The sequence below is a fragment of the Podarcis pityusensis genome (assembly GCF_964106645.2).
Source record: "Podarcis pityusensis genome assembly, chromosome: 14".
In the NCBI taxonomy this organism is placed as follows: Eukaryota; Metazoa; Chordata; class Lepidosauria; order Squamata; family Lacertidae; genus Podarcis; species Podarcis pityusensis.
Window position 1 is genome coordinate 32127932 of NC_138039.1, and position 72089 is coordinate 32200020.

Here is a 72089-nt window from a genome sequence, read left to right on the forward strand (position 1 = left end):
GCAGCTATCAAGTACAGTACAAGACTAGGTATTTGGGAGTTATAGTACAAAACACCAGGAGGACATCAGGTTGAGGGAGGCTGCCATAAAGAATGGGGCCAGGCAGGTATTAGGAATGTGTTCACTCCACATTTTATAGTGAACCAATACTAACTCACACTTCCTGGAGCAAAATCAGAACACTGGTCCCATTCTGGTTTTTTGCTTCTCTGTATAATGCAAAAAAAATAAAATAAAAAATATCAGCTCAAAAAAAGGTAAAAAGTACCGAGATGTGTATTAAAATGCACATTTTAGATTAAACTATGTACAAAAAATGCTTAATGAGGATAAAATGCATTCATACATAATACAAATTTTGGGGCATTTTTTTTTAAAATGCTGATTAATGCAAAAAATGGGACCGGATTGTGAATATCATATTTTTATATTCTGTAGTAAACCTCGTCAGGCATTTGTTAATTGTATCCCTGGCTGGACTGTGGGCATCACTTCTTCCCCTACTGCACCCACACCAATTTTCTCACAATGAGATGGAAGGTTTGAAGTGGAACTGCTAGTGCATTCTGCTAAATGCAACTGCTGTCCTCCCTACAAACAGTTCCCCTCCCTGATAAGCTGATATATCAGTAAAAGCTCATAGACTCCTAAAGAATTAAACAAATGTCTTCACATTCCATTTACGACCAGGTGAAACAACTGCCATTGAAAGACAGTTCAGGTTCCAGTGAGGTTGTTCTTGGTTCCAGTGGAGTTGTTCTCAGGACTGTGGTAGCAAGATCTCCCTCCCTTAGCCTGGATGGAAAACAAAGTCACTTAACTCCTCCCCTCTGGGCACTGAGTTGTCATGTGACCACCAAATGTATTGGGTTCAGAGGTCATTTGGGGTTTGTTCGGTCCTACTTGTCTAGCTTAGAGCAGCCTTTCTGCTTTGTTTTTGAAAATTGCCCGTAAGAGGAGCGAGGAAAGAAAATTAAAGGAGAAAATATCCACACACCTTTATGAACTGCGCCAGATATTTGCAAAGGACCAATTTTGAGCCTTATTATCTCGCTACAATGCCCACAACAGGGGAGGGTTTGCTGTCCAAACTGTTATGCAGACAAAGAACGATGGATTTTTAAATTATCTACCTTTGCCTTTGCAACAGGAATGTTTCAGGGCAATTATCCTGAGATAATGCCTTCAAATTGCAGCAGACTTTGGGTCTATAATTGCTGATGTTCATTTTAAGGTTCCCAGCAGACTAGCACAGGAGATCCATTGCCAGTCAAGCTATGGCGGATAATATACGGTAACTGGGGTTTTCTTGAGAGACAGACACCCAAATCAGCTCTCTCGCTCCTTTGTTTCAGAATAACGCTCATGCACTAAATAACAGTTTGCTGGGCTGGCTTGCATTTCAAGAACAAAACTTGGAGCTGATGGTTGAGCCAGGAAAGGAAGAACAACAGACAAACCCTCTTGGTAACCTCACCCTGCTGATTGGGCCAATTTCACAGAATGCTTTAAAGTAGAAAGGAATTGCCATTATGAACTCTCTTTTAGAAAAAGATCCCCTGTACAGACCACATGAAATGGAGGACTGCAGAGGCGGATTTAGAGGAGCACAACTGGATCGCCCACACTGGGCGCAGAGCCAAGAGGGTGCTGCAGGGGGCACCGCAACAATGACGAACAATGGAAGACGAGAAGTGGGTTAGGGGACACTCAATTCTGGCAGCGCCCAGCCCGCCGCTGAAATGTTAAAGCCCAAAGTTTGCCACTGAGGCCTGTAAATTAATCCTTGAATATCGACGCATTCAGCAACGAACAGCAGGGAAACAAGGTTGGTTTGAAACAACTTCAGGCATTTAAGAACCTGCCTGTTGCCTTACAGGTAGCTATGTTGGAAGGTGGTTGAGATAAGTGGAACGTCTCCAATTGGCACATGGAGTATTGTCCTAAGCTGTTTGCTGCTGGGGATTAGGAAAGAGTTCTTGCCTACTCAGCCATGAAGCTGGCCTACGAGCCTGTGATTCAGCTGTGATAAATTGCAGGGTTGGGGAGGGGGAGATGAGCAAGGGGAGGAGAAATACTCCTGTTTCAGATTTGCTTGCGAAACATCAGAGTAATCGTGGCTGAGACAACATGCCAAACAATGGATGCAGGAACACAACAGCACATAGGGCTTTTTAAAAAAAAGTGTGCATGGACCAGTCCTCTCCAACTGTGTGCCCTCCAGATGTTTTGGACTACAACTCTCATCAACCCCAGCTAGCCTGGCCAATGGCAAGGGATGATGGGAGTTGTAGTCGACAAGGCCTTAAAAGGCTTTGCACATGTGGGCTCAAGGCCATTTTGCCCTGGTGATCTTCCTACCCCCACACACTTGGTGTTAGAGCCTCATTGGGCTATTTGGATCGCTGGTTGATAAGGCTGGAAAGGAATTAACTGGCTGCTTGGATTGTTGTTGTTGTTTTGCCTTTCTCTCTCTGACTCAAGGCTTACTTTGATTAAGTGGTGGCTGAACTTCATAAGCATAAGGGGCCTGAGGAGGAGGCAGATGAGCATGGCAAACCCTAAGCTTGTGTTAGGGCCCCTGCCATGGCTGGAATCTCTTACTCCAGTCGTCCAGTGAGCCCTTGATACCTAGCTTGCACCACTCTAAGGCTCAACACTGGGCAATTCCCATAGAAGGGGTTTGGGGGATTCCCAACTCTGATGGACGGCCATTCCATCAGCAAGTGCTAGTGGAATGTGGAACTGGATCCTTTCCTTGCTGCCATGCCAAACCCCCTTCTGCTGTAGTTCCCTGGGAAGAGGGATTGTTTGTTAAACCACTCTGCAAATTACAGCTCTGTGACTGGAATAATAATCTCAGAGCGACTCTCAGCAAACTACAGCTCCCAGAATCACTTGCAGGAAGCCATGACAGTTTCAAGTGGTATCATAGTGCTTCAAATTCATGGTGTGAATGTGGCCATATACCCCAACCTGCCACTTTCCAGTCAGGCACCTGTCTTTTATTTACTGCTGCTGTTATTATTGTTACTGATGCCTGCTGTTAGAAGTTTGAGGTCCAACCCGCATCGATTGTATTTCCCATCTCTTTACCCATTTGTAGGAAGTAGCCAGTGAGGGGACAGTTCAAAATGAGACCACATCCTTTAAGAGGGCATCTTAACCCTCCCCTCCTCCCCACACAACATTTTCTGGATCAAAATAATCCTCCCTACTCACTTCTTAAGGGAAACCTGTGAGTCCATATATGTCCCACAGCAATCAAATAATAGTGTGTGAGAGTGATTTTCATCAGGAAATTGGAGTGTGGGAGAAAATGGTTAAGAACTCCCCCTCTGCCCATCTTGCAGTCCTGATCTCACCCCTTACCCAGCTCCTTGTTTACAAAAAAAAAAAAAAAAGTAAATTGGTGGGAAATCCAATCACGAATCTCCTTCGTTTGGTGTTTTCTCTTTGGACACACAGCTGTCTTTGTTGAACAGATCTTCCCAATGCAGCCGCTAGCTGCCTGTCTCTCGTTGGCACTTAAGTCACTTTTTTCCTCCATGGAGCCTCGGTGGAGAATGAGTGCATTCTCTTTCAAGTGCCACCATCTTTCATTCCCATGGGTCCTTGCCCAAAATGGTTGACCCCCAGTAAATGTTCAAATGTGTGATGTTCTTGTTTAGAATAGAGTGTGCTATTTATCCAAGTCCATTTTCTTCTATTTTCCACTGTCACCTTTTGAAAATATTGAGTTTGTTTTGGAAATGTTCTGCTGGGAGTAGCAAGGTTGCCGGGCGGGGGAGGGCCTTTTTAGAATAAAGGTTGATGTGAAGAGGTATTAAGTCCCCATGCAGGTTTTTGAATCTGCATAGCAACTTGCTTCTCTTTCTAGCTTCATATTCAGCAGTGGTTTGAGAGAGCAGGAAAAGTAACAACCATCACAACAATTTTATTTATTTGAAAGCATTTCTAAACCACTTTGTATTTAAAAATCTCTAAGCAGCATACAAAAATGCAACATAAACACACTGTAAACATACACAACATAAAAATAAATAAATGAAACAACGAAATGAAACAATAAAATTCAGCAATAACAGGGTCCAATCCTATAGGTCAGGAAGATTTCATTTGTCTCTTTGTACAAGTGTCTCAAAGCAACAAACTACAGGTGCAAAGTATGGATCTCTGCCTCAGTTTCTGCTGGTTCGCCAGGTATAGGCCATTTTTGACAGAAATGAATAAGCCACTGTATGGAATATATAGAATAACAGAATTGTAGAGCTGGAAGGGTCCCCCAATGGTCATCTAGTCCAACCCCCTGCAATGGAGGAATCACAACTAAAGAATCCCTGACAGATGACCATCCAACCTCTATTTAAGATCCTCCTATGAGGGAGAGTCCACCACCTTCTGAGGTAGTCCGTTCCACTGTCACACAGCTCTTACTGTTAGAAAATTATTCCTAATGTTTAGTCAGAATCTTCTTTCTTGTAACTGGAATCCATTAGCTCGGACTCTACCCTCAAGAGCAGCCTTTCTCAACCTGTGGGTCCCCAGATGTTGCTGGACTACAACCCCCATCACCCCTAGCTAGCAAGGCCAGAGCTCAGGGATGATGGGAGTTGTAGTCCAACAACATCTGGGCACCCACAGGTTGAGAACCGCTGCTCTAGAGCATGGGTAGACAAACTAAGGCCCAGGGGCCAGATCCGGCCCAATCGCCTTCTAAATCTGGCCCGCGGATGGTCCAGGAAACAGCGTGTTTTTACATGAGTAGAATGTGTGCTTTTATTTAAAATGCATCTCTGGGGTATTTGTGGGGCATAGGAATTTGTTCATTTTTTCCTTCAAAATATAGTCCAGCCCCCAACAAGGTCTGAGGGACAGTGGACCGGCCCTCTGCTGAAAAAGTTTACTGATCTAGAGCAGCGGAAAGCAAGCATGTTCCGACTTCCGTGTAAAAGCCCTTTAAATATGCTCTGGCAACTTTCAGGTTGAATTGTTGCAAAGTGCTCTATCTGAGGCTTTCCTTGAAGATGACTCGGAACCTTAAACTGGCCCAAAACGCATTTAGATCTCGTATAACCTCTGCTTTTAAAACTGCTGCATTGGTTGCCAGTTCATTTCCTGGCCCAATACAAGATGTTCATGTTAGTGTTTAAAGCCCTACATGACACAGCCCCAATTATCTGAAAGACCACCTCTTTCCCCCTACAGACACTCTCAAGTGCTAAGATTGGCAGAGAAGGTCCTCTTGCTTGTTTCATTGCCCTCAGAAGCTAGGGTGGTGCCCCAGGAGAGGGTGTCCTCTGTGGCCGATCCTAAGTTGTGGAGTTCCCTCCTCATGGAGGTGCCGCTTCCAGTGAATGCTGAAAACACACCTTTTTATTCTGGCTTTTGACATTTGAGATGTATATTTCTAGGGTCTGCTTTATTTCTGTGAATGTATTGTTTTGAATGGTTTTTAACGCTGTGTTTTAATTGATAAAACTCACCCTGGGACCTTAGGGTGAGTTGTGGTGGTGGTGGTGGTTGTGGTTGTTGTTGAGCTTATTATTTCCATCCCTTATTTCAAACTCTGTAGGCCAAGGTGTTTATTTGTTGCATCAAGATCCCACAAAAGCAGAAGCAACAGTATCTTAGGCACAAAACAGCATACGAAGCATGATGCTCTATAGGGTTTGCAGAACTCTAGCACCACAGATCATGAGGAAGGGAGAATTATTAGCCAAACTTCCTTCTGGCAACATAACACATAACACTGAATTAAAGTTTAATTCCACTTCTTAGAAAACAGATCTTGGGGAACGAACTGCTGTTATGCGTGGATATATGAAGAAACATAGACAGAAGGTTATGAAAGTCCCAATACCCAACAAAGCCTATATCTTGCCTTCCATGAACCGGACTCCAACAATCCACACCACGGAGGCAGCTTTTCAATTATTCTCTTTCTCTAGCTTTCTCTCATTTCTCTTCATTCTGCTTTTGCACTGGTGTGATTGGTTCCACTGTGCCTCCGCTGCCTCAACACTGCTGCCTTGCTTGCAGGTAAGATTTTGTTATTCAACTTTGCGGGTGAGATTGTATATTTGTAAGAAGAGCCAGCTGGATCACTTCAATCAACAATGGGGGTGCAGGGCAGAAAGGGCACCCTATCCATTGTGAAAAGTAATCACATCTGCTTTGCATGCAGAAGACCTCAGGTTCAGTCTCCAGCATCTCTGGGTAGGGCTGGGAATGGCCCTGTGGAGCTGTTGCCTGTCAGCATAGACAGTTCCAGTACTGAGCTCAATGGACCAATGGCCTGACTCAATATAAGACATCTTGCTAAGCTCCTTTAGAGAGCCAGTGTGGTGTAGTGGTTAAGAGTGGTAGACTCGTAATCTGGTGAACTGGGTTCGTATCCCCGCTCCTCCACATGCAGCTGCTGGGTGACCTTGGGCCAGTCACACTTCTTTGAAGTCTCTCAGCCCCACTCACCTCACAGAGTGTTTGTTGTGGGGGAGGAAGGGAAAGGAGAATGTTAGCCGCTTTGAGACTCCTTCGGGTAGTGATAAAGCGGGATATCAAATCCAAACTCTTCTTCTTCTTCCTTTATGGAAGGTCATGCAATCTGCCTTTGGTCAGCTGCAGTCTTTTGACTTAAACGCTGAATGTGCTTGTATGAACCCTTTGAGCATGTCCCTTCATCTTGGCAGTAGCAATGGCCCTAGGTTGATTTCCTGTTCTTGGCCTTTCTCCTAAAGCGGTGGCTCTCATCCTGAGCATTGGGCTCCCCTCCTTATAGGGTCCTAGATAGCTGAAGAGGTAGAAGTTCCAGAACTTTCCTCCTACTACAGAAAGACAAATCTATCAAGTTGAGTTCTCTCTGTTTCTCATTTTCCCAATCTTAAATTCGGTTCTCCACTTTTCCACAGCTATTTGCTTCATTAAAAAAATTATCATGGAAACTCCTGGTGGTGGTGGTGAGAGCGGAGGGTGAAAATCACCCTCTGTGCATCCTGCTCTGACCCAGCACGCCAGCACTCACCCGGGGGCAGCAGGGTATGGCGGCCGCCTCAATATTATGGGGGGGGGGATTGACCCCTGCCTGCCCAGAAATATTGAGGGAGCTGGAGCCCCTTCTGCCCCCTATGATTGGTGCCCCTGTAGCCAAGATGATGTTGGAGAGTTTGCTAGCTTCTGGGGGGAAGTGAGGACAAATTGGCATAATGGACCTACTGTAAAAATAATAGTAGTGGTAATAGTAATGGTTCAAGGCCTCAATTAAGGAGAAACGAGGCCTTTTGCTGTGACATGGCAGCGTAGCTGTGGCAACAAAGTCCAGAGCTACCTTTCCTCTTGAATGAACAGGTTGTTGTTTTGATGGCCAAAAGGCGACGGCAAGGGCATGCTCATGAAAAGAAGAACGAGAGAAAGTGCCGGAGGAGCCAGCGAGGAACGAAGAAAGGAGGCCTTTGCGTTGGAACTACGCCTGTGTGGAAAAGGCCCAGCAGGCCAGAGCTACTGAAGGCATTTGCCACAGAGCTGGCATTTTGAAATCAAAATTGCTCTCATTCCCACCAGCTGGAGGGATAATAATAATAAAAAAGGATGTCTCTTTTCTTTTCTTTAAAAAGATAAATCTCTTCAACGGTCACCATTTTTTTAAAAAAGAAGATATAATCCCTTCTCCCTCTTATTGACAAAGTAAAGTCCTGAATGATGAAGGGGTGGAATTATCCCTCACTATTTTCTACACACAATCTGGTGGCCTGGTGTGCTCTTGTACCTAGCAGGAATAATGATTCCTCCCCGAAGGGTGATTACACCCCTGATAATAAAAATGGTGACACGCCGTTGCGGGTAAGTCATGTCTCCATATTGCATTTCCTGCACTTCATTTCCTGTACAAAAAGGCTGTAGAAGGGGGAGGTTTTCCAAGTAAAATCTGTTGACTTAGGTTAGGAGAAGTAGAGATGGTAACCCTTTCTATTCTTGTCAGTGACAAGCTGGACACCTCCTTCACGTCAGTTTATTTTTTTATTTTTCCATTTTATTTTTGCATTTTCTATTTTACATGTACAAGCGAAATAAAAACTTAAACATAAAATCTCCTATGCCTCCCCCCACTGAGGATTTTAATATAATAATTTCCCCCTCTGCATCTCTTTCATAACTCTATTCTTATAAATCCTTTATCATTCCATAGTTCAAATTTTTACTACAAGTTTTCTGTCAATCCTATCAATGTATGTAATTGTTTACAATAGTTTTCCCCATTCTTTATTAAAGTCCGTCTCTTCCTGGTTTCTAATTCTTCCTGTAAGTTTTGCCATCTCGGCATAGTTCATCTGTTTTATCTGCCACTCTTCCTGGGTCGGAGTTGTCATTCACATCCGTTTAAACACACCATACTATCTCTCTATCTCTCTCTCTCTCTCTCTCTCTCTCTCTCTCTCTCTCACACACACACACACACACACACACCAGTGCTTTTTTTCTTCAAAAAATGTTTGGGGTACTCTCATTTTGACTCAAGAAAATGGCCATTTTATAGTTCAAATCAGGGGAAATAAATACAGTAAATGGCCAAAAGTACAAAGATTCACAAAATGTTTAGGGGTATGCGTACCCCTGCGTATCCCCAGAAAAAAGCACTGCATATTCACATTTTAAAAAAAGTTAGTCATTGTGCTAGGGGGAGAAGAATGTGTTAATTTTGTTTTCTTATTTTCCAGTCTTAAATTCAGTACTTCATATCTTGCAATATAAACTTTAAGTCCTCATGAAAATTCATGAGCATTTTAGTGTGAATTTCTCTTCATATACACATTTTTATTATGCAATGTTGCACAATATACACATTTTTGCAAAGCAAATGTCCCTAACAAAGTGCATATATGTGTGTCATTTTCACTAAGATATAGGTTTTTATGCGCATTTCTGTAAGCATTACTTAGCTTACAGCTTGGATAGCTTTGCAAAATTCAGAGAAGTGCAAACTTCACAGAGCGGCTGTTCATGAATTTGTTTTGGAAACTCCAAACTGGGTAGGCTCATCTTTAAATGCAAACTGAATCGAGTTTCTTCCCCCATCCAAACACTGCCCCAAGGAAAGCTGTTTTTTTTAAATAAAATAAAATCTTTATTCTGCATAATTTCTTTGGTTTCCTTTAGTCACAAGATGCGGCAAAAAAAATGGGCAGGGCATTTCAACCTGTCCCTCCGCCCTCAGCTCCTACCTAGAATCCTCAAACATGGCTTCTGAGATATCACTGGGCATTATTACATATAAAAAATACCTTCATACAGTAAGCTAGTTACAGGCTCCATCTGCACTGTACATTTAAAGCAGCTTCAAACCACTTCAAATAGTCATTGCTTCCCCCAATGAATCTGGGAACTGTAGTCTGTTAAGGGTGCTGTAGAGTGTTAACAGACTCCTATCCCTTTCCTTGAGCTACAGTTCTAAGAGTGGTGTAACAATCGATCCATCTTCCCAGGGAAATCTGGAATTGTAGCTCTGTGAGGGGAAGAGGGAGTCCTGCAATCACTCTCCGTGCCTTTAACAAAGTACACTTCCCAGAAGCCTTTGGGAGGAAGCCACGTCTGTTTAAAGTGGTATGGAACTGCTTTAAATGTTTAATGCAGATGAGGTCACAAACACACCCTCTGTCCTCCATTCATACAATAAAGAGTCATCACTGCTCAAGGACCCATTCTCACCAGGCAAAAGCACTCAAGGGAGGTGTGAGGCAAGACCAGTAAGAGGTGTGGCTTGGAGACAGAAGGTGTGGCTGAGGAGGGGGTGTGGCTTGGACCCAAGGCCAGGAAGGGAGGCTACATTCAGGCCTCAGAAATGAAGCCTATTGAGAAGATCCATTAAAAAGCAACTGTACCAAAAGGAATTATAGCAAAAATAAGAAATAGTTGGGGGCACCCATTTTTTTCCTCTCTCGGAGACCATATTACCAAAGTCTGCCCCAGCAAGAGGAAATGAATTGCAGAAAGGTGAATGTTGTAGATATTAACCGTAGGCTCCTGCAAAAGCATCACCAACCCCCTAACAAGGAAACTTGGTGACTGAGAAGTGGGTGACGTCTGATTTTACCAGGGTATTTTACTAGGCTTTGCTAGCAAGTACCACAATAAACGGGCCTAGCATTCGGAAGAAAATCTCAACGTGCTCTCTCTCTCTCTCCTTTCCTTCCAATGTTCTTTTAAGGCCAGGACCAAAACACAATCAATAAATGCAGAGATAAGAGAATTGCAGGCCGTGGTAGTGGTGGGCTTAGCAGAAGGTAAGTGTGTAGGCGGTTGCCATGCATGGGGCTGGTTTCTTTATGCGAACTTTAAATAATTCCTTTCTTTATCCCTGTTGAGCTTGTCCCCAGCGTGACGAAAATAAACGTGTCTCCTTGGCCTATTGTTTAGAAGCGGAGGGCTGTCGAGCGAGGGGGAAATATTGTGGTGACCGAGGGAGATACACGTAAGAGGCTGACCTTTAACTGTGGTACCTATAACCAATCTCATCAAATTAACGCACTGTATATTTTCCTTAATAATCTCTGATTAGGTTCAGGGTATGAGCGGACACGATCGCCCGCCATTGCTATGCAGCGGGAGGCCCTGCTTAGCACCGGCCAAGCGTTTGGGAATAAATGAGCAAAATGGTTTAATTTGATAGGGTTAGAATCCTGCAGGCTCTGGGATGAAAGGTCGCCAACAGCCTCGCTCGCGCTGAATATGCAGAAATAAAAAAAAGCAAATTGCTTACATCTGCTGGCAGGAGCAGGGAAAGCGATCTGATTGGACGGGCTGAGGGCTCTCCATCTCTTTTGGGTTAGAGAGAGGTTTTCAGAGCATCAAAAGCTCGTAATTGGAGTAATTCTGAATTAATGGACACACACACACTGGTTTGAGGCAGCTGGCTGTCGGCTGCTTCATGCTTAGGAATGCTTAGGGATGAGGACGAGGAGACTTAAACAAATAGACGCAAATTGTCCTTTATTTCAAGGAAATATCTCTGTGCCATTTGAATATTGTTGACTGTAACAAGCACTGTTGAAACGTGCACCCCACCCGCACGCCAATTACCCCCTTTTTTTTCTATCGTCAGGAAGACGCCTACCCCACTTTCACGCCGGGGGAAAATGAAATTCTGCATTGTGTTGTGTTTGTTCTGGTGGCCGGATTTGGATATGTGAGCAAAAGATACAGGAAGCTGTCTTATACTGAGTTGGAGCAATGCTCCATCTAGCCCAGTATTGCCTGCATGGACCGGCAGCAACTCTTCAGGATTTCGGTCGGGGTCTGTCCCAACCCTGCTTGGACAGGCTGGGGATTAAACCTGGGCCCTTCTGCGTGTAAAACAGATGCTCTACCACTGAGCCACGACCCTTCCCTCTACTGATAGCTCAACTGATTAGAGCATGGTGCTGATAATGCCAAGGCTGCAGGTTCGATCCCCGTATGGGACAGCTGCATATTTCTGCATTGATCTTTGGGGTCCCTTCCAGGTCTACAATTCTATGATTCTATGATAGGATGAGAGATGGCAAAGAAGGCACAGGGGCATTATCTGAGAGTGAGTGTGATTAAGGCTGATTACATCCTTATTCTGGAGTTGTACGTGATCTTATGGAGCAGCTGGGCTCAGGGAAACCCCCGTTGCTTTCCAGAATAGGTGGAAGGCCTTGTGGATAAAAGAAGGTGCCCAACTCCCAAGAGACTGCGATCTACTTTCAGAATTAAAATCTGGCAATGATCTACCCCCATTTTGGGGGGGTTCAGGTCAGAGTTGCTCAGCTTCTTTTAGGGAGGAAGAAAGACCCACTTTTGTACAAATACTTTCTTGGGAGGGAAGTTCCATTTTGGGGGGAGTTAAAGGCAAGGGTCAAAGGGAAAAAGTCACTCACAATAATATCGCTTTGAATGAAAACAGCCACAGAGAGAAAGCTCCATCTTCCCTTCCACTGATCAGGCAACAATGGAGGGCAGGGCGAGGGGGCGGGACAGGAGTCAGTTTCGACGACACTGAGGAAAGGGAGCCAGAGATCGACCCACAATCTACCAAAACCTCATGGGGATCTACCAGTAGATCGCGATCAACCTGTTGGACATCCCTGGTGTATACCAACTGAAATAAAAGAAGAAGGAGCTTCATATGTGAACCAACCCTCCAAGTGTCCCTATTTCCCAGGGACAGTCCCGGAATTACGAAAACCATCCCGGCTTCTGATTTGATCCCAGAATGTCCCTGTTTCCCCCACCAGCACATCCGCCAAGCTGAGGGAGGAGGATGAGCTGATGCTTTTCCTGAGTAGTGGCAGCAGTAGTAGCGGCTTCAAGGGGAAATCCTGTGGCTCCTCCGTGGCTGCCACTGCCAGCTCATAGCGGCTACTGGAGAGCAGGCAGGGGGGAGGAGAGGCCACCACTGACAAGGCCCCACCCCATGTGACAGGCCTGCTATGAGGGTCAGGCAGAGGGCAGAGCCACCCTGGGCGGGAAGAAAGGGGAAGCAGTGCGGAGCACAAAGAGTCTTGATTTTTTTAATTAAAAAAAAGTTTTGTGCATCTTGCGTCTGATCTTGCCCCTTTCTAAAATTAATTTATTGGTTTGTGTTTCTCCTTTTGTAAATCTACCAAAGTGTAAAGTAAAATAAAATTGGGATTAAAGGGTTTTCTAAGGGCGGTGGAAGGCATGTAGGTTTTTGTGTGTGTGTGTTTACATAGTATAGGCAACCCTACTCAGACATGTAATTTTATTTTTTTATGTATATTTTTAGAACTGCTGGTTTTGCTTTTATTTTGATAAACTGCTGTTTAACTTGCTTTTAATGTACAATTTTATCAGTGTATTATTTTTAATGAACTTTGCAAATTCTGTGTAAGCCACTTGGAGGTTCTGGATGATTAAGTGGCATATAAAGCCTGTTAAAGGAATGAAATAAGTGAATAGATAGCCTGAGAGTGAGCACATCAGCTTGCAATTTATGGGCAAGGCTTTTGAGAACGCGGTGGTCAACGGTTGTAATGCAATGCTTTGGGCCTCTACATAGTTCCTAAGCCTCCGCTATGGGCCATAGAACTTATTTCTTTATTCATAACATATGTATTCTGCATATCAACCGAGACCTCTGGGTAGTTTACAGACCTTGCAGGTCCTTAAAATACAAAATCCAACAACCTCAAGAGATAAGTGCCAATGCAGTGTCAACAGAAGTAGAAAACATTGAGAGCAATAAAGAGACCGCTGAAACGAAGGGTTGCATTCAGTGTTAGCCCTACTCAGAGCGCAGACCCAATGAAATTGATGGACCTAAGTTGGGGTGGCAATGTGGCATAGTGGTTAGCGTGTTGGACTAGGATTTGGAAGACAAGGGTTCAAACTCCCACTTAGCCATGATGAATTGCTGGGTGGCCACCCTCAGCCTTATCTACCTCACAGGGTTGTTGTGAGGATAAATTGGAGAGCTACCTTGACCTCTGTGGAGGAAAGGTGGGTTATAAATGTAGCAGCAGCAACAGCAACACTCTGAGAAAGAACTAGTTGGATACAACCCAAAATAACTTCTATTTGTATTAATATAAATGCAGCTTGCAGGAGTCTTTTTTTTTCTTCTTGGCTTGGCTTCCCAGCCTGATCTATTTTACAGGACTGATAGAGAGATGAAATGCACCAGAGTGAGAGCAAAATCCACCCTTGATCCCTTGAGGAAGAATTCTGTGTTGTTAACAATGCTTCCCTTTGATGTGGTGGCATTGCTTCAAGTTCATTTGTACCTGGCGCTTTGCTCCGTAATCTGTGCTCATATCTGTGTCTGCACACGTCTGGCTTTGCCTGAGGCACCTGGACTCTCCTCAGAGATTCACCGGTGTGTTTTGCTTTCCACCGGCCTTGTAGATCTTTCCTCGCTCCATGTGTGCATGTCTCCCTCCCCGCCCTTTAAAAAAAAATCTGGTAAGAATTATGCAATTTCACATTTGCACAAAACAAGCCCACCTGCTGGCCTATAAGCCAAGTCTACCTGTTCGCTCTTATCATGGAAACTTCATTGCCATGACTAGTGTATTAATTTCTCTAGATTTGTAGCCCTCTTTTCAACCGGAGTTCTAGGCACAGATAACAACATGTATAGAACACAGCTAATCACAAGATGACTGGAGCAGAAACAAGCAGAAGATTTCCTTGCAGGCAGTGTCTGCATGCTCCCCAAGTGCCCAGATTTTCCAGCGACAGTCCCAGAATTACAGAAGCTGTCCCGGTTTCTGATTTGATCCCGGGATGTCCCTGTTTTCCTTTCTCCTCCTCTCCCAGTCTCAGAGAACAATTAAAAGTTGTGTGTGCGTGCATGCGAAAATGGAGTCCTTTAAATACAGAAAATAAAATCCCTGCACCAAATGAAGGAAATTGTGAACCTGGCATACGAAGCCCTTCCTATAGTTTTGAAGGAAAAGGTCACCAATCCGCTTTAAATTCTTTAATTCCAATGCTTTATCAGCCAGCCATTTCTTAGGAAATGTGTGGAGTCTTTATTCCTTTATTGTAGATGGAGCCTTACACTGTCTACTCAGGAGGAAGTCCCACTGTATTCAATGGAGCTGACTCCCACGTAACTGGGTAAAGACTGTGCAGCCTTACACTGCGGTCCAAAGCATTTTTACTCAGAACTAAGTCCCACTGAGTTCAATAGGGTTTACTCTCTGGTATGTTCCTGATCATTATCACAGTTTCTGTTGTTGTTACATCTCACCTTTTTGCCTGACAGGGACTCAAGGCAGCTTACTGCTAAAAGTTTATTCCATTCCATTTCTCTGTGGAAGGTGTTGCACACAATCCCCTCACACATTTTTTTCTTTACAACAATCCTGCAAGGTAGGTTCAGCGGAGAGGTTGCAATAGGCTCAAGGTGACTGAAGAATATGTGTATACGACATCTATGTGTGCAGCAAGATCAAATGTGGGGACAGCTTCCTGGTGTAGAATAGGGTGTCCCTATTTTCATCAGAGAAATGTTGGAGGGGTATGTGTCTGTTGACTCTGTGCGGAGGAAGGGACTGTCCAACTGTAGCAATCCATATTTTGACCCTTACACCTAGACACAGGCATATACACAAAGCACAGCCATCATGGGCCTTGATAGACCTTTCCTCCATGAATTTGACTTTTAATGCCATCCAAGTTGGTGGCCATCACTGCCTCCTTGGGGAGCCAGTTGCAGTTTTTAACTGTGTTACACACAGGGTCTCCCACCTAGGTACCTTTTAGACCGGGCATCGGCAAACTCGGCCCTCCAGATGTTTTGGGACTACAACTCCCATCACCCCTAGCTAACAGGACCAGTGATCAGGATGGGAACTGTAGTCTCAAAACATCTGGAGGGCCGAGTTTGCCTATGCCTGTTCTAGACTCAGACCTGCTTGGCTTTAGCAAGGCGGCTGCATCTTAGGCCTTTGCTGCGTGCCCTGAGAGTCAGCGTGTACCAAGGACAGACAATGTGATGTCCTAAGATCAGGGAAGACCAAGAGTCAAAATTCAAATGTTTTGCATGCCACTACACCACACTGGCTCTTGACAGGAGAGAGAGCAAGAGGGAGCTTGCTTAATGAGTCTAATGTTTTAGTCTTTGTTTTGGGATTGTTCCCATTCCTTCATCTGCACTTTCTTTTCAATGCAGAATATTTGCAAGAGAGTAGATCTTTAGTTTTATTAAGGTATCAGCTTCTTTTGAGGTTTGGAGAGGGTAGCGAGCCAGGTTGAGTGGCACTATTGCCTGCAGCTTAACACAGCAACGCACGTTCTGCCACTGAATACTGATAGGTCCAGAAGCCCGGAGACATGCAACCATTGCCAACAGCTGTTGTTTGGACTGCGGTATCATCAGGGTTTTCATCATTGTTGTTTTGCACAAGAGCTTCTAAAGCCAAGAGCTGTCTATCTGAATAGTGAGAACTTGTGGTTTGAACAGTTGTGTCCTTCCTCCCTCCCCTACTTTTTAAAATGGATACTTATTCAAAGATATACAGAAATACATACCAATCACAAAATATCTTTTTGTAATATACTGAGATAAACCAGCTACTTAAAAAGGAGCAAAGTCAGGAGGAAGAAAATATAAGGAAAGGAGAAATCTAAAGGAGAAAGCAAGAGAAAAGGAAAAGAAAAACTAAAGAAAGATAGAGCAAAATAAAAGGACTTCCAGCTCTCTGCAGCTACATATGCTATTTATTCTTTAAGATCCAACCATTCTATCTTCTAGAAACCAGCAATTTTTTTCAATCTTCAAATCCAACAGGTGTGCCCTTAAATACCAACCATCACCCTTAACTCTCCCCAAACCTGGGGGTGAGCCCAGTTGTACATTTTTAACCAACATGCAACTGCTTTCTCCCTTCTCCTATTCTGTTGCTTATCCTACATCAAATCTTAAACTAAGCATCATGCGATAGGGGCTGCGTATAAAAAATATACATAACCAATGAGGACTGTAAACATAATATAAGTAATAATGGCAACAACAACCGAAAACAAACCTTTTATCTATAAGGTCACAATAATCCAGCATTTCAGGCAGGCTGGAGTGTGGGGTGGCGGTCTAGGCTAAATGGCTGCTGTGGGGCCAGCATGGCAAGGTGTGGGCTTCTCCCCACGTCTTTCGAACCATTCCCATCTCTGCCCTAGCGAAGCCTCCCTTTGTTTGCCTTCTATGCCTGCCACAGTCTATTGGAAGGTATTTGTCAACAATTATGTGTCTATTAAGGGCAAGTCAATCAATCAGCCTGCATGCAAATATCAAGGCCTCCTGGGTCTCCCTATTGATAAGCGGCCTGTCAATACCCAATCCAGCCTTCTTTCAACCACTGAGAAATCACATACTCACCCAAATCGCAGCAGTCCCAAAGCGCTAGAGCCTGTCTTGACTTTCCAAATAAGGGTGACGTCTTTTAATCTACCCTCTAATGGCTAATGTTGATTTGGAGTCAACACAAGAAACGGGAAGAATAAACTAGGTCCTCAAGGCAAGTCCATTTCTCTTCTCTCCCCCCCCCCCCTCCATCCCTTGCAACTATAAAAAGGCATGTATCTTGACTGTAATTAAGACTATTGCATATGTAGGTGTTGGAAGATAATCCTCACGGCGGCAACAGTAGAAAGGGAATTAATAACAAAAACTTTAAATTAGCTTAAGTGTAATTAATATGACTAGTGTGTAAATATCAGCCCTCCCACCAACACAAAAAAATCAGCCTTATTTACCTAGCATAAGCATGGGGGAGGGGGAGGTAATAACATCATGCAGACTTTTTAATATCTATATCTGTAGGTAGGCAGCTGGATGTCCATAGGTAGATGCACAGACATTCACTCAACATTTTGTATGTGCAGCAATGATTTTGTTGCTTATTCTGTAGTGGTGATTATTGTAACCTTATCGTCTGGTACAACACACAAGGGCAGCTGAGCCGGGTGGCTGCTTTAAACAAAAGCGTCCAGCGAAATCTGCGACATGAAACGGGAAAGAATGGTACACGAGTCCGTTGCTTTTGAACCAGCAGATCCCTCCCATATCACAGGCTTTATACAACAAAAGGCAGCATCAAAAAAATAAAAAATATATATTAAAAATGCCGTGCCACAAAGACCTGAAAGGGCCACAAATATTTAAAGCAGATGTAACGCAGAAAGCCAAAGCGAGAGACACACACACATCCTTTTTAGGCACATCACAGTCAGTTAAAAAGAAAGAAAGAAACAAAGAAATTACAGAAACAAACAGTCTTTCCTGTAATGCTCTCTGTTGCACTTCTCTTTCTGCTGGTTGATACAGGGCATCCTTTGCAGCAGGGAAAGATTAGCTTGACAATTCACCAGAAAGTGCCTATACCTGCTAAACTGCAACATGATCTCAATATTCATCCCTTTATGAAAGAGAGGGATGCATGTTTACAATGCCAACTCTTATGGAGTCAAAATAATAGGCATTGCTGATTATTAAAAGGCATGGGATTTGGCCATACAAGGCACAGAGATAGTCACAGAATGCTTCTGACCATCGCCTGCATTTTGCATGGTGGATGTCCTTATTCTTTTGAAGATGTTTCTTTTTTTTTCAAAAGATAAAAAATAAAAGAAATATGTGCAGTCACTTTGAGGCTCCAATCATCTACCCATTTACCTGGGAGTAAGTGCCACTGAACTCAGTGGGGGTTACTTCTGAGTAGATACTTCGGAGTAGGTAAGATATTAAAAAATCTTCCGTAATTTCATGGGGAGAAGAAGGATTTGGTCCCACCCAAAAATAATTATTTTAAACATGCTCAACAACAAACTTCAGAATGTAACAATCACACAGCTTGGCAAGCCACAAAGAAAACTTGGAGTGGGGGTGGGGAATTACAATCAAGCAGTATCGAAATTTTATGAAATAACAACTAAATAAATATTGATAATACCGTCTAATAGCAAACTCAGGTAGCGAGTGCAGACAGGATTGTAGCCAAACTGGTGCCAGCAAGAAACAGTATTTCTTTATTAATGTATTTATTGATTATTGATGATAACAATAATGTCCAGTGGGAACTATAATAAAATGTTGCAGTATATCCTCTCTTCCAAGACAAGTGCTCTTGTTCAGTATGCCAGACAGCTAATCTCTCTGAAAATACTCTTACATTTTTTTCCAATTCCAAATTCCATTTTTGTTTCCCAATGTTCATTCTATATTCAGTGACTACTGAGCATGTTCAGCCCTCACTGGACTGCTATTTGGTTGCCCCAGTAATTTATATATTGAGAGAGAGAGAGAGAGAGAGAGAGAGAGAGAGTCAGTCTTCTGGAAACAGTTGGGTTACATTAAGCATACAGGTATCTCCTGCTTGTTTCTCAGTATTCATTATTCGCTGAGCTTATCATGGTGTGCAATTTTGACATTCTGAAGTTGGTTGTTAATGGTATGTCATTATTATTGGGTAGGATCCTGTCTCTCTTTTACATCCATCACTGCATAAGTGTGCAGAGCTGGGTGTATATCTTGCTATATACATAGAGGGGGAGGCAGGGAGCCAGACTGAACATTGGACCTATAATTATTTCTATAGTTCCATCAAAATATATGGTGCATTACAAAGCAACAAGAACAACAATATCTCTGCTCTAAGGATATTACAATCTAAATTAAAACTTTTCTGAAACTTCATCCCTTTCCCCCTTCTCTCTCTCTTTTCATACTGATCAATGTATTGATGAAAGCATGCCAGTGCAAGTAGATAAATAGTTACCGCTGTGGCAGGAAGGTAAACGGCATTTCCATGCGCTCTGGTTTCCGTCACAGTGTTCCGTTGTGCCAGAAGCGGTTTAGTCATGCTGGCCACATGACCTGGAAAGCTGTCTGTGGACAAACACTGGCTCCATCGGCCTGAAAGCATGATGAGCACTGCAACCCCATAGTCACCTTTGACTGAAACTAGCCGTCCAGGGGTCCTTTACCTTTACCTGATGAGTCATTCTATGTGAGAAGAGGACAAGACACCAGAAGCCCAGCTGAACTTCTTGAGTGAGACAGGATCCAGTCGTGAGATGAAGCAAGGCCTCCTTTGTGGTGGCTCTGATGAATGGAACATTTTACCTGCCTTTAAATGGTAACACACAAACCCTGCCAAAAGCAACTTTGTATGTGCTTCATGCATAGTTGTTTCTTAGTTTTCATGGGGAAGTCAGATTATGCCTGTCGGGATTTTTTTAGCTCTGATTTCTGCTTTGCAGGGGGCTGGACTAGATGTCCCTCAGAGTCCCTTCTATGATATCATGTAAAAGCTTTTCTATCCAGCTTTGCATGAACGATGAGGGAGGGGTGGTTGACAGCATTTTTAAATGGGTTGTTGTTGTTGTTATGTGTTTCTTACGGTGCACAAACTTAAACTGGTATAATAGTCACACCTTTCGCACAGAGAAGTCTGAAAATTGTAGTTCAGCCAAGACGTCTAAGGTTCTCTCACCGAATTCTCGGCATCCCTCACCTAGCTACAGTTCCCAGGATTCTTTGCGGCAGAAACATAGCCATCAAAACAGCATACAACTATGTAATGCTCTTTGGTCATTGAATTCCAGAGGGTTGTTTGATTGGACATGGCACATTTTATTTTCAGTGGCTTTGGAGAGAGAGAAGAGAACGCCCAACTGGGTTTATAATCTCCTAGATAAATACAAGGAGAACAAATTGAAGTGAGAAGGAGTGGAGGGAGAAGCTTTGGCAGACGAATGTCATCTTGATTGCACCAGCTATTAAGATGCAGAAAATCTTGTTTGCTCATTCAGCCACTGCAGTTCCAGGCATGGGCACCCCACCAGTGCGGCCAACAGTGAGACGGCAAGGTACCGCTTATGGATTTTAAGAGTGTCAAAAAGTTTAAAGAATGCTGGGTTAAGGCTGTCAGGCCTTCTGTCCTGAAGTCATCCTGATGTGCTGGCCCATTGGAGGGGTCCACAAAGAAGATGACCTTCTAAACAGTGTGAAATGCTCTGTAATGCGTGCTCACAATGGGATGAAGCGGTTGCCCCTTTCTCTCTGAATAGGCCATTCTTTGTTTGGCATCTGCTGAGATGTCCAATACTGTCTTAACCCCGTACGAAATGTCTCTCTTAAGCTTAAGCCCCCAAGAAAGTCCTCCGTTTTTGAAACAGGATGTGATTCCAAAGAAAGCTATATTGGTTTAAATTCTTTTGAAAAGAGACGTGTTTTGAAAACAGTCCAAATACAAACATATATTATACACACACACACCTATATATATATATCAGTCTTAAACACACTATAACTGAAAAGTAACTGCAGCTGAAATCAATTGAGCATACTTCCATGTAAATCTATTCAGAACAGAACTCTGCAGCCTTTTCCTCTGCCTTGAAGTCAACTCAAAGAACCAGCGCACATTTTTTAAAAAAGAAAAAACCTGGAGTCATGAAAAAGTATGGGGAAACATTTAAAACGCTTGCAGAAGAATGTAATTTGTAGGAATAGGCCAGCCTGGATTGGGTGTCTCTATATTCACTTTGCACTGTGGTAACTGCTTTTCTCAGCACAGAAAGCTTTGAATATTTGGAGATGATTTAAAGCCAAAAGGACTCTTGGAAAAAAAGGAAACTGTGAAAAGGCATGGCTAGTACAGTGAATAAAATGTCTCTTCACCCCAAAGCAGCATGCACCCTTTTGTCCAAAGGCAGAGAAGTTAGAAAGGCTGTTGGATAAAGGCAATCCCCTCAGACATTTGATAGCCATTTTCTTTCAAATCTATGAGCCTATTGTACACTCTCCCCATCAATCGAGTTAAAATTATACATTGAACTAAAATTATACATCCACCTGTAAGGCATCAGATTCCAGCTGGTTAAGGCTGCCATCTTTTAACCTGCCATATTATGGACACAGAGACCAAAGATTCACAATGTTAGCTGCTAAAACAAGCAGGTTGTAAAAGGATCTCATTGCAACTATTGCTGCTGCTGGTGGTGTTAATTTATATACCACTTAATGGCAAGATGGCTTCTACGTGGTTTACAAAACAGAAATACTAATTGCCCAACGTTGTTAAAATAGAGAATAACTAAAAATACACAAAAAATTAAATCCTATTAAAAATTTCTCTCTCTCTATATATATATATGTCTGTGATGACATACCCTCCAACATTTTTCTGATGAAAATAGGGACGTCCTACTCCATAATAATACTAATCGTATTATTTATACCCTGCCCATCTGACTGGGTTGCCCCAGTAGTAACATTTTAAAAACTTTCTTATACAGGTCTGCCTTCAGATGTCTTCTAAAGGTTGTATCTCCTTGGCTCAGGGAGTCACATAACTCCATACCTTCTGATGAAAATAGGGACATCCTACCATACCCTCCAACATTTCTCTGATGAAAATAGGGACGTCTTAAGGAAAACTGGGACATTCTGGGATCAAATCAGAAACTGGGACGGCTTCTGTAAATCTGGGACTGTCCCTGGAAAATAGGGACACTTGGAGGGGCTGTGATTAAAATGTACAAAAAGACAATCTCATTAAAATGGTACTGCAATTAATGCAGGAGACTTGGGTCAAGAGCTCAAGGGAAAGCTTGTGTAAACAGGTGCATCCTCAGAAAACCAGCAGGATGCCATTACTGATGGGTCCTCTGCACTGAGTGTATTCCACCGGTGCAAAAGACCACTTCAGTGTCACCACAATAACCCTGTGAAACTATTTTAAGCAATTGTTAAATATAGAGGGAATTTCCTCTATTTAATCACACTGTGCCAGATTGACTTGAGGTCAGTGGGGAATGCAGCGTGCAACTGGCCCCCTCCTCCCTATGGCAAATGTTCCACCTGTTATTCAACCGGGCAAAATTTACCATCACCCACTGGTGATGTTGTGTCTTCTTGGAGACAAGGCATCTCACACAGCTCAAAAATATTGTCTACATTAAAGTTCCTATGGATGATGGTTTCATCACCTGCAATAACAGCAGCCTATAAACACTACAAATGGCAGGCTCTCTTTGTAGAAAAAGATGAGAGACGGAGAATTAAAGGCAAGAAATAATTAGACAGGCAGATTTAAAGGCAATCTGGGGCAACTGTATGTTTTCTACTTTGCTGTGTGTGTGTGTGTGTGTGTGTGTGTGTGTGTGTTTGTGTTCTGCCAAAGAGAGTGGAGCAGACAGGGTTACTTTCTCCTGCCGTGATTTTAAATTTTTGCCTGTGCAATATCTGCCTCTCCTTTGGATGAGTTAGAAAGTGTCATTTTGCTATGGTTCCCTGGAAGAAGAAAAAAAAGGCTAGACCTCTGCCCTTGACAGAGCTAGAGTTTAAACCGTTCTGCATCTAGCATGACACAGCTATCTCATCTACCAAAGACTCGCGCGGCATGTAATATACCCATGCCGTTTCATCCTATTTCGGCATCAGAAGCTGATCTAACGCAAATAAATGTGGACAGCGAGAGTCTGATATAGGAGCAAGAGAGAAACTAGTAAAAAGAGGGGGGAGCATGTAACATTTGAATGTAGCAACAGCAATACCGCTATCCCATGGTTGCCATAGTTATAATCCATAGGAGACATTCATTGTAAGGGTAGTATTCATGCCAGTCTCATGTCCAGGAAAATGTATTTTCTGTTCTTAAGCAATATTCCTATACCCGAACATTTTAATTTTCAGTCCCTTCAATTAATTTTACGAAGAACTGGTGCCGTGAAATCATCTCACCACCCGATCACATCAGACAATCGTAATTCCACTTCGGTCGGGTCTTGGTTGGTCATTTTGTATTGAAGGTTTCTAGAAGATTCTCTCCCTGCACATTTGAAAACAACAATGAAACAGAGAGATGTTTTTCAGTATTCAGACATTTTGAAACCCGTTGGCTGAATGTTGGATAAGAAAGTTGCTCTTTTTTTATTGTTGTGATTGTTGTTCTTTTCATTCTAAGTGTTTTATTATCTCCGCTGCTTTTTATGAACATTTCAAAGTATGCTTTGCTAGTTTCCATATAGTTCCGGGACTTGATTGTATTTTATTTTACATTGCAATTTCATGTTTGTGTCTTTGCTTCCTTGAGGGTCCCATCAGATGTACATTTAAAGTATAATTAAAAGTATATATACATTTCAGCATTTTCTTACTCCCCCCCCCATCTCTATATAAGCGTTGCATGTACCTTTATTACATATGGCACACAGAATATAAGGTGCTGTACTCTGTTGTATCGTGAGCATGGGAAAGAAACCTACCTGATCCACAATTTCCAAAACAATACACAAATATACAAATCGAAACCCAACCATCCTTCAAAGTCTGCCCATGTCTTAATTGCAGTGCAGAGCCCCTTGTAACGTGGGTAAAAAATATGTACATGCTAGGGGGAATTTGCTTGGCATTATATATATATATATATATATATATATATATATATATATTCTGTATAATAGGCCAAAATGCACATGAACATCCACAGTAAAATGCTGGTGAATTTTTATGACAACATTAAAAGAAAAACTGCAAGCATATGAAAATGTGAAGAACCAAATTTAAGACTGGAGAAACAATAAACGGAGAAAAGCAGAAATTGACAAATTTGCCCACCCCTAATTCATGAGCATCCCTGTTCATTGGCAGGAGGGTGCCTTATGTGTAAAACACAGGCATGAAACGTTTTGTATTTGCTTTGTCTTGCAGCTTAATTTTGCAACCCCGTTAACATCTTTCTTCTTCAGAATATCCAATCCTGTGTTTATAGTCATCTTTTCGGCCAGCATGCAAGGCTGGAACTGTTGCTTATTCTCAGTATCACTTCCTCTCTCTTTTTGTCATTCTCTCGTGTGTCTTGATCCCCAAGGACAGATAGAGGAGGGAAAGAATTCCAAACTGACGATTCTTTCTCAGCTTTCTTTCTTTCTTTTTAGAAAAGGCATCTAGAAATAAAGCTCTTGAAATGTAACTTTTATCCACCAGGTCTTTGAAGGGCCCAAGCAAACAAATTCCAAAGATTGTATTCTGCCCTGCTTCTCCCAAGTCACCTTGCCCTTCTCTCCAAGTCAGTACAGCATATCCAGTTTTAAGTTTGCTGCATCTCCATATCCATTTAAGATTTGTGTGTGTGTGTGTGTGTTCACACACACACCAGCATTTTACTGCATATTTCTCCTAACATACACATTTCACATGCAATTTTGCCTAATGTACAGGTTTTTGCAGGCTGCTTATTTTCCCTAATATGTAGGTTATTTTCACCAATACTTGCATTTTTATGTACAGTGTTTCCCCGTTTTTGTGCATGCATTTTGCTTGGAGAACTGCGCAGCAAAAATGTGAAAAGCGACACTTCGGCGGGATCTCTGTGTTTTGGTTCACATTTCAGGAAGCGTGAATTGGGTAGGTTTGCATTCTTAAACCAGATGCTACCCCACCCTTCCTGAATGACGCACACCCTGTAATTTGGGAATATAATAACAAAACACATATCTCAGTGGCAGGACTTTGATAGTATGCTAAATAGCTGACCATTTGCTCCTCATTAATAGTACCCCAAAATCTGCAACCTAAGGCTGGCCATCTCACACCTGGACTCACTATTGAGTTGTCTACACCTCCCAAATAGTCTGGTCATCCTTGGAGGAAATTTCCATCGCAAAAGTTTCGGAGGTGTGTCTTTTATAAATGTAGTGCCATTTCACACTGTTAATAGCCAAAGAAAGAACTCTTTAACATACACACACGCAAAAGAAGCGTGCCTTCCTTGTTAAGTGAATAAATTACTTTTTATATAAACTGCATTTAGGATGTGTTCCTTAAATATTTTGTGCTAAGATACTGCCTTGGGTAATCAAGATTTCCCCCCATCCATATTCATATCTATGTAGGAATTCCCAGGAGGTGTTTCTGTTTTTAAAAGTGAAGGTTTTATGGAAATTCGCATCTTTCATGTGCATTATCTGGGATACACTTTGATATATATATATATATAGAGAGAGAGAGAGAGAGAGAGTTATGAAACTGATTAAATTGACACTTTTATAAAAAATAATGCAAATTCATTTTTAACTACCTTCACTACCTATGGAAATGTTTTCCTGATCTGTGTTGACCAAGATCTTTTGGCCACCACTACCACTTAGACTCCAGACCTCACCATCAACTTACAGAAACTCAAAAGAAAGCAGTGACTTACTTCAAGTCTGTTCACCAACTTAAAATAAAAACAACTCTCTGCAGAATCATGATTTTTATTATACCTTACCGCCATCTACTGCCCGCACATGGAATTTAACACCTGCACACCAAAATTTAAAGAAAAACTTCTGCACAAAAAGAAGCAAATAGCTTGGCTTGTGGACTTACGAGGAAATCAAGCTGGTTCATTATTTATTATTTTCATTTTAATTCCTCCTCACCATCAGAGTGGTTTAGAAAGTAATATATTCAACATAGTCATATACTGAAAGATCTGTTTTTAAAAAAAACAATATTAATAACCGCGATAAGAAAAAAACAAAGTTGCAATTTCCCCTGATATAATGCATTTCCACCAATATATACATTTTTCCGCACACTTTACCCCACCATATGCATTTTTACACACATTATTCAGCTGGAGAACTGCGTTGCAAAATTCAGAGATATGTGAATTAGGAAGGGGGGCTATGTTGTTCATTTGCTGTTTCAGAAAGTGTGGGTTAAGTGAGTTTACCTCTAAATGCAAACTGAATTGGATTCCTCCCCCATGCCTACTCAGGAGTAAGCCCCACTGAGTTCAATTGCCCAAAGATCTACTAGGTACAGGATTGCAGCCTAAATCTGCAAGTGGTCCGCAGAGTGCATCCATGATATGTTAAGGTGCTCTGTAACCTCCCATTTCAAATATTGCTGAGGCTCACTTCAAACTCCAGGTAACGGGCCTGGTTATTTACAGCAAACATCACCTTGGCTTTAAAATTGATGGAGGGTCAGCAACCGTAGGATGAATGAATGGAGCAGATGGAAGTCAGAGTGGGGCCCTTCAGCAAAGGGTAATGTGCTGAATCGGGCAGGGATCCCAGGCATCAGAAGGACAGCAGCCCTTATATGTGCCTATTTTCATGTCTGAAATGAAGGCAGGTGTGTGTGTGCCTGTTTCTGAGCACACCTTTGTTGCGTACCTAACTGCGGATTTCTTGGGGGTACAGTTCAAAGATGACAAGTGTACACACCTAAGAAATGGAAGTGCAAAGGGGACTTTGGTGAGGAAATGCTACACCCCAAAAGGGGCTAAACAAGGGTCCCGATTTGCATAAAATGCAAAGATGCTAAGTTTTATGTATAGGTATACATAGCTTTGCATTTTAAAAAACCAACACCTTGCTTTTACATATTTTACATGATTTATGCATTTTTTAAGAATGTAACATTTGGCTGTTGAGTTAGAACAGCTGGGTCAGGTGCTGGGTCCGTCCCCCCCCCCCCCCATTTTAGCTTCTGGTTTATTTGTCTGGTTATAATAGGATTGCTGTTTTTATAGACTGATATGGCTTCATAGGGAGAACAGCATCAATCAGGGGACAGCCATCTGAAACTCATTCAAATAGAGGACTGTCTTCTCTACGATAGGACACAGGACCATTCTTATTTATTTATTTATTTATTTATTTGACTTATATCCCACCTTTTTATGTAAGGAGCTCAAAGTGGTATATAAAGATTTCCCACTCCTCATTTAATTTCCACAACAACCCTGTGAGGCAAGTTACAATGAAAGACAGCAGCTGCCACCAGGTCACCCAGTGAGTTTCAAGGCCGCTTGGGGATTTGAACCCAGGTTTTCCAGGTCCTAGTCCAACACTCTAACCGCTACACTGTACTTGCTCTCCATCATTGACCAGACAATTTTTGCATCCATGTGAGCCCTCTCTGTACTTCTAGGATCCAGGTGCGTCCATGCCTTTGATCCTCAAAAATGACTATAGCTAAACAATCCTGTACCAAATAATCCCAGTGAATGGGGTCTTCTAGAAATACTTAAGGAGCGATGGAGGAGCCTATGGTACAGCTGATGGTGCAAAACTGCAACACGCACCATCCCTGATCATTGGCCATGCTGGCTGGGGCTGGTGGGATTTGGAGTCCAAGAACAGCTAGACAGGTTCTCCACCCCTGTACTCTAGTTGCCAGGAAGCATGGACACAATCAGTGTCACTTATAAGAGACAAATAGAGACCCCACGTAAACTGTAGGAAGACCCCGTATCAGATGCAGTATTCCTCTGAATTCCTAGGAGGTGCAAGTAAGGAGAGCTCCTCTGTGCTCACGTCCTGCTTGCTTTGGGCTTCCTGTAGGCATGTGTGCCTGTTGGCTACCATGAGTCCTTGACTGGATGGGTCTTTGGTCTGAGCCAGCAGCGTTCTTCTTTGATTGCTTTTGCCTTCCCATAGGGTGCATAGATGGGTGACAGCCTGAGTGGGGCACACATAGCTCTACCCTCCAACATGTGGAAAGTCAGCCACATCTATTGCCTGAGGCAACTGCCTCACCCTGCTTAATGATAGGGCTGGCCCTGCTTTCCATTTTGTGTACCGCTGATAGGGAAGCTGAGGCCCAGGGGCCAAACGCAGACCAGGCCTCTCTATCTGGCCCTTGGGTCTTTGCAGACCACACACCCTCCCGAGCCACACTGCTTGCCTCCTTGCTTTGCAACCCCTTGACTTTGCCTGGCTGGAATGTGTCCTTGATCTCTGATAACACTCGCCGGGATAAGGAGAGCATAAAAACTAGCCCACAGTACAAAATAACATTGACCGCAGTTGCTCTGACAACTTTTGCATTTGGCCGACTTCCACCCCTGACATCTGGCCCTTTGAAGGTTTCCCAGAGGAGAATGTGGCCCTCAGCGTGGAAAAAAAGTTCCCTATACCCGGGACCTATGGATTCGTCTTCAGGTGGCAGTTGCCTTGGTAGATTATCAGCTCTCTTTGCTAAACCAGAAGTCTTTCTTTCTTTCCTTCCTTCCAGCTCTCCTTTGGAAACATACTCATAAGACTCATAAGACGCATCACCTCCTAAAGCGTAGATTTCTGCCTAATAAAAACAGCAAGTCATTTTGTAGCTGCCTTAGGCTCTAGGAGGGAGGGAAGGAGGGATGAGGGGAGGAAAGGAATTAACACCTGCTGCATGGCATCACAAGGCTACTATTCCTCATGATACTAACTTGCGGAGGCAGGTGCATAATATCGTATTATGATATTTCCACAAGCAACGTTCTTCAGCAATGCTCCCTCTTCTCTCTCTCTCTCTCTCTCTCACACACACACAAAACACAACACAACACCTTGGTTGCACCTTTCTCCAGAGAGTGCTCTGAATTTTTCTTCATCGGGTTAGAGTTTTAAACGTATGCAAGAAAAGAAAAACGTAAGCAAAGAAGGAGAAAGAGAAGAAGGAAGGAAGACTATGGAGCAGGGATGGAGAACCCCAGACCTGGAAGCCAGATGTAGCCCTCTGTGCCTCCCTCTGTGGCCCTCAAAACTCTGTCCAAGCCACATCCCTTACTGCTTTGCACCCTCCTTCTTGAGCATTTTTGCCTGGTTGGAATGTGTCCTTGGACTCTGATAATGCTCCTTTGCTTGCTTGTATGTTTTCCATTTAGCTCAGTACTGTTCCCACTGACCAGCAGCATGTCTCCAGAGTTTCAAGCAGAGAGCCCTACCTGGAGATGTCGGGGACTGAACCTGGGACCTTCTGCGTTCGAAGCAGATGCTGTGGCACAGAGCTTTGGCCCTTCCCATACTTCTTGCAAGAGTGCTGCTGGGACTGGCCCTGCATGCAATCCTTCTTCTGATTCAGCAGGGCTTGGAGGGAGTCTTTAGAAGCAAGAGAACCAGTGCCAGGCAGATTACACCTGTGATCTTAGGGAGTGTACAGCAGCTTTATTTGGGATCTCTGTTGCAAGATAAATGTTGCCTTGTCCATCATCTGGTTCATAAAAGGGGCTTTCTCTCTGGTTGCTGAAACATCTACCATACTCTATTCGAGCCTGAATCTGTATTACTTTGCATTGTTGTTATGTTTTATAATAGGGAGTTTCACATCTCCCACTTTTTTGGTTAAAGAAATTCAAAGGCTACTGGAGTGGACCTGCCAACGCTTGGACAACACTGAAGCTAACTGGACATTTGGTCCAAAAGGAACCGCCAAAATGAGACTTGACACTCTCATGGCTTCCTCCCAAAGCTCTGTTTTCCTTTGCCAAGCTTCGCTTGAAACGTATCCCAGACTCGATTGTCAAAATCACCAAAAGGCCTCCCAATGAATCTGATCAAACCGTGCCAAACTTCCAAGTCTGTAGGGAAACAGAAGCCCAGACCAGGCACAACATTATTTTTTCAGGGTTCACTGCTGGCTTTGCACACTGCTCTGCATGAATTCTGCCCGCCACCCCGGCAGGTCATTTATTGCCTCCTGGCACCAAGGGAGTGTTTTCCTCACCTCGCTTCTCTTGGACTACTGCTTGTTGAATTTCTGCTTCAAAGGTCAGATCGCTAGACCTCATGAAATGAGAGTTCGGGTTTCCATGAGACAATTGCTGAGGTGCTCTGGCAAGTGCAGATGCAAACTCCTAGATGCTAGGGATGGGTGGGGGAATCTGCTGTTGTCTATGCCATGTTCACTTGGCACACATTCATATGTAGATCCAATCCATTCCTCTAGTTGTGGGTTAAAACCAAACACACACACTCAAAATTGCATTTAGTTGTATGCATTTTATAAGCATTTCATATGCATCTGGGGTCACACGTGTGGTTGGGTAACTGTGATGGCCTGGGATTCAGACTTGGAGGCTGAACCTGAGGAATCCCAGCCTGCACAGGAATCCCCGCCTCCAGAACCAGCTAAGCCGGGGCTGGGGCTTGAGCCTGAAGGGTCCTCACCTGTGCTGGATTCTCAGGTGCCTTGGACCCAGCTTCAGCTTTGACAGACAGCCTCCATACCGCACCCTTGACCTCGGACTGGACTTGGACCTCGCCACACGGTTAACCCTTGGGGCCAGCACAGTAACATAAGCACCAACTGCTTAGGGCTGTGGTGTCTTCAGCCCCCTTGGTATTGTTTAACAGGGAGCTCAGCCCCCACAATACATTGGTGGGGGCCGCCCTGTATTGCATATGAGCACCAGAAGTGTGGGTGTGCATGTGTGTGCATGTACAACACATGTGCATTTCATCACATACAACTGGTCTTGTTGATGGCACTAAAATTAACAAGGTCAGAAAACGCCACTCCAATGGCTGCATCCTGGCAACACTTCCAAGGTACAGCAGTGGGGAGGGGTGGCAACATCCCCAAATCCATCGTTTTCAGTTCTCCAGGTTTCACAATTTTCCAACCTTAAACCCAGTTCTCTAAATTTCAGCAGCAATTTGTGATTAAAAGAACAAGAAAACCTTCCCAAAAATTCACAGCATTTTCATGTGAATTCCTCCTGGTATTTTTGTATGCAGGTTTCACGTACACATTTCTGCAAGCAATTCCCCCCTAATATAATGTATCTGTTTGTATGCTATTTTCACACCTTTACCATAGTATGTACATGTTTGTACGGTACATGCTATTCGGCTAGAGAACGGCCTTGCAAAAGTCAGAGAAGTGAAAATTCAAAGGATGGCTGTGTTTTGGTTCACATCTTGTTTTGAAAAGGGCAGATTTGGAATGTTCACCTTTAAACATGAACTGAATCGACTTTCTTCCCCCCTTCCTGATCCCATAGAACAGCATGCAATTGGAGTGTGCCCGTAAGTGAAAAGATTACGCAAGTTGCTTCCACATGAGTGAGGATTCATCCTGATTTATTTGCAGGGAATTTAAATCAAGCTTTATCAGACACTTTTTCAGTGCCTTTTCCCATTACTTCCCTTATCACCAAAAAGTCTGATCATGTGGGGAAGCAGGCTTCTTGCTCAGGAGCTCCAAAACAGCTTTAATTGCAGAACCTGAATTCGCTGATATGTGACTCCAGCCCTCTCACAAAGCAGCAGCCTTCTTCTGGAAATACCCACAGACTCCTTGCATTTGAATGGGTGAGGAAGAGCTCTCCTGCCTTCTTCAGCACATCAAAGACTGTTAACTGAAGTGTTTCCTGCCTATGCAAATGCTGCCTCTGATCCCTTTTTATATCATAAAACATTTCACAGGAGGAAGGCAGTCTTGGGCACCCACAGAAAAATGATAGGCCTCCAAGGAAGTTTAAAGAGGAGGAGTGCCTCTCGTGCAGAGAGAGAAGCGAAATCCCCTCCTTAGGGGGAGACTCAAGGCAAGACCATCCTCGAGGAGCGAGGGAGAACATCAACCAGCTCAGACGCAGGGTGCTAAGAGCAGCGAGTTTCCCAACAAACAAAGACCAAATTGAGAGAAAGGGGGGAATCTGAAGCAAAAGGCATCTCAATGGCAATCTGAGTTGAAGGGCTCAGTAGGGAACCTCACTAGGAACCTTGACAAATGTGACTCAAATAACTGTGATCTTTAATACACGCTCCCCCGGCAAAGATTACTGAACAATCACTGCCACCCTCCCACTAGGAAAAGTGTTCGCTCTTTAAAAAAAAAAAAATCCCCTCTCGTTCAGCTGGGAGGTGGTATGAACACACCAGGGTGGTTTAAACTGCTTTTTAATGGTGTAAAGTGCCTTAACGCCAGCGTTTACATTTCAAGTGCTTTGCTCTCATGCCCACGCAGCCCTTGCAGGTCTGGTGCAGTGTTTTTCAGAATGTGTGCCAGGAAACTCAGGAGTTCCTTAGTTCCTTCCTTTATCTCTACCCCTCCCCTCTCTCTCACACACACACACATCAACACATCCATGCACACATTCTCTCTCTCCCCCCCCCCCTTATTATCAACAAGAAGACAACAGTGACATTGTAGATAAGTACCACCTAAGGCCATGTTGTGACTCAAATGCAGGGGTACAGAACCTCAGGTGGGGGGGCAAATGCATCCCTCTGGACTTTTTAGCTGGCCCTCAGAAATCTTCCCAAGCCATGTCCCTCAACTGGCGCTGCTAACACCCAAAGTATTTTTCTTGGTTAGCCTGAGTCCTTCTTCTGGTGGTCATGCAAGAAGATCCAGGAATTGGGGGGGGGGACACCTTTTACAAAATGGAACTTATTGCAGGTCAGATATTAGACTCATATCCCATGATGATGCTGCTGTTATCCATATTTGATGAAGGAAGTCAACATGTTACAAATAAGGACCTAATAAAGCTCTTACTATTGCTTGACAATACAGTAGTACCTCAGTTTACGAACTTAATCAGTTCTGGAAGTCCATTCTTAAACTGAAACCATTCTTAAACCGAGGCGCTCTTTCCCTAATGAGGCCTCCCACTGCCAGTGCCTTTCCACCGTTCGGATTCCATTCTTAGACCAAGGTAAAGTTCTCAAACTGGGACACTACTTCCGGTTTTGCGGAGTTTGTAAACCGAATTGTTCTTAAACTGGACTGTTCTTAAACCAAGGTACCACTGTACCTAGAAGGTGTAAGAATTTAGGAGACTGTTTGCTATTTGAATGGTACCAGCAAACAATTGCATTCATGGAAAAGCTGGCGCAAGAGGTGAAAGACGGGAACAATTTTTTAAAGACACAAGGAAAGCTTCAAACGACATGGTATCTCTTTATTAAATATGTAGCCCAATGGGAAATCAGACACCACTGGGCTGGCTCACAGAGGGCAGGTCTTTGCTCCTCTCTGAGCAGAAGGGAAATGAACATAGGCTGACATTAAATGAAATCTTAGCATGTTTAAGGGTGTGTGTTCAATATACAAAGCCACTTCCACCTTAAGGAGGATGTGGGGTTGTGGGCTTCACAGCCCCTCCACGTGCCCAGGGGGTGGGAAGCTTGCCCCTGCATGATTGAGGGATTCCCGGCTGCGTCACCCCCGGCTGGCCAATTGGGTTGCTCTGGGGGTGTGGCCTGCCCCTTAAAGACAGAATGCAGCCAGGGATCTCCTTCTTTGTCCACCTGCCAGCTGCTCTGGTTTTCCCACCCTCCTGCCCTCTAAGGTCTTTGACCTTGCTATGGACCTTGGTTGGTCACCGCTGAGAGGCCTGGTAGGAATTTTTCCACTTGGCAAATTGGCACCAGCCACTTGGTTTTCGCCTACCTCATAGTATTGGTGGTTAGGCATTGGAATAGTTCTGTAGATGGAAAGAGGGGAGGTAGCGCCATCACCTGCCCCGCATATTGAAGGGTAGTCCATTAATGGATTCCAGGGGGCGTGGCCCTGTCCAAAGCCTAGGGAGGTTAGGGCTTAAGGCACGCCCCCTAGCGGTGACCCCGGGGGAGCTCCTAGTTGATGTGCATCAGCAGGACTCCCCCTACTGGTGGTTAACCCTTCCCGGACTTCAAGCAGACGGGCTGGAGTCAGATATAGACAGTTAGGTCCAATGCCTAAGCCAATACCACTCTTCACCTGTAACCAATAAAGTTGTGGCCTTTTTTAGCCCATTAACCTTAATAATTGTGTCGTGTGTCATTATTCTACCTGGGGGGGTCGGGAACTCTCCATGCAACAGGCTGTGCCATTGCAAACAGGAACTAGGCAGGACGAGCATGTAGTTTCTCATACATTGTGGATTTTTGTTGGGATATTTACTGAGATCCTTTTGCAGGCACCATAGGAGGTGCACACTGGCACCCAAAGGAACCAAGTTGATGCCCACAGGGCAGGAGAGGAGACTTGGATGGGCAGACTGCCATGCTTTCAAGGTAATCAGTCATTTGGACCACAGTTTTGTGCCTATGCATACAGACAAAAATCAACTTACATCGCTTCAACAAAATGGTCTGGATCAGGGTAGAACTTGCATCTCTCTTTACATCCCAAATACCTCCAAATAATTAGTTATAAGGGGGTCTCCTTTGCCTCCATTTCCAGGGCCTAATTTAGGTGCTTTATCAAAATGATTTAAAATGGCTCTCTCATGAGGAAGCCGTATTTCAAAGCTTTTATTTATCGGGCTCTTCCAAAAGTGTGTGTTTTAATGCACATCCTGACTTTTTGCCAAAGCTGTCCGTCGAAACGTTTGAGACTGGAGCAGCCCTTTCCTGGGGAGTTATATTTATGAGATTGTTCATATTAATACAGACCAATTCATCAAAATAAATCTTTCCCAGAGGCTTATAAATCTCTCCCCCAACACCCCCAGCCAGTAGAATTCCCCCAACCAACAGCTACACTCTGGACAGTGTCCTTACCTAGTAAACTTCAGCCAAAGTATTGCAAATAGAAATAGTTAGTGTCAGAACTTGGCTGGGGAAAACTCAGTCTTTACTGCTGGTGGGTGGTGGTTTCCTGCTGCAGCTTTTGCTTAACTGTCATGATATTATTATTTTCTTGGAGTTTTATTTTGATACAAAGTTTTAAAATACTCCAGTAATTCTTTTCCAGTAGTGCAGAAAATATATTTTAAGAACCTAAGAAGAACTCTGGCAGATCAGGTCTGTAGCCCATTTAGTCCAGCATTCTGTTCTCACTGTGGCCAACCAGATTTTATTTATTTTATTCTTTTATTAAATTTCTAGACCACTCTTCATCCGAGGATCACAGGGCAGTTTACAATAGAAAAACACAAAAATACCATACCAAAGTAACAAACCCACCCAGTTTAAGAGACCAGATGACTCTGGGAAGTCTGCAAACTGAGCATGAGCACAACAACATTCCCTGCCCCCTCCTGCGGTTTCCAGCAACTGGTGTCAGAAGTGTTGTTGTCTCCAACACAATCTCTGGTTCTTTGTGCTTGAGTCTTCTTCCCCCTCCTTGCTGTAGTATTGGCACTGGACTGTCTCCTGGCCTTCCTTCTGCATCCAGCTTTGGACCTTGACTACTCTCTGTACTTGACCCTCTGGCTTGTTGAAATTATGCTGCTCCTTGAACCCTGCGCTCTTGGCTAAGTGTTTTGTTAAAAGGCTCTTTTCCCCCTCCTTGGCCTGAAATCCTTGACCAAGGGTGAAGAACCATCTTGGCTCCACAGGTCAGAACCTTAGTGACCTGTCAGTCGCACAATGTCATAATGGTGCTACATGTCTGACAGGTGGGTGGTCCAGCTGGGTGAAAATATCACTCCAAGCTGCTCTGAGCTCTGACTGGGCCACTGAGTGGCTGGCCAGTGGTCAGTAGGACAGAAAGCCTCATTGATTTGTTCCATAACATTCAATGGGAGCTGAGACAGAATGCAGGCTGGGGGGGGTTGTCCCTACTCCCTTTCTACAAGCGTACCTTCAGCCTGCTCCACCAATAACTATGTTATCACTAAGGCTGAACCTAGCCTGAAAACCTGTGCTGTCCAACTATTAAGTGGGTTTGAACCCTTGCTGTGTTTAAATTAGGTGCTGGTAAACATTGTTTAAAGAATTAAACACTAAAGAAATCAATCATAATTCAATTTCTTCTTCTTATTATTTTTAGTGTGCATTCGATGATGAATGACAAGATGTACTTTCACAAGCGATTGAAGCATATAACAAAAAAAAAGCACAATACATTCCCTCTTTTCCTTAATGGCATAGGCTAAATTATCCATTACATGTGGAGGCAGCATAAAAGCCATTCTGAACATCGAGCGGTGGATCAAAGAGAGGGGCGATAACTTGTCCACAGGAGAAAGCCACGCCTCTCAAAGTCTGAGAACAAGGATAAGCAGTCTGCATTTTAACTACCTCTCCAGGACTTAAAACAGTCTGCAAAGTCTCCTACTGCGGTGAGTGTCAAATACTAGCTACAAAGATCTTCTTTGCCCACTTTGCTTTTCTATTACAAATGACATTTTCCTCACCAGTTTCAGGTGAATTGAAGTGAGCTGTGTGTTTTTTTTAAAAAAAGAAGAAGGAAAGAAGGAAAGAAAGAAAGAAAGAAAGAAAGAAAGAAAGAAAGAAGCAAATTAAATTCTGCTCAGCTCTTCCTGGAACAGAAAGTAGAGAGAATGGATTTCCAGAACATTCTGTGGTACCTCAAAACTTACTTAGCCCTGTCCAGCCCGTTAGAGCTGTAGTTCCCAGAGCAGTTTAATAGTCAATCCCTCTTTCCAAGAAACTCTGGGAATTATAGCTCTGTGAGAAGAATAGGAGATCTCCATTAACTTATCCAACTACAGTTAATGGCATTCTTAGGGAGAAGCCATGACTGTTTAAAGTAGTTTGATACTGCTTTAAATAAATAGTGCAAATGGGGCCTGATTGAGAGGTGGCACGATGACCCTACTGTTCCAACAATGACATGTCTGCCCTTCTCTGCTTCCTTGGTCGGCAAAGCCACACCCTCTCTCTTCTTGCACATTGCTAGGCCTCCGGAAGACCAAGCTCCTCACCCCACCACCTGACCATGCCAGGAAACATGGGTTGGAAGAACACTCTCTCCAGGTCATGCCCCAGACCAGTCCAAATGGATGTGGTGTGGACGTGGAGGAGCCTCTCATCTCAGAGCAGGTGAGCAAACTCAAGTGAATCATCAGGGGTATGGCAGTATTGGGGCTGGGGCTGGGGAGAGCAGCTTGAGAGATTTCCAGGGCCAAAACGTTGAAAGCTCTGGCCTGATCGCTTTTGACAAGCTCATTGCGGCCCTCTCTCAATTGGAACCATTTGTGGTGCTGTATTAACGCAATGAAACCTATCCCCCAGCAAAAACAGAACCCGAAAGGTTGACACAAGAGCTGAAGGCCAAGTGAAACCAGATCTGTGTGGCGATCTCTTAAAGAAGATGGAAAGCTAATAAAACACAGCTTTTCCTTTTCTTTCTCTCCCCCCTCCCTTTTATGCCACATATTGACCATCATTCTCCACCAGGTAGAAGAGAATAACGATGTCAATCCAAAACTAATTGACTCCATCCCTTTCCACTCTGTCATGGGGGGCATTTTTCTCTGAGGGTCAGGATGTGTTAGAAAACAACTATTTCATGACCCGCCTCTAAATGTTCTGCATTCCCCCTCACTCCAATATACTGAGGAGGCTGATATTTAATGAACGGAGTCTGAGCAGCGGTTCTGTTGGATTTCAGCCAACTTGGGGGTGTTGACTGACCTCACTGATTCCGATTAGGCTGTGTGTCTGGAATTGCCATTACTGCAGCCCTTACAAAATCTCCATTACCCTGGATATCTGTTTAAAACTTGATCTCGTACTACCTCTTGATGTAATTCCTGCATGGGAGTATATCCCCAGGGGATGCTTCTCATTACTGCTGGTGGTAATCTTATGGTTTGGGTGCTGGGTGAGATTATAACTCCTGTAACTGGCAGCATACATCTGATATAGATTATCTGTGAGAGCAGCATGGCATTCCTGCAAAGTATACAATAATCCCAAACATGCTGTACTGTGTGTGTGTGTGTGTGTGTGTGTGTGTGTGTGTGTGTGTATTTCTTACAGCCTGGTAGAACATCTACCTAAGCCAGTTTGGTTTGGTGATTAGAGTGTCAGATCAGGACTTGGAAGACCAGAGTTCAAATGCCCACTGAGCCATGAAGCTCACTAGGTAACCTTGGGCCAGTCACTGCCTCTCAGCCTGACCTACCTCACAGGGTTGTTGTGGAGAAAAAGGAGGGATTGCAGTGGAGTGCAATAAAAAAAAATCCACCATTTTCTTACAAGTAAAACTGGAAAAACACGCCTTGATTAAATTTTGGTAGGTGTTCCAAGGCCACAAAAAATGACCTTAAGATGCATCCCACCAGTGCCAATTGCTCTCCTTCAGCCAAAATGGACTCTGGGTGACAGATTTTTGAAAAGCCAGTCATGGCACTACAATGGTACCTTGGGTTAAGAACTTAATTCATTCTGGAGGTCCGTTCTTAACCTGAAACTGTTCTTAACCTGAAGCACCACTTTAGCTAATGGGGCCTCCCACTGCCGCCGCGCAATTTCTGTTTTCATCTTGAAGCAAAGTTCTTAACCCGAGGTACTATTTCTGGGTTAGCGGAGTCTGTAACCTGAAGCATATGTAACCTGAAGCGTCTGTAACCGGAGGTATCACTGTACAAACTAGATAGCTCAGAGCTGCAGGCTGATTTTTGCTCTATCTGGAACTCTGCAGCAAATACTTTTAAAGCTCACATTCCTCTTGCTTTCAAACATGTGCCTCAAAGCTTGTTGTAATTTAGCTTCTACACACCTCAGGAGGGGGGGGAATCACACAGGGTTGGGGGAGATCGCTTCATTCTTTTGAATTTCTTTTCCTTTCTTTCTGTTTTTTTTATGGCCTAACTTCTAAAGGAGCAGGTGGAAAGCAGGCTAAACAGACCTCCAAGGTCAGCATGGCAGAATTTCAGAGTCCAGTTAACTCATTAAGTTTAAGTGGAAAATAGGGGATGAAAGCTTCGTTTAGGAAGAATTAAGGAAATACCTAGGAATGGGTTTACAAAGTGAAATATTTTCTCTCAAAGCCAAAAGGTTAGCAGGTTGGTCTCTCCCATCTGTGACTGATTAAATGTGTTTGAGGGGACAGGTGGCTTTAGGAAATGTAATACTTAAAGAGCTTTTAAAATATTTTCGGCACTTTGGCCAGGTTATTGGATTCATTCTTGCCAACTCAGCAAGACGGTGTCTTGAAAAGCACCACCACCCAGCACTCATAGCTGCAGTGCTTTCTCAAAACTATCTCCTTATCAAAAATCTACAGTGCCTAGGTCAATGCTAAGGCATGGCAAATCTGACTGCTGCTTACTAACATTTATGGAAGCATTTACCATTCACAATAGTTTAACTTGGAATGGGGAAGAATTTTGGTTTGGCTCACCTTTTTACTGTGACCTTACCTAATCCCAAAAGCAATACATGGGAACTGAAACACATCTATCCATCAAAATTCACACTTCTCCTGACTCTGCGATACAATTCAAGCAAATAAATGAATACAAAAATTTGTCTATTAGGGAAAGGTGTGCATTTTTATAAGTGAAAATAGCGTAGCAAAATACATTGTATTAGGGGAAATTGCTAGCAAAAATTTGCACATTATTAATCTTGTTTATAAAACCCAATTAAAAAGAAGAAGGAATGTGCACTAAAATGGTGGCAGATGTTGTAGGGGTTTGTTTCTTTTTACAATGAGATAGGGAGAGAAACCAAAATTGACGGTTTCACCCATTCCTAAGTTTAACTCATTGGAAGGGTTGGTTCTGCTGACTTAGGCATAGCTTCATGGCAGTAAGTCCAACAGGCAATAAAGGAAGCCCGTTTCCAAGTAGGGCTGAAGCGAATTTGCTCCCATTAAGCCAGGTAAAGGTAAAGGGACCCTGACCATTAGGTCCAGTCATGGCCGACTCTGGGGTTGCGGCGCTCATCTCGCTTTATTGGCTGAGGGAGCCGGTGTATAGCTTCTGGGTCATGTGGCCAGCATGACTAAGCCACTTCTGGCGAGCCAGAGCAGCTCATGGAAATGCCATTTACCTTCCTGCTGGAGCGGTACCTATTTATCTACTTGCACTTTGACATGCTTTCGAACTGCTAGGTTGGCAGGAGCAGGGACCAAGCAACAGGAGCTCACCCCGTCGCAGGGATTCAAACCACCGACCTTCTGATCGGCAAGCTCTAAGCTCTGTCGTTTAACCCACAGCGCCACCTGCGTCCCAGGTAGCCTTTCAATATTTGTCATCTGCATCTAACAGCTCCTGCAATTCAGTTTCAATATTTGATAATGATATTTGACAGCCAACATGTGATGCTGTCTCAGATTTGACAGTATTTGAAAGCTAGCATTCAGTAATAATGGTTGCTGGCATGCAATGGCTAGAAGAGATGTAAAACTTATACCTCGCTTTTCTATTAAAATAAACTCAATGTGGGCTACAGTGTAAAACAACAAAGACATACTTTAAAACATAACAATTGCAAGTTCAATATAACAATATCAAGACCATTAGGAACATGCCAGGCCATTGATCCATATAGCTCAATATTGTCTACAATGACTGGTAACAGCTCCCCAGGCTTTCAGCCAGGGAATTTTCCCCAGCCCTACCTGGAGAAGGAACCTGGGATGTTGTAGATGTTCTACTACTGAACTACAGCCCTTCCCTGATAATGCCTCCCAGTGGCTTGCCCTCTTGCTGTCCCCAGCAGTCTAGTTTAAAGGTTGCCAAGTGATTTCACTGGGAGATGCTGACTAGTTGAAGAAGTGACTTTTTGTGGATGCCTGCTCAGAAATAAGCCCCATGGAGTACAATGAGGCTTACTGTAGCAAGTTTGCACAGGGAACCAGTGTGTGTGTAGATACGATTTGCAATATCTGTATTTTTGGGCCAAATACAGGACACATAGGGACGCGGGTGGCGCTGTGGGTTAAACCACAGAGCCTAGGACTTGCCGATCAGAAGGTCAGCAGTTCGAATCCCCGCAACGGGGTGAGCTCCCATTGCTCGGTCCCTGCTCCTGCCAACCTAGCAGTTCGAAAGCACGTCAAAGTGCAAGTAGATAAATAGGTACCGCTCTGGCAGGAAGGTAAACGGCGTTTCCGTGCGCTGCTCTGATTCACCAGAAGCGGCTTAGTCATGCTGGCCACATGACCCAGAAGCTGTACACCGGCTCCCTCAGCCAATAAATCGAGATGAGCGCCGCAACCCCAGAGTCGATCACGACTGGACCTAATGGTCAGGGGTCCCTTTACCTTTACCTTACAGATCACATGGCATACACTCTATGCATAGTTCCCTGTGCAAGCATTTTATTGTATGCGTGAAGTGTAAGCACATATAGAAGACAGGGCCTGTGTGTGTCTCCTACTCCTTCCACAGCATGCATTGAGGGAAAAGACTGCAGGCAACATTCTGACGTAGCATGGCAGCAGTGCATACATCCAGCTTTGCCACACATAGCATAATTAGAAATTACACATCTTAATTAGAGATGTGAAAGACATTTCTGCAGAATAATAACCCAATCCAATGCTCCTGAACTGGCAGGTTGGGATACAAATCCCAGCTGGGTGATGCCCTTCTATGGATTTTACAATGCATTTTCTGTTTTTCAAGATGTGCACACACAAAAATGCATTTTACAGAAAAGCAGTCGTTTTTGCAATAGCCTTAACTGGTATAGAGTACTGTCATTTCTTTTTTTGCTGGTACCCAGGACACTTTGATCAGGATACGAGTACAGGCACCTCATTTTTTACACACACCCCGCCAAGACGAAACCAAAAAAAGCACATATAAAATATGAATTTTACTGGTGAATGTATTGAAAAGTTCAATGTCTAAATTAGCACCCCAAAACAACATCAAGAAAAGACTCCAACAATAACTTGAATATAAAAACAAACCCCCAAGTCTTGTCTGTCTTAAGCTACCCCTTTATTGGTGATACTGATGCTCTAACCTCAAAATGTGCACAGATATTTTTCTCACAGAGGGATTCCTGCCCCCCCCCTCCACCCACTGGAAACTTTCACAGTGCTGGATTACATTTTGATTTACGAGATTTTGCTAAGATGTGAATTAGCTTTCCTTACCTTTTGTAAAGCTATGCTTTACCACTCTGCACTGTTAAGGCAAAGGAACTGATTCTCCTTGAAAGGGAGCCACACATCATCACACAAAAGTTGGGCTCATTGAGTTTCTCGGAAACCGCTTTAAATCTCTCATAGGCTTATAAAACCATAGAAACGCAAGGAATTGTGGATCTTTTGTGCTGAGTTGCATTACTTTGATTGAGCATGATTTTTTTTATTAAAAAAAGCGTTTGCTTCACTACCATTAAAAAAAAGAAGACAAAAATAGTCAGAAACAAATTTGCAGAGAGTAGGCTTACGTCAGCAGCATATGCGTGAAAACTAGAGTAATATAGAGAAGACTTTAAGCCTATGGTGAAATAATCCTCTGGAAGCTGTTTGTCTTACATGTTGATTGCATACAGACACAAGGAGTTGCTGCTTGAGGCCATACTGTACCATGAGTTATGTATTACTTAAGTTGTGCAAATATTCTGCACGCCACATGGGTAATTGTTGCATGTGTGTCTTTTACCAAATTGCTAAAATATATGGAAATTCCACCATAAACACAAGACTCCAAATTATATAAATACTTACATTGAACTCTGAGCCACATAATTATTTGACCTGTCCACATTCACACTGCTACATGGGTTTTGTAGTCTATTTCAAACTTGCAGGGTGATATTACATTTGGAGAATACATGTGACAAGTGGGACCTGTAGCAAAATGTTGCAGTGTGTACCTCAAACCCCTAAAGAAGTTCTCCTGTTCCAGGTTCCAGCCAGCTGGCTATGTCCTCCTCTCAGCTATTATAAGCTGCAAGAAGATAAAGCAGCCTCATTCATTATTTTCCCCCATTTCCAGTTGACACTCAACTTTCCATGGGACCTGGAGGCCACTGAGCATGCTCAGACCTCCTTGTGACAACTCAACCCCCTGGCTGAGCTTTCTGATTGGCCAGAGGCCCCTCATGACCATTCCACCACTATATAGCAGGAAACCTGTACTGAAAGGCCTGCAAACAACTGGAACTGGCTCTCCAGTCCTACCTGGAGATACCATGGTTTCAACCAGGGACTCTCTGCATGGCATGGTTGTATGAATGAAGTGTGCAGGATCTATCAGAATGAACATGCATAGCAGGGTTAATAGGATCCTGGGGTCCCTCTAGACTTCTGCTTGCATTTGTTCGCGAGTTTATCCTGCCACATTAAACTGAGGCAACAATAGTGCATTAGTAGAGGATTTATACCAGACCATCTACACACCATTCTGCCTTATAAGTTGTTCTGTGATGGTTCTCTGATGTTACCACATTACAGTGGTACCTCGGGTTAAGTACTTCGTTCCGGAGGTCCGTTCTTAACCTCAAACTGTTCTTTTTTAAAAAATAAATATATATTTTATTAATTTTCCATACATTCATACCACATTACAATTTCTATTAAATTTTCCGTTTTTGACTTCCTTCGGCTTCTCTGCCAATCATCCAAATTCTAACTTCTTCAGTTACACATTTCCAAATTTTGCTATTGCCTTTATACCTACCCCCCACTTCTATTTTGCCTTTTTACAATATTTCTTATGCTGTTACAGAGCTTCTCTAAATGCCACTAGCGTTATTTCATTATCACTTATACATTCCCAGTATTCAACTAATTTTCCCCAGTCCTCGATGAACTTTTGATCTCGTAGGTATCTGATCTTCCCAGTCAGTTTATCAAGTTCTGCATAGTCTATCAGCTTCATTCTCTACTCTTCCAACGTTGGTATTTGTTCTTGTTTCCATTAACCTCAAACTGTTCTTAACCTGAAGCACCACTTTAGCTAATGGGGCCTCCTGCTGCCGCCGCGCCGCTGAAGCACGATTTCTGTTCTCATCCTGAAGCAAAGTTCTTAACCCGAGGTACTATTTCTGGGTTAGCGGAGTCTGTAACCTGAAGCGTATGTAACCTGAAGTGTATGTAACCCGAGGTACCACTGTATTTTCATCTGGAGAGTAACTCTTGCAGTACAGAACAAAAGCAGGACAACAAAGAAGCAAAGCAACAGAACACGAGGCAGGAAAAGATGCAGAATCTCAACAGGAAGTGAAATAGGCCACTTAGAGATGAAGCAGGATGCCAACCCCTGATACCATCATGAGCAAAAAAAAATCATAATGAATGCACAATGAAATGGGCATCTGTATATTTAAAAAAGTTGATCCAGTCTGCAGCATGGCATTTGAAGCAGTCAGCTCCTCTGCGATCTGAATGACTCTTGCCATTTGTGCGTAATGGTTCTGCTGCTGGGTAGCTGCCCATGACTTTGAGTGCAACTTCCTTCCCAAATGCTTGCAAATGTGTCCACACCCCGTTTTTGTTGCTGTTAATTCTCCGCTCCTTTCCATGCCCCCGCTTCTTAGTTGTAGCATGAGTAATCTAATTTCTCTGCACAACGCGTTGCTGTTTGATAGACAGGTTGCCAAGGGACATTTCATGTGTCAGCATCAGTGAAAATGACTTTTGAAGAAAGCTCACACCCTATCACTAGCGTGGAATCCAAATTGCCATAGAGCTTCTGCAGCCATGAGTACCCCGCGCTTCGCTCCCAGATAATGTATTCCATTGCCTCTGGCAGAGAAAAAATCAGTGAGAATCTCTATTGAATACTGATATCAGCTGGGAAGCAGAATGCAGGGAGGGAATCCATAATTAGGAATATTCAGATGTTGTACAATCACTTTTATTAGTACCTTGAACAACAACACAGGAGTGCAGATCCGAACATTAGGGATGTATAGAGGCATCGTTTTTCATTTCATGGCAGAACTGTTTCCATTCCACTGCAGTTCACCCTCCACCAAAAGCTATATCATTTGTCTTTCTGTCTGCTGTGGCAATTTTTTGTAAGTTGCATGATTAACTATGTGGTCATTATATTATTCTACCCCATTTCATTTCAAAGCAAAGGAATAGAGGGGATGCTCATCAAATTTGCAGATTACATCGAACTTGGAAGCATTAGCAAATATCACAGAAGATAGAATCAGGATTCAAGATTATCTTAATAGAGTAGATAGTCTGGCCAAAAGTAATAGAATGAATTTCCACAGGGACAAATGTAAGGTTCTACACTTAGGTAGAAGTGTAGGGAAGTGTATCCCTACAAACTGAGGGATAACCAGATGCACAAATATAGGATGGGGGACACCTGGCTTGACTGCATTACACATGAGAAGGATCTTAGTAGACCACAAGCTTAGCATGAGTCAACAGTGTGATGCAGCAGGAAAAATAGCTAATGCCATTCTAGGCTGCATCTACAGAAATATAGTGTCCAGATCAAGGGAATTATTAGTTCTAGTCTATTCTGTCTTGGTCAGACCCTCCCAACCCCATAGTACTGTGCTGAGTATCACGGTTTAAGAAGGCTATTGAGCTGGAACATGTGCAAAGGAGGGCAACCAAAATGATCAAGGGTCTGGAAACCAAGCCTTATGAGGAACATTTGAAGAAGTTGGCTATGTTGAACCTGGAGAAGAGAAAACTGAGAGGTGATATGATAGCCATCTTCAAATAACTGAACCGCTGTCACATGGGAGAGGGAGCAAGCTTGTTTTCTGCTACACAAGAGGGGAGAACTCAAATGACAAGAATGGCGATTCCAATGCAATATTAGGAAGAACTTTATGAAGGTAAAAGCTGTTCAGCAATGGAACAGACCACCTGAGAAGGTGGTGGACTCTCCTTCATTGGAGGCTTCTAAGCAGAGGTGGGATATGAAGTGATGGACATGAGGCAGGAGTTGATAATGCAGGTGAGCTGCGCACAGGTGGGCTGCATGCAAGCTGCCGGCCAGCCCTGTGGAGCCTCCTTTTATTGACACAAATATGCAAACCAGGCAGATACATTTTGGGCTGTGACCTTTACACATCTTCCAGTCCCGAGATCGAGGGGTGGTACAAAGTTATTTTGGCACCTGTTTCCACCACGTCATTTTCCCCTTGCACAGTGTATGACGAAGGAGACAAAAGGTCTCAGAGACAAAGGTTACAGACAGGGCACTGCAGACTACTGAGACCGCAAAGGGTTAGACAGAGGGTACGATGTTCAGACAGCTGTGGCTTGTCTGTGGGGGGGGGGTGCCCCGCACCCCAAGGTCATGTGTGCAGACAGACTGTTGCTGCCTGCGGGTGGGGAGTGTGCTCCCTCCGGACCCCACCCCCTACCCCGCCATCAGCCCTACAGGGATGGCCATCTGTCAGGGATTATTTAGCTGTGATTCCTACATTGCAGGGGGTTAGATTAGATGACCCTTTGGGGCCCTTCCAACTCTACAATTCTAGGATTCTATACATGCTTTAATCCCCTCATCTCTCTTCTGGCAGATGATTCCCACTTGTTTCCCCGTTTTCCACAGAAGTGCAAGAACGAGCTCTGCGTCCACACCCTGCTGCTATTCATCCAGGTCTGTAAGTGTAAGTCTTTCCAAAGCGATGAAGTGACTCTTTTTTATGAAAGGGTGCATACTGTTACACTTCACTGTCGACATCTGCCATTCAGCAAGCACCACCCTATAAAAGAAACCTAAAATGTTCTGTTCCTCAATTAAAGTATAAAAGCAGAGCTGTTTGGGGAGGTTTACAAGGTGGTTATTTCTATTTACCTGACAGATTTCTGCCCTGGTTGCAGCGCAGTGCCAGATTTCATTGTTTAACTGGGAACAATTGTTTTGTGAGACTGGTATCTATGGAGAAGCAAGATATGTGCACTACATCACTGCTAAAGGTCTTCTCACCCCACCCCACTCCCCCCAAAGCAGATACAGAGTCCGCAATCTCACAAGTAATAGAATAAACGGCTCATGGATGGTCTTTGTCGAAAGCCATTTTCTCCACATTGCAATCAGTGAGAGATGATACAGCATCCACAAGGGTCTTGTTCTGAAGGTTTTAGAGGGAGACCAGAGGCATGTGGGAAGCAGAAGAAAATGTGCAGTACCAAATCCCGCACCTGCCTATTTGAGCGTTCAGCTGAACAGGAGTTCATTTCCCTCTGGTCTGCAAAGACCTCTAGAAGAAATAAAAGACATCAGCCTGGGTTAAATATTCTTTCCCATTTATTTAAAGTGTTTTTACCCTCCTCTTCTGCCAAAAAGGTTCCCAGAATGGACTACAGATGCATTTTAAGAATGATAGTTCTTATTATTATTATTATTATTATTATTATTATCATCATCATTATCAACTGAATGTATTGTTGTCCAATAATTTTAGATGCTCTCTAGGCAGCTCACAAACATAAAATGATAAAACACCATTTAGAACCCTCAGGGTTGCCAACTAACAGACACGACATGAAAGGGGAAAGGTATGTGGAGGGAGGAGGGCTGAATGGAAGGCTAAGAAGGTGTCCTCATTTCATGTTCAGAAATTTGACTGGACTGGCAATTGAATCTTACTTCAACAATGGGGATGGGCAACATCCTTCACTAGCTTAGGCTAGCTTGGGGGATGTGGGGGAGCTCTGATGCATCCCCTAGAGTCAAACACTTGAGGCAGCTGTCTTACTCTGTCTAATGGTAGGGCCTGCCCTGTGTCACAGCCAAGTCTGGTTCAAAGATCAAGAACCATACAAACTGAGAAATAGAGCCCGTCAACAGTTTACCCCCTGGGCAATATTTTAATGAACACTTTAGTATATGTATTAGTGTAAACATTACCTGGTGTGTGTTTTTTTAAGGTAAAAAGGTAAAGTCCAGTCAAATTTGACTATGGGTGCGGCACTCATCTCCACTTTCAGGAGATGCCAAGGGAGCCAGCATTTGTCCACAGACAGCTTTCCAGGTCGTGTGGCCAGCATGACTGAACCACTACTGGCACACGGGACATTGGGACAAGTGCCAGAGCGCAAGGAAATGCCGTTTACCTTCCCACTGCAGCGGTACCTATTTATCTACTTGAACTGGAGTGTTTTCAAACTGCTAGGTTGGCAGGAGCTGGGACAGAGCAACGGGAGCTCACCCCGTTGCAGGGATTCAAACCGCTGACCGTCTGATCAGCAAGTCCTAGGCTCTGTGGTTTAGACCACAGTGCCACCTAAAGTGAGTCTGGGAACTCATTCCAAGCCCCTATGCAGGTCTGATTCCTCCCACACCTCCCACACCTGTGTCATGACCTTACTGAACAGAAGGTTACACCTGTGCACTGTAGGGTTCACCTCCTTAATGCTAAGGGTGGATAATGAGTGCAGGCTAGAGATGGGCAAATCTGCCAATTTCAGTTTCTCTTTGTTTCTCTTTTTCCCCAGTCTTCAGTTCTCCACATGTCTATATCAGTTTGCAGGGTTTTTTTATTTAAAAGTCCTCATGAAAATGCATCAGCATTGCAGTGCAAATTTCTCCCAATATGCACAACTTTGTATGAAGTTTTGCCTAACGTACACATTATTATTATTTTGCAAAGCCGTGTTTCCTAATATAATTCCCCTTTGCCTGGCATTTTAATGCACACCTTGCTCCAGTATTTGCAATGGTCTACACGTTACTTGGCTGGAGCAGTGCCTTGCAAAATCCAGAAAAGTGCTCATTTCAAAGGATGGTTGTGTTTCGGTTTGCACACTGTTGTGAAAAGTGTGAATTAGGTGAGTTTGCCTTTAAATGCAAATGGAACGGAATTTCTCCCCCATCCCTAATTAATGGACAAGAGGGGATGGGAGCATGCCTTCTCCTCCCTCTGGTCATGGGGAGCGCAGCCACTGAGGATCAAGCTGGCTTTTAGCTGCAGAGCCCAATGCCGCACTCTGTTTTCTGAGGCGTGCGAGAGCTTGGCCGAAACAATATCTGGAACTGGAGGAAAGGCGGGAGGCCTCATAATATTATACAACGCATTAGAGACAATATAGCCACCATGGCATTTCCTCTGCTCTCGTTACTCTTCCATCAAATAGTTAATTTTCTGATTGAAGCTGAGAAGAAACAGCTATTATCCAGGTGCCAATTATTGCTCTTAGCACCATGTGCATTAGAAGCTGATCCTAACAGCCCCCCTATTAAATGATATTGGACTGATAGACATAGGCCATCTAAACATTAGCCCTTTGGAAATCATGGTGCTTTTTGTCTGCCCCTCTCTTTCCTTGCCTCCCCTCCCACCTTTTTGGTCTTTCTTTCTTTCTTTCTTTCTTTCTTTCTTTCTTTCCAGCCTGAAATGCTGGGCTGAGCCACCACGTTTTAGTCAATGTGATTCTAAGAACATATGAAACGGCTGTGTATCAGGCCAGATTATTTGCCCATCCAGCTAAGCAATATTGACTCTGCCTGGAAGCAGTTCTCCAGAGTCTCAGGTAAACAGCATTTCACATCGCCTGCTCCCTTTCCTTAACTGGAAATGCTAGCCATTGGACCTGGGGACCCTCTACATGTCAAGCTCAGGTGCTTGGCCTCTCCATATCTGTACCCAGTACTATTTTTCAAGAAAAAGAGATGCCGGAACTCCCCGTGACCCTTGTTGACTTATAATGGCAATGGCACCCACCTGAGAGGTGCTGGAACTGAGTTCTGGCAAGTTCTGGTTGGAAAAAAGCCCTTTCCGTACCCTCTCCAACTGTCCCTATATTCCAGGGACAGTCCCGGAATTACAAAATCCATTGTGGCTTCTACAGGGAAAGGTCTTTTGGGGTATTTGGGGTCTGAGTCATTTAGGTTTTTAAACATTTACATGAGCACTAACATTATATTCAATGTCAGGTTGTTGCTGTTGTTGTTTGTTGCTGCTGCTGCTGTTGCTGTTGTTCCTATTATTGAAAGGTGAGCCCTTCTTCAATATACAGTGGTACCTCAGGTTAAGTACTTAATTCGTTCCGGAGGTCCGTTCCTAACCTGAAACTGTTCTTAACCTGAAGCATCACTTTAACTAATGGGGCCTCCTGTTGCTGCAGCGCCGCCAGAGCACGATTTCTGTTCTTATCCTGAAGCAAAGTTCTTAACCTGAAGCACTATTTCTGGGTTAGCAGAGTCTGTAACCTGAAGCGTATGTAACCCGAGGTACCACTGTACTCTTTCCACCATTGACTCATTCTGAGTGTGCCATGATGGATTGTGTCTTCCTCATCCCCACATCCCTGCCCCATCTGTTTCTTCATTAGGAATTCTGGGAGGGGGGAAATGGTTTTTCACAGGAGGGCTGGTTTCACAGAAAGCTCATTGTTGATCTTTGGATGCCTCCGGGCCAACAATCTGTGCTACAAGTTACACTGCTTTTCCCCCCTTTTTCTTTTTTTAAAGAACACACCAAAAAATAGACAAGAATATAATACTGATCCGAGCATCTGTAACTAGCTAATTAGGCCCTTGTGGGCAACGCAGCAGATAGGAAAATGGAAACAAACAAATATATCCTTGTACAATTGTACTTTAAAAGACCATCGTCGCCACAAAGAGGACGCTGGTAAATTTGGGAGTGTTTTGTTCTAAAGGACCTAATTGAGGCTGGCTTCGTGGTTGCTTTTGCATCCCCCCCCCCACACACACCCTTTTTCATCTAGAAACAGAGGATGTTTTTTGCCTCCAAACCTCAGCAACCTGTTAGAAGTTGATAATTAGTATGAGCTGTTAATCTAGTTTGGCTGTGATTAAGCTGCGATTGAACATGAGTGTGGTTCTTGTCAGTGAGCTGTGGGCCTGTAAGCTGGGGGGGATGTTTAACAAGCCGCCAGTTGTCTGGGGCACCCACCGGGCATTGTGGTGGCTGATCAGCATTTGCAGAACAGGGTAAGCTAGTAAACAGATCTGAAACTTTGCATCTTGGGCTGGAGGCTGAGCTCTTGGGCTGCTGGCAGCGCAGGTGAGGGGCATGTTGTTTCCATTACTGTGAGATGCTAACAAACAAGGTGAGGAAGCTGTGGCCCTCTTGTCAGGAACAGGTTAGCAATAATTCACACAGCATCAGTGAAGTTGACTCTTTATTCAAGGAAGCAAGGTCTGCTCAGGAGGCCAGGCCTAGTGAGCACAGCAACTCATCCCAGTAGATCTTGCTCCTATGAGGCAGTTGTGAGGACTGAAGATCCCATCCTTCCCACACTTGCCTAAGTCTCCGCCTTCCCCTGGTCCTTCCCAAGCAATCTGGGACTCTGCCATGTGCCTGTCTTTGCTCCTCCCTCTTCAAACCTCTTCTGGTTCTGGGAGACCATGGGGGGGAGGAATGGGTCACAGAAGGAGGGGGAGACACCTCGGCTTCTTCACCACCCTGCCTGATCTCTGCCCCCCCTCCAACCTCTGTTCCTGACTCTGATTCTGAACTGCTCTCTGCCACAGACTCTTCCTGCTCACTAAACCCTGTTACCTCTTCAGCTTCCAACACCACCTCCTCCTCCCAGTCTTCTCTCTTGTCCCCTATTGATTTGAGGTCGAGGGGAGCTATTTTGATGTTGAGGTAAAAAGGTAAAGGTAAAGGACCCCTGGACAGTTAAGTCCAGTCAAAGGCGACTATGGGGTTGCGGCACTCATCTCGCTTTCAGACCGAGGGAGCCAGCGTTTGTCCACAGACAGCTTTCTGGGTCATGTGGCCAGCAGGACGAAACCACTTCTGGCGCAACGGAACACCATGACGGAAACCAGAGCACACAGAAACATCATTTACCTTCCCGCCGCAGCGGTACCTATTTATCTACTCGCACTGCGTGTGCTTTTGAACTGCTAGGTTGGCAGGAGCTGGGACAAAGCAATGGGAGTTCATCCCATCACAGGGATTCAAACTGCTGACCTTCTGATCAGCAAGCCCAAGAGGCTCAGTGGTTTTGATGCTGAAGGACCTGGTGACACACCCATAATAAAGAGATCATTCAGATGAACCCCCGATTAATCTGGGGGCACATTTATATGACTGGCAGAAATGTAGATGCACAAATAAGCACATTCCTGGCACCCAGAGAAGCCCATTCATAAATGGGAAAGGATGCCAGGAAAGGAAAAACTGCAAGAATCATTTTTTTTTCTGCAGTTGGAAACAAGCCTCCTGGCAAGAGACTCGAGGAAGTCAAGCTGCTTAGCTTATCAGAAAGAAGGATAAGAGGTGACTTGATTATGGGGTATAAGTACCTTCGCTAAAGGGCCCTTCAAGCAGGAGCGGAAAGCTGCTGATAGCACGAATCAAGGGACAAATTCAAATGAGAAATAAGGCAGGGCTGAAAATCAGCAGGGAGGAACCACAGGAACGGGCTTCAGAGGGGAGGAAGGACGGCTTGCTGTCATTTACAGTGCATTTCTCACACCGAGATTATTTGTCCTCCCATAAAATCAGCTTCATCAATCCAGTCATATATAAGCAGGTAAAAAAAGAGAAAGCACTTGCTAGGTCAAGTCCATGACTCATCTAGTCCAAGAAAGCCCAACTCCCAAGAGACTGCGATCTACTCCCACTATAAAAAAACTGGCAGTGATCTACCCAAGATGGCGACTAACTGCCCAAAGTTGTTGAGCTTTTCGGGGGGGGGAGGCATCAGTTTTCCACTCTTGCAGGGAGAGTGATCACTTCCTGCCATCCCGTGATCTACCTGGAACATCCCGGTGATCTACCAGTAGATCATGATCTACCTGTTGGACATTCCTTCTAGTCCAACATCCTGATCTCTCAGTGGCCAAGCCGTTTTCTGGGAGAAGCCTGCAGGCAGCATGTGAGCCCAACAGTATTCTGCGCACTTATGATTCCCAGCCACTGGCGTTCAGAAGCATAATGCCACCGAGAGTGTAGACAGAACATGGCCATTGTGGCTAGTAGCCACTGATAGCCTTATTTGCCAGGAATTTGCCTGGTCCTCTTATAAAGCCATCCAAGTTGGCGGTCATCACTACTTCTTGAGGGAGCAAATTCCATAATTTAACTCTGCACTGTACTTTCTTTTGCCTGTCCTGAATTGCACAGCATTCAGTTTCTTTGGGTGTCTATGAGTTCTGATGTTATGAGAGAGAAGCATTTTTCTCTGTCCATTTTCCTCACACCATGCATGATTTTATAATACTTCTATAATGCACCCTCTCACTCACCTTTGTGCCATATGCATTTCTTCTTAGGAAAAATGTTCCGCTCTAGGGATGACTTGGATTCACTTAAATGAGTGGGTGGGCAGTGGCAGGCAAGAGGCAAGTTGCTCTGCCGTCTGAGGCCACCTCCAAACTTTGCCTAATGGGTGAGATGGTCCTGGCCATCCCCGTCATTCTTTCAGTGTGGACTAAAGACCTCCCTCTTTCAACAAGCTTTTTCCTGGCCTGCGTCTATATTGGAATTGTATTTAACAGTCTTTTGATGTTTCCGTTGTGTGTTTGCCGTTCTGCGCTTGTTCACGTGGAAGGATGGAATATATATATTAATTTAAATAATTAAATATGTACTCTGAGTGAAGGGGAGGGCCCCAAAATATTGGGGGGGGTTGTTTGTTTTTGTTTTGTGAAATTTTATTAAAGCTTTTTCATAATAAAATAATATAAAAGAAAGTAATTTAAATAAAACCAAAAACAGAAAGAGAGAGAGAGAAAACGTAGAGTCCTCTCTGAAAGGTAGTTCTTAATCCTTGTCACACAGAGGAAATAGGGACCTAGGAGCTTTCCTTTCTTCTCCCAGCCTCTCAGACTGGGAGATCTTCCCTTCCCTGCCTCTCACTCAGGGTCCTTCCACCAAACATCCACCACCTTCCTGTTTTTAATCCCTGTACTCCAATAATGACCCAAAGCAGAGGACACCAAAGAGAAAAAGAAGGGGGTGGAATGAAGAAAAAATAAGGAAAAAAGGAAACAGTATAATACAAGGAAGGAAGGAAGGAAGAAAAAAGGAACGCTGATTTTCCATCCATCAGTTACAAAAAAGAAATCATTCAAAACATTCACTCTGGTATGGCATCCAACTGCTCTACTTTATCATAAGCAATTTCCCCCCAGTCTTCAGACCTAAATGTCTCAAATTCATTCATTTGGGGAAACAAAACGTTATGAGAGGTGCTGTATAATAACAAAAACAAACAAAACAAACCACACTTGCTTTTTGCACTGAAAAGGTCTCTAGGCAACTTACAACCTATTTCAGAGCATACACGCAGGTAAAGCTACGTCATCATAAAAATAAACGGAATCCATTAAAATCCAAAACGGACACCCACCCCCACCCCCACCATAGCAGCAGCAAAAAGCTTCATATTTTTTAGCCCATGCTGGATATAAACTCAAATAACAGAAGAGAAATACATCGCTTCCATTTCTCCAGGCAAATATCGAGTGTGCTCCAGATTTGTTTTCAATTACTGTGCATATCCAGTTCAGGTAAAATTGGGTGCCAAATTATTTGCGCTAATGCAACCCTGGAGGAACAAGGCACTGCTTTTTGTGATAGATCCAAGTAGCCACTGGATGGCATCGTGTTGCACTTTTGTACCTGAGAGAAAGTTTTAGATGAGAGGAAACACCATCCGCTCCACTCGCCAGATTAATTCAACCTCGCTGAGATTTGGGTCAGTGTGAATTCACCCTTCCTTTAAATAATGTACAGACCTTTCTTAACTTCCTACTTATAACTGCAGCTTGCCACGCACACAATTTTGGCAAGATGGGTTTTTTATGGATTTACTGAAGCAAACCTATTACTAATCGGAGTGGATTCCTGCTCCTTAACAACACACGCTACCCGCCCATGCACATCTGAATTTTTTTTTAACACTAGACTAAATTGACATCATACTATTCTGATAAAATTCACTTTCTCCACCCCGTCTGTCCTGGCACTTTCAGATGATGTATTTATTGAGCATTCTTCCTGATTTGTTTGCACAGAGATTAGATGATGTTGTCTGCTTACAGAGCACTGCTGCTTAAAAATAGCAACAGTCTGGAAGTGCCCCTTGTTCCTCACTCAAAAGTTTGGGCTAGGAAGACTTTCTGGTGCTCAAAATGTTCTCCTCTGAAAGTGCTAAAATCCCCTTCATGCCTGCTTTGATCCTGCTAATTCTCAATCTCTCCCCCCTCCATACACTCTTAAATGAAGAAAGACGGGGGGGGGGGGTTAGTAAAGCAAGCGGGGGGGGACCATCATCTGATGGATAAACTGGGTGATTTTAAAACTACTAAATATGGAGAAAAGGAGCCCTGGTGCTTTTCATAAATAGCCCTTTGTAGTTCTGACACCGTTGGGAAAGCCAAAGTATTGTTACTATTGCTGTTATTATTATTATTATTATTCTTTGCCACTTGTTAACTCGCTTGATGCCCGCTCGGGGGCTCCTGAATCAGAGTTATTGTTTGAAATAGGTTGCTGGGAGTCATTTCAGTCCTGTCTGCTGATGGTGCAGCCTTAAAGAATGCCATGGAAACAGAATCCTGAAAGGCTCACAGGGACCTATAGAGATGATGTCTTTGAGTGCCTGGTGAAGAATTCACAGACCAAACAGAACAAGAAAAACAACATTGGCTGGCATTTCATTTTCTCCCCCTGCCCCACAATCATTTACAATGCAAATCTCTTTGTTCTTCCTCAGCCTTTCATTCTTGAAGAGGAATCCACAAGATCATCTAGGACGACTTCACCAGACTTCCTTCCTCCAGACTTCCTTTCCATCATTCCAGATGTCACTGCAGGAAAGCACCGATGAGAAGAAGGCAGCCCTTTCATCGGCCCATGGGCAACTGCAAACTTGCTACTCTCATTTCAACTTGCACCTAAAAAATATCAGTCCTACAGCACAGATGGAGCTTGTTTGTTTATATGGAAATTTATAAGCTGCTTGTTCGTAAAAGTTTGCAAGCAGGGAAGAAAACATGCAGACACATAGCAAGTCCATTAAAATCTTCATAAAAGCAATATTAGGCAGCATGCTAAATACCCTCATACCAGAGTCATAGCAGAGACAGAGGGAGGTGTACATTTTGCCTCCACGACAGGGAGCCCTGGCATCTAAGGTGTGGTGGCAGGAAGCTTGGTCTAGTGGGCAGGTGGATGGAGGCAGCGGGCAAGGAGCCTATTGGAGGCTGCCCACAGCTTGGCTCTCTTCATCTACTCTCCAGGCTACCAGACATTGTGCTTGATGAGTCTCCTGGGGGGGTCCAAAAGATGGCAAATAGGACACCCTTCCACTCAGAGTTCTTCCTCTGGCCTCTGTTCACTTCTTCCCTTCCAGCTTTTCTACATGGCAGGGCCTGTTTTTAATAGGCTTGGTGAAGAGCAATCAAATTGTGAAAAACCCATCCTTTTGCTTCCCACTCCCCAAAAAATCACGTCGTGATCATGCCACCTGGTCAGGTGGAATCCTGGCACATCAAACCTATTTGCCCACCCATTTAGCAGCCTCGTGAAGAAAGCAGGTTGCAGCCACGCATCCAAGCAGGCGGCGCTCACACCCTGGTTGCATGCCGAGAGTTGCCCAACTGTTGCAGCGCGGAGAACGTGGCAGTAAACAGAGCCTGCGTCAAGTTCTCCTAGGACATGCCGTACCAGCTGGGCATATGCTGCTTCTTGCTGAAGCTCCTCTTGGCAGGCCATGGAGAGCGAGAGCAGCAAGAAGTGTGATATGAACAGATGAGGCCTGCCTTACAGGGACAGGGGTGCAGGCTAGGGAAGGGGGAGAGGAATTTGATCCAGTTCATGTTCATAGGCAAAGCTGCCTAATCTGCCCTCTCTGAAAACAATATGTGGACCAAAACACAGCCTTTTTTCGAAATTCGCACGTCTCTGAATTTTGCAAGGGAGTTCTCCAGGCATGTCGTGTATACAAAATTGTATATACTGCAGCATGGTTTGCATTGAAATGCATATATTGATGAATTTAGCACACAAAAATGCATTATGTATGGGGAAATCGCTATGCAAAAATGTGTGTATTAAGCAAAATTGCATACGAACATGTGTATAGTACAAGGGTTGGGGACCTCCGGCCTGTGGGCCAAATCTGGCCCAGCACACATCCCAGTTTGGCCCATAAGACTGTTTTCATGTTTGATGTGAAGTGCGGGGCAGGTAGAGATGTGGATCAGGTGGACTCAACTGTAGAGCTGATCGCTGCAGAAAACAGCTTTGCCAGTCCTATGTGATCCACCAAGGATCAGGCTGGCAATGCCCCTTGCACCGTTAGTGCCTAGCAATCAGCTATTTGCTTCCTCCCACCCCGGCACTATATCCTCTTCAGTCTGTAGAACATGCAGCTTTAGAAGTGCCAGGTAACATTCGTTCCACATCTATTAGAATTCAGCCTTTCAGTGAGGCAACACTTTGAAACTCCCTGCCAATTGACACTGGGCAGTCACCCTTGCTAATGTGTCTGCCCATTTCCAATAGGCAGAGAGTGCCAGTATGTTGTAGTGGTTTGAGTGTCAGACTAGGACCTGGGAGTAGAAGGTAAAGGTAAAGGGACCCCCTGACCATTAGGTCCAGTCGTGATCGACTCTGGGGTTGCGGTGCTCATCTCACTTTATTGGCCAAGGGAGCCGGTGTACAGCTTCCGGGTCATGTGGCCAGCATGACTAAGCCGCTTCTGGCGAACCAGAGCAGCACACAGAAACGGCGTTTACCTTCCCGCCAGAGCGGTACCTATTTATCTACTTGCACTTTGATGTGCTTTCGAGCTGCTAGGTTGGCAGGAGCAGGGACCGAGCAATGGGGATTCACGGGGATTCGAACTGCTGACCTTCTGATCGGCAAGCCCTAGGCTCAGTGGTTTAACCCACAGCATCACCCGCATCCCTTAGGACCTGGGAGACCAGGGTTCAAATCCCCACTCTGCCATAGAGCTCACTTGATGACCTTGAGCTGGTCACTGCCTCTCAGCCTAACCTACCTCACAGGGTTGTGGTGGGTATTAAATGGGGACGTGGAGAACCATGTATTCCACTTTGAGCTCCTTGGAGAAAAAAGGTGGGATATCCATGCAATGAAGGAAATATGTATATTCTGTTTTAGACAAGTGCTTTAAAAAAATGCATGAAAAGCATGTGAGTTCAGCCCCTATATTTGTAGACAAATGACTCCAACCTCAGCAGCAAAGTCCTGACAACAGCCCCACCCAGAACCCTCTGGGTCAGAGGGTCCTCACCCCCGACTTACAGAGCAGGTGCATATAAGCGGTTGGTGAAGCCTCTGCAGATATGTCTCACCGAATCCATTTGGCATTTTCTGTTCTCCAAGACTCGTGACATGATCAAACCAGCAAGATATCTTCAGGAAAGAGACTAAAAGCTTAGGCAGCGAGGGAAGGGGAGGAGGGGGTAGAAGATGCTTGCAGGATCTGGCATTTCTTTGGGGGGGGGCTTTTCACGATGCAAAATTGGCTGGATCTCCTCAGAATAGGGCAATGGCTCCAAAAGAACGCTAGATGGCGCTTCCTTGCCGGGAAGGATGGTCCAGCTTACATAAGATGATTCAGCCATCACTTTTCCAGGATTGTTCAGAAGACAAGTGTGGATCTTGTTGCCCTGAGCACATGCAACCTCTCTTTCTGTCTCTCTGTCTCTCTGTCTCTGTCTCTCTCTCTCTCTCTCTCTCTCTGTGTGTGTGTGTGTGTGTGTGTGTGTGTGTGTCTGTGTGTGACCAACACACATGCCACTTACGGTTATGCCACAAACAGCCACAAAATAACCATACTTGGGTATTCCACACTGATTTCCAGTACATTCCAATAGAATACCTGAATTATTGCTTTAAGGCTGACTGTTCAAAAAAAGCTTTTTTTGAAAAGAAAAGAAATTACTTCCCAAAGGCAGCTCTATCGCCTTCCCTTTTTCTGAATTGCTGCATCAGAAGAAAGAGATTGCGCTTCAAGCATATATATATATATATATATATATATATTTCCCTCTCCCCTCCTGCCTCTCAAACAGGCCTGTGTAACTTGGATAATTTCAAAATGCCATCTGGTGCCCTCAATCCATGCACAGATTTTCCTCAGCAATGTCTGTGGGAACTGTACGTACAGATCAAAGCCAAGCTACTGTTCTGAGTGCCTCAGCAGTTTAAGAAGTGAAAGGCATTAAAGCCAGGGAATCTGGAGTCTTTTTTTTATCCTGCTGTGTGTGTTTTTTAAATATATGTGGATATTTAAAAGTAATAATGATAACAATGACTCTCTACAGCCCTTAGAATTGTGTGGAGCTGTGTCAATTTCTTGCTCACAGAAAATGAATGAGACAAATTGGGAAAATGAGGTTAAGACCCTCTGATGAATTAAAGTGTGTGTGTGTGTGTGTGTGCGCGCACACACACACACACACACACACACTGTACTGTATGTTGTGGAGCATGGGAACACCCCATAAAAGATTGCATGCCTCATGGTGGCTGGTGCCCAATGTGACCAGTAGGGTGAAAAGCAGGGAGACTAACAGTAGGTGGCGCCAGAGCCAATGACAGATGAAGCTAGTTCTGATTCTGTCCCCATCCTCCTCCCTGCTGAATTCTACAAGGGCAATACTGAGACTAAAAAGTGGGAAGCTGACAAGAAGTGCCCACCCCTAAACTGATATAGCTGATAGGGGCTAGCTAAGGGCAAACAGAGGTTCGTGGGGCAGCACCCTATTCTCCCTGATTGAGTTGCCTCCACTGCATGTGCCTTCCAACTGTCTCGATTCAGCTGGGACAGCCACCATTTTCAGACCCCCAACTCTCTGTTTTCTGTAGCTGTAAAATGGAGTCAATGTCCTCCAAATGGAATAAATGCAATATGGTGAAGATACATGTAATATACAATTGGCTTGCCATTTTGTGTATGGCTTGCCTCACTGCTTTAGTCATCTGTAACCAGGGGTGTTCTTAGGAATTGAGTCCAGTGGTAGTCCTACTCAGTGTACACCTATTGAAAATAATGGACATGGGGAACTTAGGTCCATTAATTTTAATGGGTTTAGTCTACTCTGAGTATAACTTCGCTGGCTACAATTCTTTCATGTATATATATTCTATACCACCCTTACCCAAAGACCACAAGGTGGTTTACAATATAAAAATACAAACATAGTACATAATATAGTCACAAACACAATCAACAACACCCCCACCTCCCCAGCCCAGAGGATCTAAATTTGATGCCTTTTTAGATGCCTTCAGATCTCCTTCCCCTTTCATTTTTCCTCCTGTGACACATTTTCACCTGAATTGCAATAGCCCGCATGGCAGAGACCCAGACCATAACTCCTTGGAGGCAGAGCCTTCCATCACCTGCGACTTCCAGGAGATGGTTCCATTCCCTTGTCCATCCTATGTGGGTCTATGGACACAAGAGCCTGTTTTCCCTTTTCCTAAGCATCAAGGAGAGACCTATACCACCAGACTCTGTTGGCTCTTCAGGCAGAGCTCAGAGGTGAGATTTCTACAGCTAGAAGCCCCATTATTGCAAAGATGCCAACAGCACCAGCTCAGTAACTGGCCAGGATGCAGGACTCAGGCAGTGGGGCTGTTGGACCTCCAGGTAACAACTACCTAGCATTCCTATAAAACAGCCAGTTGCTCCAGGAACTTGCTGAGACAACTTGGATGCCTGACCTCAGCTGTAAGTGTGCTGTCCATGGTGCTGAACTCACGCCTCTGACTCTTGCCTTGCCTTGCTGTCCACCCTGCCACCCAACCTTGAATTTCTGACCTCCCCTTGCTGGGTCTATCGCCACACCTCAGCAGTGGACATACCTGCAGATTGCCACCATCGACCGCCAACCTGCCAGACTCTGCCCCTAGTTCCACCCATTCATACATAGGAAGTCACTGTCTTCCTCTCTGAAGTCCTCAAACAGGACCCAAGCACAACAGCACTCTGCTCACCTGTAATTCCTGGCAACTGGTATTCTGCCTCCAACAGTGGATGTAAAATGTAGCCATTGTGGATAGTAGTCATTGACAGAGTTACGCTCCATCAGTTTGCCTGCTGTGACTAGGACATCCTAAATACTGGATTGCAGAAACTGCCAACTTTACTGCCCCTGCTCCTGTGCTTTTTAACCACAGGCTTGTACAAAGAAAATTAGCAAACCAAGAATTTCCTGACATGGAGCTGAATTGATGGGGGAGGAAAGGTCTGCCTTCTTTGTCGCTGTGCACTAGACTGCTGTTAAGAGCACTAGAGCAGAGCTGGGAAGGAAAGGTGGCAACCTCTCTTCAGCACATCTAATATGTGGTCATGAGGCACACTGAGCTTTGGAGAGTTGCCGATCCTGGCTGGGGAAGAGGGATGATTTGTTCCCCTTTTGCTCCCCTCCTGAGTTCAATCTTTTTAGAGTACCCTACTGATCTAGTGTCATTTAGGAGTGAAGAGGAACCATCGTCGCAGAGCACATAGAAAAGACGGATGATGTGTAATGTGCCATCAGACGCTAAGAATGCCGGCATGCCGAAATTGCTTTCAGCAAGATTGTGTGTGTGTCAGCGAGGCCGCCACATGCAATGGAAATGCAGGGTCATACCCTATTAAAAATAAAAGCAGAGAAGTTATTATTTTATTTAATGGAATGGCAATGCTCGCCTCGTCTTCCTAACGGGCTGGGGGAGTTGATTAAAATGCGGGAGAGGAAAGAGAGTGGAACAATTGGGCCATTAAAATGGAGGAAGAGCAAAAAGCCTCCAATTTTCATTAATCCCTTTGGTGACAAATTGTCGAATTTTATTCCTTTGCAAGGGCAAGAACAAAAAGTGTTGTGCAATTTCTGCTTTCACACACACATGCACACACACACACACACAGAGAGAGAGAGACAACAGTGAGTAACCAGTATTTGATAGTGACAGGTATGAGAACATAAGAGGAGCCGTGTTGGTTAGAACATGGTGCTGCAAACACCAAGGTTGCAGGTTCGATCCCTGTGTGAGATGGCTGCCGATTCACATACTGCAGGGAATTGGACTATGACACTTGGGGTCCCTCCCAATTTCTGTGAAATGTGGCTGGGTACTCTTGCCTGATCCACCTTCCAGAACATCTCATTTAAGTGGGAGCAGAACTGAGCCCTGGGGGCGTTCCACCTCATCTAGAAGATGTAAATTCCCAAAGACAGAAGAAGTGCAACCCCTCACTCAATTCCTCCTGGAGGAGCATCTTTATCATACGAAATGACTCCAGGATTGAGGCTTCTCTGAGAAGCTGCTCTTAGACTGCAGATGGAAAACTGGGATTTGCATGGAGTCACAGATGGCACACTCCCCCCTCCCCCGCCTCCACTATAATTCATAAAACGGCGCCATTTCTGCCATTTCCCTGCGCCTTCTATTCATAGATTGTACTTGGGATAACAGCAGAGATGTGCGTATTGAGAGGGGAGGATTGCAAACTAAAACTGTCCCCTAATGCAGAGTTCACACCTGAGGATACCTGCCAAGGGCCACGCTTCTGGGATACCTGGGTGGGGCCAGAAGCAAAGGTGGACAGACCATTGAATGCAAATGTTACCTTTGAACACCAGACTAGTTTCTATATGCACTGTCCTCCGTCCAGGCAAGCATGAGGTCAAGGACACCTTCCTGCCTGGCGAATGCACACAAGGAGGGACTGGAGCATGGCAAGTGAGGGGTGTGGCCTGCAGGGAAGGGGTGTGGCTGGAAAGAGGTGTGGGCAGTGACCCAAAAGCCAGATGGACAGAACTGGAGGGTGGCATTCAGCTGCTGGGTCTCAGGTTCCCCACTCCTCTCCTAATGGGAGCCTGTTTTTCCCTGAGTTCCCTGGGAAGAGGGACTGAGTGTTAAAGCACTCTGAGAATTTAAGCTCTGTGAGGGGATCAGGCAACTCCTAACCACTCTCATTGGCCTTAACAAACTACTGTTTCCAGGATTCTTAGGCAGAAGCCACGACTCTTTTAAAGTGGGATGGTGATGCTTTGGTTACTATGTTTTAGACTTGATCAGAAACTACCTATGGGAAGCTTCCGACCGCTTGTGGGCTGTATTCAACCATTTTTCATTTATTATCCTGCCTTCCCCCAATTCCCAAGGAGCTCAAGGCAGCAGAGTTCTCCTTTTCATTTAATGCCCACAACAACCCTGTGAGGTAGGTTAGGCTGAGAGGCAGTGACTGGCGAAACATTACTCAGTGTACTTTGTGGCTGAGTGGGGATTTGAGTCCTAGATTCCCAGGTCCTAGTCCTATACAGTGGTACCTCAGGTTACGTACACTTCAGGTTACATATGCTTCAGGTTACAGACTCCGCTAACCCAGAAATAGTGCTTCAGGTTAAGAACTTTGCTTCAGGATAAGAACAGAAATCGTGCTTTGGCGGCGTGGCGGCAGCAGGAGGCCCCATTAGCTAAAGTGGTGCTTCAGGTTAAGAACAGTTTCAGGTTAAGAACAGACCTCCGGAATGAATTAAGTACTTAACCCAAGGTACCACTGTACTCTAACCACTAAGCCACACTGACTCTCACAAAAACGAATTGATTGTTTTTTAACCCATTGAAATGAATGAACCCAAGTCAGCCAATAGCCTCTACTCTTAAACGTTCATTGGATGCAACCAAATAAACAGATGGAGCGGGAATGTAATGGCATGTGTATGATAAACAGACAATATTGTTTAAGAATCTGGGCTTGGTCAGCTTTGGCCTTGTCTGAAGCCGCAGGAACACTCCTTACATGAAACAACATCTTTCTCCTACTGTTGCCTGTGCAGCCATAACTTGGTGCTTGATGGATGCTAGACAGAGAGGCAGAAGTGTGCGCTCAGACTCCAACAGCTGCATGAGCCGAGTTAGTAAGTTTAAAATTCACACAGCTATATCTTCAGGGAGAGGGGGTGCGGGGTGGAACGAAACCATTTTATTTTTGTTTTTAAATCTGCCATAACGCAGCTGGTGGCATCAAATTGTCATTAAAACATGGTATTTAAGATGATTTAATGGGTTGATTGCCAAGCAAGAACCACAGCAGTTTACGCAAACTACTGAGCATGAAAAAAGATGTAAGTATTTAAGTGGCATTCGGCGGGGGGGGGGAGGGAGAGAGAAGTAAGGGGAAAGGATCGTTCTTAGAGAAGAAACGCACAAACAAAACTTGTAATGTGTGTGGATTTCTGGGAGGTTATTCCTCTTCTCCGCCCCACTAGCAACATTTATATGTTATAGCTGTTCATACACAGAGTAACTATTCCCCCAAAAGATTCTAAAACACAAATATTTAACCAGGTTTCAGCTCTGCAGTGAAGATGTCAAACCATACTTTAAAAAGAAAAAATGCACTTGGGAATAGTCTGGTGATGGCAATTAAAATGTAATGTACATGATGAAGGAACATGATGCTATGCAGGGGGCAGAAGAGGTTTTAGGGCAGGCATAGGCAAACTCAGCCCTCCAGATGTTTTGGGACTACAATTCCCATCATCCCTGACCACTGGTCCTGTTAGCTAGGGATGATGGGAGCTGCAGTCCCAAAACATCTGGAGGGCTGAGTTTGCCTATGCCTGTTTTAGGGTCTTGTGACCAGTGCTGCCATACTGAATGCTTCACTGCAGGGGGCGCCACAACAACTCTGTAGAGTGGAACATGAGGGGGGATGCCAAATTTTTGCATCACATGGGGCGCCCCTGAAATTTGAGAGCCCAACATCTGCCACTTGGTGATAACAAAGTGTTTCAGCTAGCACAAAGATTTCTGCTTGTGCAACAAAATTTCTCCTCCATCTTTGCCTCCTCTGTTCTCCCCCTCTCAAATCTGATCTGGAGGGTTGTGGGTACACCCAGAATAGATTGAGGGGTATGAAAAGAGGAGAGAGAGGGGGGATTGTATCGTGCTGCCAAATGTCCTTACACTAGCTGAAGCACTTTGCTGGATATCACCCACAGTAACATCAGGCCAAAGGGCAGGGTCTTGCCCCGGCGAGCATTGAAAGTAGGAGAGCAAAGGGCTTGGAGGCAAATGGCCCTAAGTGGCCACCGTAAGGTGGGTGGTGCTGTTAACAATTGAGGAGAGAAGGCGGGTGGAGATTACTCGTAGCAACGGCATTACTCCAAAAGGCCTCTTTCTGTGAATCTTGAATAACAGACTTCAGTAAGAGCTTTCCCTGTCTATCTATTCCTGTCAGCCTACCATGGAGGGATCAGATTCCCATTGTCTAACCACCATGTAAGCTTTGTGCATGTAAATCAGGATGAATGCTGTATAAGAAACCATCTTTCAGAATTTGCACTTCTTCAGATATCGCAGTGCAGTTCTTTAGAAGGTGTACATAAATGCATATAACAAGGTGAAGTGTCCATAAAACTGCATGTATTGGTAAAAAAAAAAGCATATATAAATGCATTATATTAGGTGAAATTGCTCTGAAAAAGTGGAGACGTTAGGGTAAACCTCATACAAAAAGATGTTTGTTGGGATAAATTTGTAATAAAAAGGTTGATGAATTTTCTAAGGCATTTAAATAAAAGTGCAAACTGATGTGGGAATGTGAAGAACTGAGTTTAAGATTGAAAAAACGAGAAACTGAGAAACGCCCGAATGGACCTAGTCACAGCCTATCCTTACAATCAGTATTTCCATTTTGGTCTGAAAAGCATTACTTCCACATGTGCTCAACTTTCCATGCTGGCTTCCCCTTGGTTATGAGGAATAGGATTTTGATTACACCGGAAAATGCATTTGAACCTAGGATGACCCTCTGCATTCATGCTATGAATTAGTCCATCTATATTCATTAACTTATGTGGTTTGGGGGGGGGGAGTTTAAGCCAGAAACAAATTATGCACATGAGGTGTTAACACACACAATCCACCTGGTGGAAGCTGAGATGCAGTTTGGATGGAGAAGGCTGTGTGGCGTGTTTTGCATCTTGTTCTAGTCATGGTCTCCTTTTAAAAAAATGAATAAACTGGCCACTCTTGCATTATATGTGGTGGAAGGGTGCGGGGGGGGGGGGGGACACCTAAATTTTATTTTTAAGACAGAGGTGGGGAGGCTTTTTCATCCCAAGACCCACACTCCCTTCTGGGCAGCTTCCTGAGGTTCACATGCCAATGGTGTGCAGGATCAGAGGGGAAATTGGATGGAACCATTGATGTAAATGTTATCTTCACACAGAAAGCTAGTTTCTAAACACACACACACACACACACATACACACACACACACTGTCCACCAGCCAGCCAGTCAAGAGACATTATTGGAGTTCAAGGACCTCTTCCAGCCAGGCAAACACACTCTACATGCCAAAAAAAAGTAAGAGCCTGCTGAATCAGGCCAATGGCCCATCTTGTCCAGCAACTTTTTCTCACAGTGACCACCCAGATCCCTGTGGGGAAACCTAAAAGCAGGACCTCAGCACAAGAGCACTCTTCCCTTCTGAGTTCTACCAGGAACTGGTATTCAGAACAGTTATTGCCTCTGAGCATAACCATCATGGCTTGTAGCCACTGATCATCTTCTCCATTAATTTATCCAATCCTCTTTTAAAGCCATCTAGGTTGGTGGCAATTGTTGCCTCCTGTGCGACTGAGTTCCATAGGTCAACTGCGCTGTGTGAAGAAGTGCTTTCTTTTGTCTGAGAAGAATCTTCCAATATTCAGCTTCATTGGGTGCCCGCGGGGTCTAGTGTCATTAGAGAGGGAGAAGAACTTTACTCCATCCTTTCTTCGTGCCACGCATAATTGTATAAAAGTCACTCACCTCACCTCTTGCTTGCCTTTCCTCTGAACTATAGATTCCCAGACCCTGCAAGCTTTCCTCATGGAGGAGTTACTCTATCTGCTGGATCATCTGAGCTGCCCTTTTCTGAACATTTCTTAGCTCTGCAGTATCCTTTTTGAGGTGAGGCAACCAGAACAGTACACAGAATTCCAAATGCAGCCACATCACGGATTTGCATAATGGCATCTCTATGCAAAGCAGGACCAGTGTGGGGCATGACATGGTGAGAATTCTAAAGGCCAGCAAGAGATGCCTTGAGGGCCACATTTGGCCCCCAGGCCTGAAATTCCCCACTCCTCTTTTAGAGAAGCCTCTCTTTCACATGGTTTCAGTGACAAAAGGTTTAAAAAGGTAAAAGGACCCCTGACCATTAGGTCCAGTTGTGACCGACTCTGGGGTTGCTGCGTTCATCTTGCTTTACTGGCCGAGGGAGCCGGCGTACAGCTTCCAGGTCATGTGGCCAGCATGACTAAGCCACTTCTGGTGAACCAGAGCAGCGCACGGAAAGGCCATTTACCTTCCCGCCAGAGCAGTACCTATTTATCTACTTGCACTGGTGTGCTTTCGAACTGCTAGGTTGGCAGGAGCAGGGACCGAGCAACGGGAGCTCACCCCGTCGCGGGGATTCAAACTGCCAACCTTCTGATCAGCAAGTCAAAAGGTTTACCTCCTATGCAAAACCCTAAATGTGTCAGAACCCACTCAACAGCCTTCTTGATCAACTATCAAAAGAGAGGTGGTTCTGTCTCTCAAAAGAAGAGAAAATGGAAAGAGTTCTGACATGATAGCAAGGGGTCATCTATTAATAAGTGGTCAGCAGTGACAATATTTCTTCTTCTCTGAAAAGAAAAAAGAAACCTTACAAGGGGGTGGGGAGCATTGGAATATTGGCTCATACTTCTCCATTGGCGTTCCCTGAAAAGCTTTGATTAGTTTTCTTAAAAGACTACACACTACATAATTTGAAGCAAGAGGTTAATGGTGTTATTACAACTATTATCCCTTTTAAAATTGTTATCCTCTTGTTTTTCCCGTCTGTATTACCTTCACCTTTCGGTGAACCCATTTTCCCAGCTGTTTCTTTCTGCCGTAAAGTTTGCCAAACACCATCCCAGGAAAGAATAAATGGAGTGTTTTATCAGTTAAGCCTAAGGGAATTTGCAGATTCCCGTAACCCAAGCCATACAGAGAGATTAGAACAAAAATGTATTTAAAAAGAAAAGATGACCACAATTGAAATATAGTCTCCTCCAAGTGAATAGGTGAAATGAATTGGAAAAAGCTCTTCTCGTTCTGGAAATTTAAAAGATTGGATATCACAGTGAATAAATGGCAAGTTCACATGATGGATGTTTACAAGGAAATCTAATTCATCCATCTAATTTGCCCGTCGTTATTAGAAATTTGTAAAATGTCCATCATTACAGAAGGCTGGAAGTGATGTGCAGGGAGAGGGGAGAATGTCATTGACAGCATTGCCTCCCCTCCAAATGCCGAACTTTATTTCTCCCATAGGAATGAATGGCAGCCATTCACAGACGGGGAAAGACAGGAAAAAGCTTGAAGTCACAGGCACCATTAAGATGGGGCTTAAACCTGCTCCTGGTGATCCCAGTGTCTGGCATGAGAAGCAAATTTTGTTCTCTCTCTGAAGCTTATATTATTTTTGCCCCGCTGAATCCTGGGAGCCCCTGAAATATCGCCCACCCCTTTATTGTGGGAGGCAGGGGCTATTGTTTTGTTATTTTTGTTTTAACTACTTATTTGCATTTTTATCTCATGAACCGCCCTGAGATCTTTTGTTGAAAGGCAGTATATTAATAATAAAAATAAGAATTAAAAATCTACCTCTGTTGCTCCAACTTCTTTTGCCTCTCGCCCTGCTCACCATGGACATGTGGCCTCCAGCAGGTTGCCCAGGAGGAAATGTTGTGAATAACCCAAATATGACAACACACCAATGAAGAAGAAGAAGAAGAATTTGGATTTGATATCCCGCTTTATCACTACCCTAAGGAGTCTCAAAGCGGCCAACATTCTCCTTTCCCTTCCTCCCCCACAGCAAACACTCTGTGAGGTGAGTGAGGCTGAGAGACTTCAGAGAAGTGTGACTAGCCCAAGGTCACCCAGCAGCTACATGTGGAGGAGCGGGGAATCGAACCCGGTTCACCAGATTACGAGTCTACCGCTCTTAACCACTATACCACACTGGCTCCTAATAAACCAACCTCCAGTGACCTCCTTCCAAAGGGAAACAAACACAGGCAAGCCCTGCACCCCTGAAAAGATGGCAAACTTAGAACCACTTCTCAGCAAAGGTCCTCTTCCCCCCACATACAATGTTGTGAGCTTTTGTTGTGTGCTGCCGTCCGCTCCCATAACCTTGCATCGACATTGGGGTGAAGGTACCGAAGGGGCACCAGGTGGGAGCTCTTGTTCTCTACGTTCTATATTTGGCTCAGCTTTTGTCCCAGGAACCCAAAGAACAAACACCTGGCAAGATTAAAACGGGCACAATTAAGTTCCCCAGCCGCTCACTCAATATTTGTCTTTCAAGAAACAAATCAAAACACCGGGTACTGCATGCCACTCAACAACAGCATGATCTTTTGATATTAGCACAATGCTGATGAGCAGATACCCCGTTCTCTGGCCATGCTGTGTTTGCCCTGGCTTTTGAAAATGGTACCTCTTGCCTGCTGCAGTCAAAGGTCACCTTACTTCTCTGAGAAAAGCATGGCCAACCTTTTAGAGATCACTCAAGGGAACATAAGAAGCAGCATTCTAAGTGCCATGGGATCAAATGTCTGTGGGATGGACAGTGTGGCAAGAGCACCTTCTCCTGCCCTAGATGTTGCCACCAGCTCTCCTCCTGGATCTGATCTGGGGCTGGAAGATGGGATCTACACAATTCATAACACTCTTCATGACTTCTAAAAAGTTAATGAGACCAGTCTTCTCTTTGCAGAAGCACTCTTGATTATTCTTCCATACACTCCTTCCATATTGTCCTTCCATACACTCAATAATGCTATATTTAATAAGGCTTTCCACCAATTTCCCTGGACTTTAATTACTTGAATCCCTTTTTTAAAAAAAAGTTCTATCACCACTAAGTTCCTCAGACTACCATCCTGAAAAGTCAGTTCAGGCAGAGAGATTTTCCATGCATCTTCCACAATGAAGATAGACACAAATTACGGTATTCATTCACTTTATTTCTGTAGCCTCCTTTTTCAACTTTAAAAGGTAAGGGATCCCTGACAGTTAAGTCCAGTTGCAGCGCTCATCTGCTTTACAGGCCAAGGGAGCCAGCGTTTGTACGCAGACAGTTTTCCCAGGTCATGTGGCCAGCAACAGAACACTGAACCCAGAGCAGCGTACGGAAACGCCGTTTACCTTCCCACTGGGGTGGTACCTATTTATCTACTTGCACTTTGGGGCATGCTTTCGAACTGCTAGGTTGGCAGGACGCTTGTCACCTTGCTAACCAGTTTCTCGCTTCTGATGTGTGTGTATATATATATATATTTCTCCTTTTTAATCGCATTTGGGCAAGACTTCCTTTTCTGATGGCTTGCCTGAAATAGCTTTCTTGACTCTACTCATTAACCACATTGGCATCCTCTTTGACTTGGTATCATCTTTCATGATCTGTGGCACACATTCTAGGTTGAGCTTCAATTATTGTGGTTTTGAATAATCTCACAATGTTCCGGAGAAATTTAACCCTCTTCAATTTCTCTTTCAACTTCCTTTTTGCCAGCCTCCTAATTTTTTTAGAAGATTCCACCTTGGAAATCAATTTCCTCGTCTGTGTGAGGGTAATTGAAGTCACCCATTACTATAACACTTTCTCCTTTGAATGCCTTCCCGATTTCATCCTGCATCTCAAGATCTCTTGAAGCATTTTTGTTGGGGGCGGGGGGAATGATAGCACACTCACAGTATTAAATTATTTTGGGAAATGGTGTTGCTATTGTCACCCACAGAGAATCTGCAAAGGAGCCTCTTTTGAGATTTGTTGACTCTCTGTTGGAGGAGAGGACTTTCCTTTGCAGAGAACTCACAATTAACCATCTGCGGAGAAAAAAACAAAGCAGGAAATAATGAGGCAAAATGGAGCTGCCTGATGCGGCAGGGAAGGTATTGCTTGTGTCTTTCAATGCTGAGACAAGAACAGCCACAGCTCAGTGGCAGAGCATCTGCTTTGCATGCCAAAGGTCCCAGGTTCAATCCCCAGCATCTCCATTTAGGGCTGGAGATGCCCCCTGGGGAGATGTTGCTAGTCAGTGTAAGCAATATTGATCTAGAATAGGCATAGGCAAACTTGCCCCTCCAGATGTTTTGGGACTACAGCTCCCATCATCCCTAGCTAACAGGACCAGTAGTCAGGGATAATGGGAGTTGTAGTCCCAAAACATCTGGAGGGCCAAGTTTGCCTATGCCAGATCTAGAAGGACAAAGGGTCTGGTTCCATATAAGACAGCTTCCTTTTTCCCACAATGCCTTTCCATAAATCCATAGTGCAGCCACATATTAAATACTGTATACAGTCCTGATAATCCCTAGCATGGGAATTGTGTGTTTCACAGTTGCCACACAGTGAGTTGATGTTTCTACTGAGCTGCCCACTGTGGCTCTGAGCTCTCTTTCCTCGTGAGTCAGCATCAGTACAGACCCCACCTGTGTATACATGAAGTTAAGGTTGTTTGCCCCAATATCTATCACTTTACACTTTCTTATGTATTGATCAACATTTCCCATTTTCTTGCCTGTTCGCCCAGTTTGGAGGAATCAGTTTTCAGAGTTTACCAACAGCCCACCCCACTTTTACATAATATTGGGAAGTGCCTGTTGATGAAATTCATTAGCAAGAATTGTGTCACAATGTCAGAGGAGGAAGGTTTCCTTTGCAGAAGACTTCCAGTTAATTGTCTGTGGCACAACATCTACTCTTCATGCGGAAGGTCGCAGGTTCAGTTTTCCTTGGCATCTTCAGGTAGGGCCGGGAATGTCGAGTGCCGGAAACCCAGAGAAGCGCTGCCATAAAACTGGAAACAGAACATGTAGCAGAGCTGCCTGATGTGGAAGCGAAGGTATTGCTTGTGTCTTAAACTGCAGGGAGAGAGAACACACCCACCTCACAAAAGCGTGAGCCCTTGCACACTGTCAGGGTGAACGAGACCTACAGTTCTGTGCTGGGAAAGAGCTTCTCCGGCAATTAAAGGGAAGAACATGAAGTACTTGGAGGTTTGGAAACCAATTTGGTGCTGAAAAGTAGAATTTAAAGCACAATGATCTGACATGAGTTGCTTGTGCTTCCCCTTGTGTCTTGTCCCTCTGCCTTCTCCTGTGGATTGATTTGAAGCCGAACTACATGATCAGATAAAGTATAGCACACAGCCTTAACTGGACTGGATGTCTCTTAAGACAGATCAGTTTTACAACTGAATAACTCCCTCTGTATGTAGAATCACAGAATTGTAGCATTGGAAAGGGCCCTGAGGATCAT

At 44.2% G+C, this 72089-nt stretch overlaps 1 long non-coding RNA gene across 9 annotated transcripts; it reads left to right on the top strand.

The window, feature by feature from the left end:
- Positions 1-9693: 9693 nt before the first annotated feature.
- LOC308463658 lies at positions 9694-55672 on the top strand. Of its 9 annotated transcripts, XR_013979635.1 has the most exons (7): positions 9694-9747; positions 10202-10277; positions 36058-36248; positions 36327-36493; positions 36830-36972; positions 46351-46430; positions 55478-55672. It is a non-coding gene; the product is annotated as an uncharacterized lncRNA (long non-coding RNA). The 9 variants fall into 9 exon arrangements; XR_013979636.1 differs by lacking the exons at positions 9694-9747; positions 10202-10277 and adding an exon at positions 35068-35582; XR_013979637.1 differs by lacking the exons at positions 9694-9747; positions 10202-10277 and adding an exon at positions 35624-35660.
- Positions 55673-72089: the final 16417 nt, after the last annotated feature.